The following is a 72,089-nucleotide window of genomic DNA, read 5'->3' as shown; positions in this document are numbered from 1 at the left end:
CACTTTTTGGTCAAAATATCCATTAAATGAGGGAATAATATGTGTGAGGGTACCCCAGGAGAGTTCCACATGTGTGTGGGTAGAATATATATCCCATGAGGGTAAAATTGAAAAAAGTTGAAAACATTTTTTTTTGGACTTAGTCATTTTTCTGGCATTTTTCAGACTTTCAGAGAGGGGAAAATGTCAGTGAGCATTTCGATTTCATTTCCAGAGCAATTCGCCTAATGAGTCTTTGATATTTAGTCCTTTTAAGCCAATTTTCTGACTTTTTGAAAATTTCACTTTTTGGTCAAAATATCCATTAAATGAGGGAATAATATGTGTGAGGGTACCCCAGGAGAGTTCCAAATGTGTGTGGGTAGAATATATATCCCACGGGGGTAAAATTGAAAAAAGTTGAAAAAAATTTTTTTTGGACTTAGTCATTTTTATGGCATTTTTCAGACTTTCGGAGAGGGGAAAATGTCAGTCAGTGTTCCGATTTCAGTTGCAGAGCAATTCACCTGATGAGTATTTGATATTTAGTCCTTTTAAGCCAATTTTCTGACTTTTTGAAAATTTCACTTTTTGGTCAAAATATCCATTAAATGAGGGAATAATATGTGTGAGGGTACCCCAGGAGAGTTCCACATGTGTGTGGGTAGAATATATATCCCACGGGGGTAAAATTGAAAAAAGTTGAAAACATTTTTTTTTGGACTTAGTCATTTTTCTGGAATTTTTCAGACTTTCAGAGAGGGGAAAATGTCAGTGAGCATTTCGATTTCATTTCCAGAGCAATTCGCCTGATGAGTCTTTGATATTTAGTCCTTTTAAGCCAATTTTCTGACTTTTTGAAAATTTCACTTTTTGGTCAAAATATCCATTAAATGAGGGAATAATATGCGTGAGGGCACCCCAGGAGAGTTCCAAATGTGTGTGGGTAGAATATATATCCCACGGGGGTAAAATTGAAAAAAGTTGAAAAAAAATTTTTTTTGGACTTAGTCATTTTTTCTGCCATTTTTCAGACTTTCAGAGAGGGGACAATGTCACTGAGCATTCCGATTTCAGTTCCAGAGCAATTCCCCTGATGAGTCCTTGATATTTAGTTGTTTTCAGTCAATTTTCTGACTTTTTGAAAATTTCACTTTTTGGTGAAAATATCCATTAAATGAGGGAATAATATGTGTGAGGGTACCCCAGGAGAGTTCCAAATGTGTGTGGGTAGAATATATATCCCACGGGGGTAAAATTGAAAAAAGTTTAAAAAAATTTTTTTTTCGACTTAGTCATTTTTCCGGCACTTTTCCGACTTTCAGAGAGGGGAAAATGTCAGTGAGCGTTCCGATTTCAGTTCCAGAGCAATTCGCCTGATGAGTCCTTGATTTTAAGTCCTTTTAAGCCAATTTTCTGACTTTTTGAAAATTTCACTTTTTGGTCAAAATATCCATTAAATGAGGGAATAATATGTGTGAGGGTACCCCAGGAGAGTTCCAAATGTGTGTGGTAGAATATTTATCCCACGGGGGTAAAATTGAAAAAAGTTGAAAAATTTTTTTTTTGGACTTAGTCATTTTTATGGCATTTTTCAGACTTTCAGAGAGGGGAAAATGTCAGTGAGTGTTCCGATTTCATTTCCAGAGCAATTCGCCTGATGAGTCCTTGATTTTAAGTCCTTTTAAGCCAATTTTCTGACTTTTTGAAAATTTCACTTTTTGGTCAAAATATCCATTAAATGAGGGAATAATATGTGTGAGGGTACCCCAGGAGAGTTCCACATGTGTGTGGGTAGAATATATATCCCACGGGGGTAAAATTGAAAAAAGTTGAAAACATTTTTTTTTGGACTTAGTCATTTTTCTGGCATTTTTCAGACTTTCAGAGAGGGGAAAATGTCAGTGAGCATTTCGATTTCATTTCCAGAGCAATTCGCCTGATGAGTCTTTGATATTTAGTCCTTTTAAGCCAATTTTCTGACTTTTTGAAAATTTCACTTTTTGGTCAAAATATCAATTAAATGAGGGAATAATATGTGTGAGGGTACCCCAGGAGAGTTCCAAATGTGTGTGGGTAGAATATATATCCCACGGGGGTAAAATTGAAAAAAGTTGAAAAATTTTTTTTTTTGGGACTTAGTCATTTTTCCAGCATTTTTCAGACTTTCAGAGAGGGGGAAATGTCAGTGAGCATTCCGATTTCAGTTCCAGAGCGATTCGCCTGATAAGTCCTTGATATTTAGTAGTTTTCAGCCAATTTTCTGACTTTTTGAAAATTTCACTTTTTGGTGAAAATATCCATTAAATGAGGGAATAATATGAGTGAGGGCACCCCAGGAGAGTTCCAAATGTGTGTGGGTAGAATATATATCCCACGGGGGTAAAATTGAAAAAAGTTGAAAAAAATTTTTTTTGGACTTAGTCATTTTTTCTGCCATTTTTCAGACTTTCAGAGAGGGGAAAATGTCAGTGAGCATTCCGATTTCAGTTCCAGAGCAATTCGCCTGATGAGTACTTGACATTTAGTCGTTTTAAGCCAATTTTCTGACTTTTTGAAAATTTCACTTTTTGGTGAAAATATCCATTAAATGAGGGAATAATATGTGTGAGGGCACCCCAGGAGAGTTCCAAATGTGTGTGGGTAGAATATATATCCCACGGGGGTAAAATAGAAAAAAGTTAAAAAAAATTTTTTTTGGACTTAGTCATTTTTTCTGCCATTTTTCACACTTTCAGAGAGGGGACAATGTCACTGAGCATTCTGATTTCAGTTCCAGAGCAATTCCCCTGATGAGTCCTTGATATTTAGTTGTTTTCAGTCAATTTTCTGACTTTTTGAAAATTTCACTTTTTGGTGAAAATATCCATTAAATGAGGGAATAATATGTGTGAGGGTACCCCAGGAGAGTTCCAAATGTGTGTGGGTAGAATATATATCCCACGGGGGTAAAATTGAAAAAAGTTGAAAAATTTTTTTTTGGACTTAGTCATTTTTATGGCATTTTTCAGACTTTCAGAGAGGGGAAAATGTCAGTGAGTGTTCCGATTTCATTTCCAGAGCAATTCGCCTGATGAGTCCTTGATTTTAAGTCCTTTTAAGCCAATTTTCTGACTTTTTGAAAATTTCACTTTTTGGTCAAAATATCCATTAAATGAGGGAATAATATGTGTGAGGGTACCCCAGGAGAGTTCCACATGTGTGTGGGTAGAATATATATCCCACGGGGGTAAAATTGAAAAAAGTTGAAAACATTTTTTTTTGGACTTAGTCATTTTTCTGCCATTTTTCAGACTTTCAGAGAGGGGAAAATGTCAGTGAGCATTTCGATTTCATTTCCAGAGCAATTCGCCTGATGAGTCTTTGATATTTAGTCCTTTTAAGCCAATTTTCTGACTTTTTGAAAATTTCACTTTTTGGTCAAAATATCCATTAAATGAGGGAATAATATGTGTGAGGGTACCCCAGGAGAGTTCCAAATGTGTGTGGGTAGAATATATATCCCACGGGGGTAAAATTGAAAAAAGTTGAAAAATTTTTTTTTTTGGGACTTAGTCATTTTTCCAGCATTTTTCAGACTTTCAGAGAGGGGGAAATGTCAGTGAGCATTCCGATTTCAGTTCCAGAGCGATTCGCCTGATAAGTCCTTGATATTTAGTAGTTTTCAGCCAATTTTCTGACTTTTTGAAAATTTCACTTTTTGGTGAAAATATCCATTAAATGAGGGAATAATATGAGTGAGGGCACCCCAGGAGAGTTCCAAATGTGTGTGGGTAGAATATATATCCCACGGGGGTAAAATTGAAAAAAGTTGAAAAAAAATTTTTTTTGGATTTAGTCATTTTTTCTGCCATTTTTCCGACTTTCAGAAAGGGGAAAATGTCAGTGAGCATTCCGATTTCAGTTCCAGAGCAATTCGCCTGATGAGTCCTTGACATTTAGTCGTTTTAAGCCAATTTTCTGACTTTTTGAAAATTTCACTTTTTGGTGAAAATATCCATTAAATGAAGGAATAATATGTGTGAGGGCACCCCAGGAGAGTTCCAAATGTGTGTGGGTAGAATATATATCCCACGGGGGTAAAATTGAAAAAAGTTTAAAAAAAATTTTTTTGGACTTAGTCATTTTTTCTGCCATTTTTCAGACTTTCAGAGAGGGGAAAATGTCACTGAGCATTCCGATTTCAGTTCCAGAGCAATTCCCCTGATGAGTCCTTGATATTTAGTTGTTTTCAGTCAATTTTCTGACTTTTTGAAAATTTCACTTTTTGGTGAAAATATCCATTAAATGAGGGAATAATATGTGTGAGGGTACCCCAGGAGAGTTCCAAATGTGTGTGGTAGAATATATATCCCACGGGGGTAAAATTGAAAAAAGTTGAAAAAATTTTTTTTTGGACTTAGTCATTTTTATGGCATTTTTCAGACTTTCAGAGAGGGGAAAATGTCAGTGAGTGTTCCGATTTCAGTTGCAGAGCAATTCACCTGATGAGTCTTTGATATTTAGTCCTTTTAAGCCAATTTTCTGACTTTTTGAAAATTTCACTTTTTGGTCAAAATATCCATTAAATGAGGGAATAATATGTGTGAGGGTACCCCAGGAGAGTTCCACATGTGTGTGGGTAGAATATATATCCCACGGGGGTAAAATTGAAAAAAGTTGAAAACATTTTTTTTTGGACTTAGTCATTTTTCTGGCATTTTTCAGACTTTCAGAGAGGGGAAAATGTCAGTGAGCATTTCGATTTCATTTCCAGAGCAATTCGCCTGATGAGTCTTTGATATTTAGTCCTTTTAAGCCAATTTTCTGACTTTTTGAAAATTTCACTTTTTGGTCAAAATATCCATTAAATGAGGGAATAATATGTGTGAGGGTAAACCAGGAGAGTTCCAAATGTGTGTGGGTAGAATATATATCCCACGGGGGTAAAATTGAAAAAAGTTGAAAAATTTTTTTTTTTGGGACTTAGTCATTTTTCCAGCATTTTTCAGACTTTCAGAGAGGGGGAAATGTCAGTGAGCATTCCGATTTCAGTTCCAGAGCGATTCGCCTGATAAGTCCTTGATATTTAGTAGTTTTCAGCCAATTTTCTGACTTTTTGAAAATTTCACTTTTTGGTGAAAATATCCATTAAATGAGGGAATAATATGAGTGAGGGCACCCCAGGAGAGTTCCAAATGTGTGTGGGTAGAATATATATCCCACGGGGGTAAAATTGAAAAAAGTTGAAAAAAAATTTTTTTGGGATTTAGTCATTTTTTCTGCCATTTTTCAGACTTTCAGAAAGGGGAAAATGTCAGTGAGCATTCCGATTTCAGTTCCAGAGCAATTCGCCTGATGAGTCCTTGACATTTAGTCGTTTTAAGCCAATTTTCTGACTTTTTGAAAATTTCACTTTTTGGTGAAAATATCCATTAAATGAAGGAATAATATGTGTGAGGGCACCCCAGGAGAGTTCCAAATGTGTGTGGGTAGAATATATATCCCACGGGGGTAAAATTGAAAAAAGTTTAAAAAAAATTTTTTTGGACTTAGTCATTTTTTCTGCCATTTTTCAGACTTTCAGAGAGGGGAAAATGTCACTGAGCATTCCGATTTCAGTTCCAGAGCAATTCCCCTGATGAGTCCTTGATATTTAGTTGTTTTCATTCAATTTTCTGACTTTTTGAAAATTTCACTTTTTGGTGAAAATATCCATTAAATGAGGGAATAATATGTGTGAGGGTACCCCAGGAGAGTTCCAAATGTGTGTGGTAGAATATATATCCCACGGGGGTAAAATTGAAAAAAGTTGAAAAAATTTTTTTTTGGACTTCGTCATTTTTATGGCATTTTTCAGACTTTCAGAGAGGGGAAAATGTCAGTGAGTGTTCCGATTTCAGTTGCAGAGCAATTCACCTGATGAGTCTTTGATATTTAGTCCTTTTAAGCCAATTTTCTGACTTTTTGAAAATTTCACTTTTTGGTCAAAATATCCATTAAATGAGGGAATAATATGTGTGAGGGTACCCCAGGAGAGTTCCACATGTGTGTGGGTAGAATATATATCCCACGGGGGTAAAATTGAAAAAAGTTGAAAACATTTTTTTTTGGACTTAGTCATTTTTCTGGCATTTTTCAGACTTTCAGAGAGGGGAAAATGTCAGTGAGCATTTCGATTTCATTTCCAGAGCAATTCGCCTGATGAGTCTTTGATATTTAGTCCTTTTAAGCCAATTTTCTGACTTTTTGAAAATTTCACTTTTTGGTCAAAATATCCATTAAATGAGGGAATAATATGTGTGAGGGTAAACCAGGAGAGTTCCAAATGTGTGTGGGTAGAATATATATCCCACGGGGGTAAAATTGAAAAAAGTTGAAAAATTTTTTTTTTTGGGACTTAGTCATTTTTCCAGCATTTTTCAGACTTTCAGAGAGGGGGAAATGTCAGTGAGCATTCCGATTTCAGTTCCAGAGCGATTCGCCTGATAAGTCCTTGATATTTAGTAGTTTTCAGCCAATTTTCTGACTTTTTGAAAATTTCACTTTTTGGTGAAAATATCCATTAAATGAGGGAATAATATGAGTGAGGGCACCCCAGGAGAGTTCCAAATGTGTGTGGGTAGAATATATATCCCACGGGGGTAAAATTGAAAAAAGTTGAAAAAAAATTTTTTTTGGATTTAGTCATTTTTTCTGCCATTTTTCAGACTTTCAGAAAGGGGAAAATGTCAGTGAGCATTCCGATTTCAGTTCCAGAGCAATTCGCCTGATGAGTCCTTGACATTTAGTCGTTTTAAGCCAATTTTCTGACTTTTTGAAAATTTCACTTTTTGGTGAAAATATCCATTAAATGAAGGAATAATATGTGTGAGGGCACCCCAGGAGAGTTCCAAATGTGTGTGGGTAGAATATATATCCCACGGGGGTAAAATTGAAAAAAGTTTAAAAAAAATTTTTTTGGACTTAGTCATTTTTTCTGCCATTTTTCAGACTTTCAGAGAGGGGAAAATGTCACTGAGCATTCCGATTTCAGTTCCAGAGCAATTCCCCTGATGAGTCCTTGATATTTAGTTGTTTTCAGTCAATTTTCTGACTTTTTGAAAATTTCACTTTTTGGTGAAAATATCCATTAAATGAGGGAATAATATGTGTGAGGGTACCCCAGGAGAGTTCCAAATGTGTGTGGTAGAATATATATCCCACGGGGGTAAAATTGAAAAAAGTTGAAAAAATTTTTTTTTGGACTTCGTCATTTTTATGGCATTTTTCAGACTTTCAGAGAGGGGAAAATGTCAGTGAGTGTTCCGATTTCAGTTGCAGAGCAATTCACCTGATGAGTCTTTGATATTTAGTCCTTTTAAGCCAATTTTCTGACTTTTTGAAAATTTCACTTTTTGGTCAAAATATCCATTAAATGAGGGAATAATATGTGTGAGGGTACCCCAGGAGAGTTCCACATGTGTGTGGGTAGAATATATATCCCACGGGGGTAAAATTGAAAAAAGTTGAAAACATTTTTTTTTGGACTTAGTCATTTTTCTGGCATTTTTCAGACTTTCAGAGAGGGGAAAATGTCAGTGAGCATTTCGATTTCATTTCCAGAGCAATTCGCCTGATGAGTCTTTGATATTTAGTCCTTTTAAGCCAATTTTCTGACTTTTTGAAAATTTCACTTTTTGGTCAAAATATCCATTAAATGAGGGAATAATATCTGTGAGGGTAAACCAGGAGAGTTCCAAATGTGTGTGGGTAGAATATATATCCCACGGGGGTAAAATTGAAAAAAGTTGAAAAATTTTTTTTTTTGGGACTTAGTCATTTTTCCAGCATTTTTCAGACTTTCAGAGAGGGGGAAATGTCAGTGAGCATTCCGATTTCATTTCCAGAGCGATTCGCCTGATAAGTCCTTGATATTTAGTAGTTTTCAGCCAATTTTCTGACTTTTTGAAAATTTCACTTTTTGGTGAAAATATCCATTAAATGAGGGAATAATATGAGTGAGGGCACCCCAGGAGAGTTCCAAATGTGTGTGGGTAGAATATATATCCCACGGGGGTAAAATTGAAAAAAGTTTAAAAAAAATTTTTTTGGGACTTAGTCATTTTTTCTGCCATTTTTCAGACTTTCAGAGAGGGGAAAATGTCAGTGAGCATTTCGATTTCAGTTCCAGAGCAATTCCCCTGATGAGTCCTTGACATTTAGTCGTTTTAAGCCAATTTTCTGACTTTTTGAAAATTTCACTTTTTGGTGAAAATATCCATTAAATGAGGGAATAATATGTGTGAGGGCACCCCAGGAGAGTTCCAAATGTGTGTGGGTAGAATATATATCCCACGGGGGTAAAATTGAAAAAAGTAGAAAAAATTTTTTTTTTGACTTAGTCATTTTTATGGCATTTTTCAGACTTTCAGAGAGGGGAAAATGTCAGTGAGTGTTCCGATTTCATTTCCAGAGCAATTCGCCTGATGAGTCCTTGATTTTAGGTCCTTTTAAGCCAATTTTCTGACTTTTTGAAAATTTCACTTTTTGGTCAAAATATCCATTAATTGAGGGAATAATATGTGTGAGGGTACCCCAGGAGAGTTCCAAATGTGTGTGGTAGAATATATATCCCACGGGGGTAAAATTGAAAAAAGTTGAAAAAATTTTTTTTTGGACTTCGTCATTTTTATGGCATTTTTCAGACTTTCAGAGAGGGGAAAATGTCAGTGAGTGTTCCGATTTCAGTTGCAGAGCAATTCACCTGATGAGTCTTTGATATTTAGTCCTTTTAAGCCAATTTTCTGACTTTTTGAAAATTTCACTTTTTGGTCAAAATATCCATTAAATGAGGGAATAATATGTGTGAGGGTACCCCAGGAGAGTTCCACATGTGTGTGGGTAGAATATATATCCCACGGGGGTAAAATTGAAAAAAGTTGAAAACATTTTTTTTTGGACTTAGTCATTTTTCTGGCATTTTTCAGACTTTCAGAGAGGGGAAAATGTCAGTGAGCATTTCGATTTCATTTCCAGAGCAATTCGCCTGATGAGTCTTTGATATTTAGTCCTTTTAAGCCATTTTCTGACTTTTTGAAAATTTCACTTTTTGGTCAAAATATCCATTAAATGAGGGAATAATATGTGTGAGGGTAAACCAGGAGAGTTCCAAATGTGTGTGGGTAGAATATATATCCCACGGGGGTAAAATTGAAAAAAGTTGAAAAATTTTTTTTTTTGGGACTTAGTCATTTTTCCAGCATTTTTCAGACTTTCAGAGAGGGGGAAATGTCAGTGAGCATTCCGATTTCAGTTCCAGAGCGATTCGCCTGATAAGTCCTTGATATTTAGTAGTTTTCAGCCAATTTTCTGACTTTTTGAAAATTTCACTTTTTGGTGAAAATATCCATTAAATGAGGGAATAATATGAGTGAGGGCACCCCAGGAGAGTTCCAAATGTGTGTGGGTAGAATATATATCCCACGGGGGTAAAATTGAAAAAAGTTGAAAAAAAATTTTTTTTGGATTTAGTCATTTTTTCTGCCATTTTTCAGACTTTCAGAAAGGGGAAAATGTCAGTGAGCATTCCGATTTCAGTTCCAGAGCAATTCGCCTGATGAGTCCTTGACATTTAGTCGTTTTAAGCCAATTTTCTGACTTTTTGAAAATTTCACTTTTTGGTGAAAATATCCATTAAATGAAGGAATAATATGTGTGAGGGCACCCCAGGAGAGTTCCAAATGTGTGTGGGTAGAATATATATCCCACGGGGGTAAAATTGAAAAAAGTTTAAAAAAAATTTTTTTGGACTTAGTCATTTTTTCTGCCATTTTTCAGACTTTCAGAGAGGGGAAAATGTCACTGAGCATTCCGATTTCAGTTCCAGAGCAATTCCCCTGATGAGTCCTTGATATTTAGTTGTTTTCAGTCAATTTTCTGACTTTTTGAAAATTTCACTTTTTGGTGAAAATATCCATTAAATGAGGGAATAATATGTGTGAGGGTACCCCAGGAGAGTTCCAAATGTGTGTGGTAGAATATATATCCCACGGGGGTAAAATTGAAAAAAGTTGAAAAAATTTTTTTTTGGACTTCGTCATTTTTATGGCATTTTTCAGACTTTCAGAGAGGGGAAAATGTCAGTGAGTGTTCCGATTTCAGTTGCAGAGCAATTCACCTGATGAGTCTTTGATATTTAGTCCTTTTAAGCCAATTTTCTGACTTTTTGAAAATTTCACTTTTTGGTCAAAATATCCATTAAATGAGGGAATAATATGTGTGAGGGTACCCCAGGAGAGTTCCACATGTGTGTGGGTAGAATATATATCCCACGGGGGTAAAATTGAAAAAAGTTGAAAACATTTTTTTTTGGACTTAGTCATTTTTCTGGCATTTTTCAGACTTTCAGAGAGGGGAAAATGTCAGTGAGCATTTCGATTTCATTTCCAGAGCAATTCGCCTGATGAGTCTTTGATATTTAGTCCTTTTAAGCCAATTTTCTGACTTTTTGAAAATTTCACTTTTTGGTCAAAATATCCATTAAATGAGGGAATAATATCTGTGAGGGTAAACCAGGAGAGTTCCAAATGTGTGTGGGTAGAATATATATCCCACGGGGGTAAAATTGAAAAAAGTTGAAAAATTTTTTTTTTTGGGACTTAGTCATTTTTCCAGCATTTTTCAGACTTTCAGAGAGGGGGAAATGTCAGTGAGCATTCCGATTTCATTTCCAGAGCGATTCGCCTGATAAGTCCTTGATATTTAGTAGTTTTCAGCCAATTTTCTGACTTTTTGAAAATTTCACTTTTTGGTGAAAATATCCATTAAATGAGGGAATAATATGAGTGAGGGCACCCCAGGAGAGTTCCAAATGTGTGTGGGTAGAATATATATCCCACGGGGGTAAAATTGAAAAAAGTTTAAAAAAAATTTTTTTGGGACTTAGTCATTTTTTCTGCCATTTTTCAGACTTTCAGAGAGGGGAAAATGTCAGTGAGCATTTCGATTTCAGTTCCAGAGCAATTCCCCTGATGAGTCCTTGACATTTAGTCGTTTTAAGCCAATTTTCTGACTTTTTGAAAATTTCACTTTTTGGTGAAAATATCCATTAAATGAGGGAATAATATGTGTGAGGGCACCCCAGGAGAGTTCCAAATGTGTGTGGGTAGAATATATATCCCACGGGGGTAAAATAGAAAAAAGTTTAAAAAAATTTTTTTTGGACTTAGTCATTTTTTCTGCCATTTTTCAGACTTTCAGAGAGGGGAAAATGTCACTGAGCATTCCGATTTCAGTTCCAGAGCAATTCCCCTGATGAGTCCTTGATATTTAGTTGTTTTCAGTCAATTTTCTGACTTTTTGAAAATTTCACTTTTTGGTGAAAATATCCATTAAATGAGGGAATAATATGTGTGAGGGTACCCCAGGAGAGTTCCAAATGTGTGTGGGTAGAATATATATCCCACGGGGGTAAAATTGAAAAAAGTAGAAAAAATTTTTTTTTTGACTTAGTCATTTTTATGGCATTTTTCAGACTTTCAGAGAGGGGAAAATGTCAGTGAGTGTTCCGATTTCATTTCCAGAGCAATTCGCCTGATGAGTCCTTGATTTTAGGTCCTTTTAAGCCAATTTTCTGACTTTTTGAAAATTTCACTTTTTGGTCAAAATATCCATTAAATGAGGGAATAATATGTGTGAGGGTACCCCAGGAGAGTTCCACATGTGTGTGGGTAGAATATATATCCCACGGGGGTAAAATTGAAAAAAGTTGAAAACATTTTTTTTTGGACTTAGTCATTTTTCTGCCATTTTTCAGACTTTCAGAGAGGGGAAAATGTCAGTGAGCATTTCGATTTCATTTCCAGAGCAATTCGCCTGATGAGTCTTTGATATTTAGTCCTTTTAAGCCAATTTTCTGACTTTTTGAAAATTTCACTTTTTGGTCAAAATATCCATTAAATGAGGGAATAATATGTGTGAGGGTACCCCAGGAGAGTTCCAAATGTGTGTGGGTAGAATTTATATCCCACGGGGGCAAAATTGAAAAAAGTTGAAAAATTTTTTTTTTTGGGACTTAGTCATTTTTCCAGCATTTTTCAGACTTTCAGAGAGGGGGAAATGTCAGTGAGCATTCCGATTTCAGTTCCAGAGCGATTCGCCTGATAAGTCCTTGATATTTAGTAGTTTTCAGCCAATTTTCTGACTTTTTGAAAATTTCACTTTTTGGTGAAAATATCCATTAAATGAAGGAATAATATGTGTGAGGGTACCCCAGGAAAGTTCCAAATGTGTGTGGGTAGAATATATATCCCACGGGGGTAAAATTGAAAAAAGTTGAAAAATTTTTTTTTTTGGGACTTAGTCATTTTTCCAGCATTTTTCAGACTTTCAGAGAGGGGGAAATGTCAGTGAGCATTCCGATTTCAGTTCCAGAGCAATTCGCCTGATAAGTCCTTGATATTTAGTAGTTTTCAGCCAATTTTCTGACTTTTTGAAAATTTCACTTTTTGGTGAAAATATCCATTAAATGAGGGAATAATATGAGTGAGGGCACCCCAGGAGAGTTCCAAATGTGTGTGGGTAGAATATATATCCCACGGGGGTAAAATTGAAAAAAGTTGAAAAAAAATTTTTTTTGGACTTAGTCATTTTTTCTGCCATTTTTCAGACTTTCAGAGAGGGGAAAATGTCAGTGAGCATTCCGATTTCAGTTCCAGAGCAATTCGCCTGATGAGTCCTTGACATTTAGTCGTTTTAAGCCAATTTTCTGACTTTTTGAAAATTTCACTTTTTGGTGAAAATATCCAGTAAATGAGGGAATAATATGTGTGAGGGCACCCCAGGAGAGTTCCAAATGTGTGTGGGTAGAATATATATCCCACGGGGGTAAAATTGAAAAAAGTTTAAAAAAAATTTTTTTGGGGACTTAGTCATTTTTCCGGCATATTTCAGACTTTCAGAGAGGGGAAAATGTCAGTGAGCGTTCCGATTTCAGTTCCAGAGTAATTCGACTGATGAGTCCTTGACTTTAAGTCCTTTTAAGCCAATTTTCTGACTTTTTGAAAATTTCACTTTTTGGTGAAAATGTCCATTAAATGAGGGAATAATATGTGTGAGGGTACCCCAGGAGAGTTCCAAATGTGTGTGGGTAGAATATATATCCCACGGGGGTAAAATTGAAAAAAGTTAAAAAAAAATTTATTTTGGACTTATTCATTTTTCCGGCATTTTTCAGACTTTCAGAGAGGGGGAAATGTCAGTGAGCGTTCCGATTTCAGTTCCAGAGCGATTCTCCCGATAAGTCCATGATATTTAGTAGTTTTCAGCCAATTTTATGACTTTTTGAAAATTTCACTTTTTGGTGAAAATATCCATTAAATGAGGGAATAATATGTGTGAGGGTACCCCAGGAGAGTTCCAAATGTGTGTGGGTAGAATATATATCCCACGGGGGTAAAATTGAAAAAAGTTGAAAAAAATTTTTTTGGGACTTAGTCATTTTTCCTGCATTTTTCAGACTTTCAGAGAGGGGAAAATGTCAGTGAGCGTTCCGATTTCAGTTCCAGAGCGATTCGCCCGATAAGTCCTTGATATTTTGTAGTTTTCAGCCAATTTTATGACTTTTTGAAAATTTCACTTTTTGGTGAAAATATCCATTAAATGAGGGAATAATATGTGTGAGGGTACCCCAGGAGACTTCCAAATGTGTATGGGTAGAATATATATCCCACGGGGGTAAAATTGAAAAAAGTTGAAAACATTTTTTTTTGGACTTAGTCATTTTTCTGGCATTTTTCAGACTTTCAGAGAGGGGAAAATGTCAGTGAGCGTTCCGATTTCAGTTCCAGAGTAATTCGTCTGATGAGTCCTTGACTTTAAGTCCTTTTAAGCCAATTTTCTGACTTTTTGAAAATTTCACTTTTTGGTGAAAATATCCATTACATGAGGGAATAATATGTGTGAGGGTACCCCAGGAGAGTTCCAAATGTGTGTGGGTAGAATATAGATCCCACGGGGGTAAAATTGAAAAAAGTTGAAAAAAATTTTTTTTGGGACTTAGTCATTTTTCCGGCATTTTTCAGACTTTCAGAGAGGGGAAAATGTCAGTGAGCGTTCCGATTTCAGTTCCAGAGCAATTCGCCTGATGAGTCCTTGAATTTAAGTCCTTTTAAGCCAATTTTCTGACTTTTTGAAAATTTCACTTTATGGTGAAAATATCCATTAAATGAGGGAATAATATGTGTGAGGATACCCCAGGATAGTTCCAAATGTGTGTCGGTAGAATATATATCCCACGGGGGTAAAATTGAAAAAAGTTTAAAAAATTTTTTTTTTTGACTTAGTCATTTTTCCGGCACTTTTCCGACTTTCAGAGAGGGGAAAATGTCAGTGAGCGTTCCGATTTCAGTTCCAGAGCAATTTGCCTGATGAGTCCTTGATTTTAAGTCCTTTTAAGCCAATTTTCTGACTTTTTGAAAATTTCACTTTTTGGTGAAAATATCCATTAAATGAGGGAATAATATGTGTGAGGGTACCCCAGGAGAGTTCCAAATGTGTGTGGGTAGAATATATATCCCACGGGGGTAAAATTGAAAAAAGTTAAAAACATTTTTTTTTGGACTTAGTCATTTTTCCGGCATTTTTCAGACTTTCAGAGAGGGGAAAATGTCAGTGAGAGTTCTGATTTCAGTTCCAGAGCGATTCGCCCGATAAGTCCTTGATATTTAGTAGTTTTCAGCCAATTTTATGACTTTTTGAAAATTTCACTTTTTGGTGAAAATATCCATTAAATGAGGGAATAATATGTGTGAGGGTACCCCAGGAGACTTCCAAATGTGTATGGGTAGAATATATATCCCACGGGGGTAAAATTGAAAAAAGTTGAAAACATTTTTTTTTGGACTTAGTCATTTTTCTGGCATTTTTCAGACTTTCAGAGAGGGGAAAATGTCAGTGAGCGTTCCGATTTCAGTTCCAGAGTAATTCGACTGATGAGTCCTTGACTTTAAGTCCTTTTAAGCCAATTTTCTGACTTTTTGAAAATTTCACTTTTTGGTGAAAATATCCATTACATGAGGGAATAATATGTGTGAGGGTACCCCAGGAGAGTTCCAAATGTGTGTGGGTAGAATATAGATCCCACGGGGGTAAAATTGAAAAAAGTTGAAAAAAATTTTTTTTGGGACTTAGTCATTTTTCCGGCATTTTTCAGACTTTCAGAGAGGGGAAAATGTCAGTGAGCGTTCCGATTTCAGTTCCAGAGCAATTCGCCTGATGAGTCCTTGAATTTAAGTCCTTTTAAGCCAATTTTCTGACTTTTTGAAAATTTCACTTTATGGTGAAAATATCCATTAAATGAGGGAATAATATGTGTGAGGATACCCCAGGATAGTTCCAAATGTGTGTCGGTAGAATATATATCCCACGGGGGTAAAATTGAAAAAAGTTTAAAAAATTTTTTTTTTTGACTTAGTCATTTTTCCGGCACTTTTCCGACTTTCAGAGAGGGGAAAATGTCAGTGAGCGTTCCGATTTCAGTTCCAGAGCTATTTGCCTGATGAGTCCTTGATTTTAAGTCCTTTTAAGCCAATTTTCTGACTTTTTGAAAATTTCACTTTTTGGTGAAAATATCCATTAAATGAGGGAATAATATGTGTGAGGGTACCCCAGGAGAGTTCCAAATGTGTGTGGGTAGAATATATATCCCACGGGGGTAAAATTGAAAAAAGTTAAAAACATTTTTTTTTGGACTTAGTCATTTTTCCGGCATTTTTCAGACTTTCAGAGAGGGGAAAATGTCAGTGAGAGTTCCGATTTCAGTTCCAGAGTAATTCGACTGATGAGTCCTTAACTTTAAGTCCTTTTAAGCCAATTTTCTGACTTTTTGAAAATTTCACTTTTTGGTGAAAATGTCCATTAAATGAGGGAATAATATGTGTGAGGGTACCCCAGGAGAGTTCCAAATGTGTGTGGGTAGAATATATATCCCACGGGGGTAAAATTGAAAAAAGTTAAAAAAAAATTTATTTTGGACTTATTCATTTTTCCGGCATTTTTCAGACTTTCAGAGAGGGGGAAATGTCAGTGAGCGTTCCGATTTCAGTTCCAGAGCGATTCTCCCGATAAGTCCATGATATTTAGTAGTTTTCAGCCAATTTTATGACTTTTTGAAAATTTCACTTTTTGGTGAAAATATCCATTAAATGAGGGAATAATATGTGTGAGGGTACCCCAGGAGAGTTCCAAATGTGTGTGGGTAGAATATATATCCCACGGGGGTAAAATTGAAAAAAGTTGAAAAAAATTTTTTTGGGACTTAGTCATTTTTCCTGCATTTTTCAGACTTTCAGAGAGGGGAAAATGTCAGTGAGCGTTCCGATTTCAGTTCCAGAGCGATTCGCCCGATAAGTCCTTGATATTTTGTAGTTTTCAGCCAATTTTATGACTTTTTGAAAATTTCACTTTTTGGTGAAAATATCCATTAAATGAGGGAATAATATGTGTGAGGGTACCCCAGGAGACTTCCAAATGTGTATGGGTAGAATATATATCCCACGGGGGTAAAATTGAAAAAAGTTGAAAACATTTTTTTTTGGACTTAGTCATTTTTCTGGCATTTTTCAGACTTTCAGAGAGGGGAAAATGTCAGTGAGCGTTCCGATTTCAGTTCCAGAGTAATTCGACTGATGAGTCCTTGACTTTAAGTCCTTTTAAGCCAATTTTCTGACTTTTTGAAAATTTCACTTTTTGGTGAAAATGTCCATTAAATGAGGGAATAATATGTGTGAGGGTACCCCAGGAGAGTTCCAAATGTGTGTGGGTAGAATATATATCCCACGGGGGTAAAATTGAAAAAAGTTAAAAAAAAATTTATTTTGGACTTATTCATTTTTCCGGCATTTTTCAGACTTTCAGAGAGGGGGAAATGTCAGTGAGCGTTCCGATTTCAGTTCCAGAGCGATTCTCCCGATAAGTCCATGATATTTAGTAGTTTTCAGCCAATTTTATGACTTTTTGAAAATTTCACTTTTTGGTGAAAATATCCATTAAATGAGGGAATAATATGTGTGAGGGTACCCCAGGAGAGTTCCAAATGTGTGTGGGTAGAATATATATCCCACGGGGGTAAAATTGAAAAAAGTTGAAAAAAATTTTTTTGGGACTTAGTCATTTTTCCTGCATTTTTCAGACTTTCAGAGAGGGGAAAATGTCAGTGAGCGTTCCGATTTCAGTTCCAGAGCGATTCGCCCGATAAGTCCTTGATATTTTGTAGTTTTCAGCCAATTTTATGACTTTTTGAAAATTTCACTTTTTGGTGAAAATATCCATTAAATGAGGGAATAATATGTGTGAGGGTACCCCAGGAGACTTCCAAATGTGTATGGGTAGAATATATATCCCACGGGGGTAAAATTGAAAAAAGTTGAAAACATTTTTTTTTGGACTTAGTCATTTTTCTGGCATTTTTCAGACTTTCAGAGAGGGGAAAATGTCAGTGAGCGTTCCGATTTCAGTTCCAGAGTAATTCGACTGATGAGTCCTTGACTTTAAGTCCTTTTAAGCCAATTTTCTGACTTTTTGAAAATTTCACTTTTTGGTGAAAATATCCATTACATGAGGGAATAATATGTGTGAGGGTACCCCAGGAGAGTTCCAAATGTGTGTGGGTAGAATATAGATCCCACGGGGGTAAAATTGAAAAAAGTTGAAAAAAATTTTTTTGGGGACTTAGTCATTTTTCCGGCATTTTTCAGACTTTCAGAGAGGGGAAAATGTCAGTGAGCGTTCCGATTTCAGTTCCAGAGCAATTCGCCTGATGAGTCCTTGAATTTAAGTCCTTTTAAGCCAATTTTCTGACTTTTTGAAAATTTCACTTTATGGTGAAAATATCCATTAAATGAGGGAATAATATGTGTGAGGATACCCCAGGATAGTTCCAAATGTGTGTCGGTAGAATATATATCCCACGGGGGTAAAATTGAAAAAAGTTTAAAAAATTTTTTTTTTTGACTTAGTCATTTTTCCGGCACTTTTCCGACTTTCAGAGAGGGGAAAATGTCAGTGAGCGTTCCGATTTCAGTTCCAGAGCAATTTGCCTGATGAGTCCTTGATTTTAAGTCCTTTTAAGCCAATTTTCTGACTTTTTGAAAATTTCACTTTTTGGTGAAAATATCCATTAAATGAGGGAATAATATGTGTGAGGGTACCCCAGGAGAGTTCCAAATGTGTGTGGGTAGAATATATATCCCACGGGGGTAAAATTGAAAAAAGTTAAAAACATTTTTTTTTGGACTTAGTCATTTTTCCGGCATTTTTCAGACTTTCAGAGAGGGGAAAATGTCAGTGAGAGTTCCGATTTCAGTTCCAGAGCGATTCGCCCGATAAGTCCTTGATATTTAGTAGTTTTCAGCCAATTTTATGACTTTTTGAAAATTTCACTTTTTGGTGAAAATATCCATTAAATGAGGGAATAATATGTGTGAGGGTACCCCAGGAGACTTCCAAATGTGTATGGGTAGAATATATATCCCACGGGGGTAAAATTGAAAAAAGTTGAAAACATTTTTTTCTGGACTTAGTCATTTTTCTGGCATTTTTCAGACTTTCAGAGAGGGGAAAATGTCAGTGAGCGTTCCGATTTCAGTTCCAGAGTAATTCGACTGATGAGTCCTTGACTTTAAGTCCTTTTAAGCCAATTTTCTGACTTTTTGAAAATTTCACTTTTTGGTGAAAATATCCATTACATGAGGGAATAATATGTGTGAGGGTACCCCAGGAGAGTTCCAAATGTGTGTGGGTAGAATATAGATCCCACGGGGGTAAAATTGAAAAAAGTTGAAAAAAATTTTTTTGGGGACTTAGTCATTTTTCCGGCATTTTTCAGACTTTCAGAGAGGGGAAAATGTCAGTGAGCGTTCCGATTTCAGTTCCAGAGCAATTCGCCTGATGAGTCCTTGAATTTAAGTCCTTTTAAGCCAATTTTCTGACTTTTTGAAAATTTCACTTTATGGTGAAAATATCCATTAAATGAGGGAATAATATGTGTGAGGATACCCCAGGATAGTTCCAAATGTGTGTCGGTAGAATATATATCCCACGGGGGTAAAATTGAAAAAAGTTTAAAAAATTTTTTTTTTTGACTTAGTCATTTTTCCGGCACTTTTCCGACTTTCAGAGAGGGGAAAATGTCAGTGAGCGTTCCGATTTCAGTTCCAGAGCTATTTGCCTGATGAGTCCTTGATTTTAAGTCCTTTTAAGCCAATTTTCTGACTTTTTGAAAATTTCACTTTTTGGTGAAAATATCCATTAAATGAGGGAATAATATGTGTGAGGGTACCCCAGGAGAGTTCCAAATGTGTGTGGGTAGAATATATATCCCACGGGGGTAAAATTGAAAAAAGTTAAAAACATTTTTTTTTGGACTTAGTCATTTTTCCGGCATTTTTCAGACTTTCAGAGAGGGGAAAATGTCAGTGAGAGTTCCGATTTCAGTTCCAGAGCGATTCGCCCGATAAGTCCTTGATATTTAGTAGTTTTCAGCCAATTTTATGACTTTTTGAAAATTTCACTTTTTGGTGAAAATATCCATTAAATGAGGGAATAATATGTGTGAGGGTACCCCAGGAGACTTCCAAATGTGTATGGGTAGAATATATATCCCACGGGGGTAAAATTGAAAAAAGTTGAAAACATTTTTTTTTGGACTTAGTCATTTTTCTGGCATTTTTCAGACTTTCAGAGAGGGGAAAATGTCAGTGAGCGTTCCGATTTCAGTTCCAGAGTAATTCGACTGATGAGTCCTTGACTTTAAGTCCTTTTAAGACAATTTTCTGACTTTTTGAAAATTTCACTTTTTGGTGAAAATATCCATTACATGAGGGAATAATATGTGTGAGGGTACCCCAGGAGAGTTCCAAATGTGTGTGGGTAGAATATAGATCCCACGGGGGTAAAATTGAAAAAAGTTGAAAAAAATTTTTTTTGGGACTTAGTCATTTTTCCGGCATTTTTCAGACTTTCAGAGAGGGGAAAATGTCAGTGAGCGTTCCGATTTCAGTTCCAGAGCAATTCGCCTGATGAGTCCTTTAATTTAAGTCCTTTTAAGCCAATTTTCTGACTTTTTGAAAATTTCACTTTATGGTGAAAATATCCATTAAATGAGGGAATAATATGTGTGAGGATACCCCAGGATAGTTCCAAATGTGTGTCGGTAGAATATATATCCCACGGGGGTAAAATTGAAAAAAGTTTAAAAAATTTTTTTTTTTGACTTAGTCATTTTTCCGGCACTTTTCCGACTTTCAGAGAGGGGAAAATGTCAGTGAGCGTTTCGATTTCAGTTCCAGAGCAATTTGCCTGATGAGTCCTTGATTTTAAGTCCTTTTAAGCCAATTTTCTGACTTTTTGAAAATTTCACTTTTTGGTGAAAATATCCATTAAATGAGGGAATAATATGTGTGAGGGTACCCCAGGAGAGTTCCAAATGTGTGTGGGTAGAATATATATCCCACGGGGGTAAAATTGAAAAAACTTGAAAACATTTTTTTTTGGACTTAGTCATTTTTCCGGCATTTTTCAGACTTTCAGAGAGGGGAAAATGTCAGTGAGAGTTCCGATTTCAGTTCCAGAGCGATTCGCCCGATAAGTCCTTGATATTTAGTAGTTTTCAGCCAATTTTATGACTTTTTGAAAATTTCACTTTTTGGTGAAAATATCCATTAAATGAGGGAATAATATGTGTGAGGGTACCCCAGGAGACTTCCAAATGTGTGTGGGTAGAATATATATCCCACGGGGGTAAAATTGAAAAAAGTTGAAAACATTTTTTTTTGGGCTTAGTCATTTTTCCGGCATTTTTCAGACTTTCAGAGAGGGGAAAATGTCAGTGAGCGTTCCGATTTCAGTTCCAGAGCGATTCGCCCGATAAGTCCTTGATATTTTGTAGTTTTCAGCCAATTTTATGACTTTTTGAAAATTTCACTTTTTGGTGAAAATATCCCTTAAATGAGGGAATAATATGTGTGAGGGTACCCCAGGAGAGTTCCAAATGTGTGTGGGTAGAATATATATCCCACGGGGGTAAAATTGAAAAAAGTTGAAAAAAAATTTTTTGGGACTTAGTCATTTTTCCTGCATTTTTCAGACTTTCAGAGAGGGGAAAATGTCAGTGAGCGTTCAGATTTCAGTTCCAGAGCAATTCGCCTGATGAGTCCTTGAATTTAAGTCCTTTTAAGCCAATTTTCTGACTTTTTGAAAATTTCACTTTATGGTGAAAATATCCATTAAATGAGGGAATAATATGTGTGAGGGTAACCCAGGATAGTTCCAAATGTGTGTCGGTAGAATATATATCCCACGGGGGTAAAATTGAAAAAAGTTTAAAAAATTTTTTTTTTCGACTTAGTCATTTTTCCGGCACTTTTCCGACTTTCAGAGAGGGGAAAATGTCAGTGAGCGTTCCGATTTCAGTTCCAGAGCAATTCGCCTGATGAGTCCTTGATTTTAAGTCCTTTTAAGCCAATTTTCTGACTTTTTGAAAATTTCACTTTTTGGTGAAAATATCCATTAAATGAGGGAATAATATGTGTGAGGGTACCCCAGGAGAGTTCCAAATGTGTGTGGGTAGAATATATATCCCACGGGGGTAAAATTGAAAAAAGTTGAAAACATTTTTGTTGGACTTAGTCATTTTTCCTGCATTTTTCAGACTTTCAGAGAGGGGAAAATGTCAGTGAGCGTTCCGATTTCAGTTCCAGAGCAATTCGCCTGATGAGTCCTTGAATTTAAGTCCTTTTAAGCCAATTTTCTGACTTTTTGAAAATTTCACTTTATGGTGAAAATATCCATTAAATGAGGGAATAATATGTGTGAGGGTACCCCAGGAGAGTTCCAAATGTGTGTGGGTAGAATATATATCTCACGGGGGTAAAATTGAAAAAAGTTAAAAAAAAATTTATTTTGGACTTAGTCATTTTTCCGGCATTTTTCAGACTTTCAGAGAGGGGAAAATGTCAGTGAGCGTTCCGATTTCAGTTCCAGAGCGATTCGCCCGATAAGTCCTTGATATTTAGTAGTTTTCAGCCATTTTTATGACTTTTTGAAAATGTCACTTTTTGGTGAAAATATCCATTAAATGAGGGAATAATATGTGTGAGGGTACCCCAGGAGAGTTCCAAATGTGTGTGGGTAGAATATATATCCCACGGGGGTAAAATTGAAAAAAGTTGAAAAAAAATTTTTTTGGGACTTAGTCATTTTTCCTGCATTTTTCAGACTTTCAGAGAGGGGAAAATGTCAGTGAGCGTTCCGATTTCAGTTCCAGAGCAATTCGCCTGATGAGTCCTTGAATTTAAGTCCTTTTAAGCCAATTTTCTGACTTTTTGAAAATTTCACTTTATGGTGAAAATATCCATTAAATGAGGGAATAATATGTGTGAGGGTACCCCAGGATAGTTCCAAATGTGTGTCGGTAGAATATATATCCCACGGGGGTAAAATTGAAAAAAGTTTAAAAAATTTTTTTTTTCGACTTAGTCATTTTTCCGGCACTTTTCCGACTTTCAGAGAGGGGAAAATGTCAGTGAGCTTTCCGATTTCAGTTCCAGAGCAATTCGCCTGATGAGTCCTTGATTTTAAGTCCTTTTAAGCCAATTTTCTGACTTTTTGAAAATTTCACTTTTTGGTGAAAATATCCATTAAATGAGGGAATAATATGTGTGAGGGTACCCCAGGAGAGTTCCAAATGTGTGTGGGTAGAATATATATCCCACGTGGGTAAAATTGAAAAAAGTTGAAAACATTTTTTTTTGGACTTAGTCATTTTTCCGGCATTTTTCAGACTTTCAGAACGGCGAAAATGTCAGTGAGAGTTCCGATTTCAGTTCCAGAGCGATTCGCCCGATAAGTCCTTGATATTTAGTAGTTTTCAGCCAATTTTATGACTTTTTGAAAATTTCACTTTTTGGTGAAAATATCCATTAAATGAGGGAATAATATGTGTGAGGGTACCCCAGGAGACTTCCAAATGTGTATGGGTAGAATATATATCCCACGGGGGTAAAATTGAAAAAAGTTGAAAACATTTTTTTTTGGACTTAGTCATTTTTCTGGCATTTTTCAGACTTTCAGAGAGGGGAAAATGTCAGTGAGCGTTCCGATTTCAGTTCCAGAGTAATTCGACTGATGAGTCCTTGACTTTAAGTCCTTTTAAGCCAATTTTCTGACTTTTTGAAAATTTCACTTTTTGGTGAAAATATCCATTACATGAGGGAATAATATGTGTGAGGGTACCCCAGGAGAGTTCCAAATGTGTGTGGGTAGAATATAGATCCCACGGGGGTAAAATTGAAAAAAGTTGAAAAAAATTTTTTTTGGGACTTAGTCATTTTTCCGGCATTTTTCAGACTTTCAGAGAGGGGAAAATGTCAGTGAGCGTTCCGATTTCAGTTCCAGAGCAATTCGCCTGATGAGTCCTTGAATTTAAGTCCTTTTAAGCCAATTTTCTGACTTTTTGAAAATTTCACTTTATGGTGAAAATATCCATTAAATGAGGGAATAATATGTGTGAGGATACCCCAGGATAGTTCCAAATGTGTGTCGGTAGAATATATATCCCACGGGGGTAAAATTGAAAAAAGTTTAAAAAATTTTTTTTTTTGACTTAGTCATTTTTCCGGCACTTTTCCGACTTTCAGAGAGGGGAAAATGTCAGTGAGCGTTCCGATTTCAGTTCCAGAGCAATTTGCCTGATGAGTCCTTGATTTTAAGTCCTTTTAAGCCAATTTTCTGACTTTTTGAAAATTTCACTTTTTGGTGAAAATATCCATTAAATGAGGGAATAATATGTGTGAGGGTACCCCAGTAGAGTTCCAAATGTGTGTGGGTAGAATATATATCCCACGGGGGTAAAATTGAAAAAAGTTAAAAACATTTTTTTTTGGACTTAGTCATTTTTCCGGCATTTTTCAGACTTTCAGAGAGGGGAAAATGTCAGTGAGAGTTCTGATTTCAGTTCCAGAGCGATTCGCCCGATAAGTCCTTGATATTTAGTAGTTTTCAGCCAATTTTATGACTTTTTGAAAATTTCACTTTTTGGTGAAAATATCCATTAAATGAGGGAATAATATGTGTGAGGGTACCCCAGGAGACTTCCAAATGTGTATGGGTAGAATATATATCCCACGGGGGTAAAATTGAAAAAAGTTGAAAACATTTTTTTTTGGACTTAGTCATTTTTCTGGCATTTTTCAGACTTTCAGAGAGGGGAAAATGTCAGTGAGCGTTCCGATTTCAGTTCCAGAGTAATTCGACTGATGAGTCCTTGACTTTAAGTCCTTTTAAGCCAATTTTCTGACTTTTTGAAAATTTCACTTTTTGGTGAAAATATCCATTACATGAGGGAATAATATGTGTGAGGGTACCCCAGGAGAGTTCCAAATGTGTGTGGGTAGAATATAGATCCCACGGGGGTAAAATTGAAAAAAGTTGAAAAAAATTTTTTTTGGGACTTAGTCATTTTTCCGGCATTTTTCAGACTTTCAGAGAGGGGAAAATGTCAGTGAGCGTTCCGATTTCAGTTCCAGAGCAATTCGCCTGATGAGTCCTTGAATTTAAGTCCTTTTAAGCCAATTTTCTGACTTTTTGAAAATTTCACTTTATGGTGAAAATATCCATTAAATGAGGGAATAATATGTGTGAGGATACCCCAGGATAGTTCCAAATGTGTGTCGGTAGAATATATATCCCACGGGGGTAAAATTGAAAAAAGTTTAAAAAATTTTTTTTTTTGACTTAGTCATTTTTCCGGCACTTTTCCGACTTTCAGAGAGGGGAAAATGTCAGTGAGCGTTCCGATTTCAGTTCCAGAGCTATTTGCCTGATGAGTCCTTGATTTTAAGTCCTTTTAAGCCAATTTTCTGACTTTTTGAAAATTTCACTTTTTGGTGAAAATATCCATTAAATGAGGGAATAATATGTGTGAGGGTACCCCAGGAGAGTTCCAAATGTGTGTGGGTAGAATATATATCCCACGGGGGTAAAATTGAAAAAAGTTAAAAACATTTTTTTTTGGACTTAGTCATTTTTCCGGCATTTTTCAGACTTTCAGAGAGGGGAAAATGTCAGTGAGAGTTCCGATTTCAGTTCCAGAGTAATTCGACTGATGAGTCCTTGACTTTAAGTCCTTTTAAGCCAATTTTCTGACTTTTTGAAAATTTCACTTTTTGGTGAAAATGTCCATTAAATGAGGGAATAATATGTGTGAGGGTACCCCAGGAGAGTTCCAAATGTGTGTGGGTAGAATATATATCCCACGGGGGTAAAATTGAAAAAAGTTAAAAAAAAATTTATTTTGGACTTATTCATTTTTCCGGCATTTTTCAGACTTTCAGAGAGGGGGAAATGTCAGTGAGCGTTCCGATTTCAGTTCCAGAGCGATTCTCCCGATAAGTCCATGATATTTAGTAGTTTTCAGCCAATTTTATGACTTTTTGAAAATTTCACTTTTTGGTGAAAATATCCATTAAATGAGGGAATAATATGTGTGAGGGTACCCCAGGAGAGTTCCAAATGTGTGTGGGTAGAATATATATCCCACGGGGGTAAAATTGAAAAAAGTTGAAAAAAATTTTTTTGGGACTTAGTCATTTTTCCTGCATTTTTCAGACTTTCAGAGAGGGGAAAATGTCAGTGAGCGTTCCGATTTCAGTTCCAGAGCGATTCGCCCGATAAGTCCTTGATATTTTGTAGTTTTCAGCCAATTTTATGACTTTTTGAAAATTTCACTTTTTGGTGAAAATATCCATTAAATGAGGGAATAATATGTGTGAGGGTACCCCAGGAGACTTCCAAATGTGTATGGGTAGAATATATATCCCACGGGGGTAAAATTGAAAAAAGTTGAAAACATTTTTTTTTGGACTTAGTCATTTTTCTGGCATTTTTCAGACTTTCAGAGAGGGGAAAATGTCAGTGAGCGTTCCGATTTCAGTTCCAGAGTAATTCGACTGATGAGTCCTTGACTTTAAGTCCTTTTAAGCCAATTTTCTGACTTTTTGAAAATTTCACTTTTTGGTGAAAATGTCCATTAAATGAGGGAATAATATGTGTGAGGGTACCCCAGGAGAGTTCCAAATGTGTGTGGGTAGAATATATATCCCACGGGGGTAAAATTGAAAAAAGTTAAAAAAAAATTTATTTTGGACTTATTCATTTTTCCGGCATTTTTCAGACTTTCAGAGAGGGGGAAATGTCAGTGAGCGTTCCGATTTCAGTTCCAGAGCGATTCTCCCGATAAGTCCATGATATTTAGTAGTTTTCAGCCAATTTTATGACTTTTTGAAAATTTCACTTTTTGGTGAAAATATCCATTAAATGAGGGAATAATATGTGTGAGGGTACCCCAGGAGAGTTCCAAATGTGTGTGGGTAGAATATATATCCCACGGGGGTAAAATTGAAAAAAGTTGAAAAAAATTTTTTTGGGACTTAGTCATTTTTCCTGCATTTTTCAGACTTTCAGAGAGGGGAAAATGTCAGTGAGCGTTCCGATTTCAGTTCCAGAGCGATTCGCCCGATAAGTCCTTGATATTTTGTAGTTTTCAGCCAATTTTATGACTTTTTGAAAATTTCACTTTTTGGTGAAAATATCCATTAAATGAGGGAATAATATGTGTGAGGGTACCCCAGGAGACTTCCAAATGTGTATGGGTAGAATATATATCCCACGGGGGTAAAATTGAAAAAAGTTGAAAACATTTTTTTTTGGACTTAGTCATTTTTCTGGCATTTTTCAGACTTTCAGAGAGGGGAAAATGTCAGTGAGCGTTCCGATTTCAGTTCCAGAGTAATTCGACTGATGAGTCCTTGACTTTAAGTCCTTTTAAGCCAATTTTCTGACTTTTTGAAAATTTCACTTTTTGGTGAAAATATCCATTACATGAGGGAATAATATGTGTGAGGGTACCCCAGGAGAGTTCCAAATGTGTGTGGGTAGAATATAGATCCCACGGGGGTAAAATTGAAAAAAGTTGAAAAAAATTTTTTTGGGGACTTAGTCATTTTTCCGGCATTTTTCAGACTTTCAGAGAGGGGAAAATGTCAGTGAGCGTTCCGATTTCAGTTCCAGAGCAATTCGCCTGATGAGTCCTTGAATTTAAGTCCTTTTAAGCCAATTTTCTGACTTTTTGAAAATTTCACTTTATGGTGAAAATATCCATTAAATGAGGGAATAATATGTGTGAGGATACCCCAGGATAGTTCCAAATGTGTGTCGGTAGAATATATATCCCACGGGGGTAAAATTGAAAAAAGTTTAAAAAATTTTTTTTTTTGACTTAGTCATTTTTCCGGCACTTTTCCGACTTTCAGAGAGGGGAAAATGTCAGTGAGCGTTCCGATTTCAGTTCCAGAGCAATTTGCCTGATGAGTCCTTGATTTTAAGTCCTTTTAAGCCAATTTTCTGACTTTTTGAAAATTTCACTTTTTGGTGAAAATATCCATTAAATGAGGGAATAATATGTGTGAGGGTACCCCAGGAGAGTTCCAAATGTGTGTGGGTAGAATATATATCCCACGGGGGTAAAATTGAAAAAAGTTAAAAACATTTTTTTTTGGACTTAGTCATTTTTCCGGCATTTTTCAGACTTTCAGAGAGGGGAAAATGTCAGTGAGAGTTCCGATTTCAGTTCCAGAGCGATTCGCCCGATAAGTCCTTGATATTTAGTAGTTTTCAGCCAATTTTATGACTTTTTGAAAATTTCACTTTTTGGTGAAAATATCCATTAAATGAGGGAATAATATGTGTGAGGGTACCCCAGGAGACTTCCAAATGTGTATGGGTAGAATATATATCCCACGGGGGTAAAATTGAAAAAAGTTGAAAACATTTTATTCTGGACTTAGTCATTTTTCTGGCATTTTTCAGACTTTCAGAGAGGGGAAAATGTCAGTGAGCGTTCCGATTTCAGTTCCAGAGTAATTCGACTGATGAGTCCTTGACTTTAAGTCCTTTTAAGCCAATTTTCTGACTTTTTGAAAATTTCACTTTTTGGTGAAAATATCCATTACATGAGGGAATAATATGTGTGAGGGTACCCCAGGAGAGTTCCAAATGTGTGTGGGTAGAATATAGATCCCACGGGGGTAAAATTGAAAAAAGTTGAAAAAAATTTTTTTGGGGACTTAGTCATTTTTCCGGCATTTTTCAGACTTTCAGAGAGGGGAAAATGTCAGTGAGCGTTCCGATTTCAGTTCCAGAGCAATTCGCCTGATGAGTCCTTGAATTTAAGTCCTTTTAAGCCAATTTTCTGACTTTTTGAAAATTTCACTTTATGGTGAAAATATCCATTAAATGAGGGAATAATATGTGTGAGGATACCCCAGGATAGTTCCAAATGTGTGTCGGTAGAATATATATCCCACGGGGGTAAAATTGAAAAAAGTTTAAAAAATTTTTTTTTTTGACTTAGTCATTTTTCCGGCACTTTTCCGACTTTCAGAGAGGGGAAAATGTCAGTGAGCGTTCCGATTTCAGTTCCAGAGCTATTTGCCTGATGAGTCCTTGATTTTAAGTCCTTTTAAGCCAATTTTCTGACTTTTTGAAAATTTCACTTTTTGGTGAAAATATCCATTAAATGAGGGAATAATATGTGTGAGGGTACCCCAGGAGAGTTCCAAATGTGTGTGGGTAGAATATATATCCCACGGGGGTAAAATTGAAAAAAGTTAAAAACATTTTTTTTTGGACTTAGTCATTTTTCCGGCATTTTTCAGACTTTCAGAGAGGGGAAAATGTCAGTGAGAGTTCCGATTTCAGTTCCAGAGTAATTCGACTGATGAGTCCTTGACTTTAAGTCCTTTTAAGCCAATTTTCTGACTTTTTGAAAATTTCACTTTTTGGTGAAAATGTCCATTAAATGAGGGAATAATATGTGTGAGGGTACCCCAGGAGAGTTCCAAATGTGTGTGGGTAGAATATATATCCCACGGGGGTAAAATTGAAAAAAGTTAAAAAAAAATTTATTTTGGACTTATTCATTTTTCCGGCATTTTTCAGACTTTCAGAGAGGGGGAAATGTCAGTGAGCGTTCCGATTTCAGTTCCAGAGCGATTCTCCCGATAAGTCCATGATATTTAGTAGTTTTCAGCCAATTTTATGACTTTTTGAAAATTTCACTTTTTGGTGAAAATATCCATTAAATGAGGGAATAATATGTGTGAGGGTACCCCAGGAGAGTTCCAAATGTGTGTGGGTAGAATATATATCCCACGGGGGTAAAATTGAAAAAAGTTGAAAAAAATTTTTTTGGGACTTAGTCATTTTTCCTGCATTTTTCAGACTTTCAGAGAGGGGAAAATGTCAGTGAGCGTTCCGATTTCAGTTCCAGAGCGATTCGCCCGATAAGTCCTTGATATTTTGTAGTTTTCAGCCAATTTTATGACTTTTTGAAAATTTCACTTTTTGGTGAAAATATCCATTAAATGAGGGAATAATATGTGTGAGGGTACCCCAGGAGACTTCCAAATGTGTATGGGTAGAATATATATCCCACGGGGGTAAAATTGAAAAAAGTTGAAAACATTTTTTTTTGGACTTAGTCATTTTTCTGGCATTTTTCAGACTTTCAGAGAGGGGAAAATGTCAGTGAGCGTTCCGATTTCAGTTCCAGAGTAATTCGACTGATGAGTCCTTGACTTTAAGTCCTTTTAAGCCAATTTTCTGACTTTTTGAAAATTTCACTTTTTGGTGAAAATGTCCATTAAATGAGGGAATAATATGTGTGAGGGTACCCCAGGAGAGTTCCAAATGTGTGTGGGTAGAATATATATCCCACGGGGGTAAAATTGAAAAAAGTTAAAAAAAAATTTATTTTGGACTTATTCATTTTTCCGGCATTTTTCAGACTTTCAGAGAGGGGGAAATGTCAGTGAGCGTTCCGATTTCAGTTCCAGAGCGATTCTCCCGATAAGTCCATGATATTTAGTAGTTTTCAGCCAATTTTATGACTTTTTGAAAATTTCACTTTTTGGTGAAAATATCCATTAAATGAGGGAATAATATGTGTGAGGGTACCCCAGGAGAGTTCCAAATGTGTGTGGGTAGAATATATATCCCACGGGGGTAAAATTGAAAAAAGTTGAAAAAAATTTTTTTGGGACTTAGTCATTTTTCCTGCATTTTTCAGACTTTCAGAGAGGGGAAAATGTCAGTGAGCGTTCCGATTTCAGTTCCAGAGCGATTCGCCCGATAAGTCCTTGATATTTTGTAGTTTTCAGCCAATTTTATGACTTTTTGAAAATTTCACTTTTTGGTGAAAATATCCATTAAATGAGGGAATAATATGTGTGAGGGTACCCCAGGAGACTTCCAAATGTGTATGGGTAGAATATATATCCCACGGGGGTAAAATTGAAAAAAGTTGAAAACATTTTTTTTTGGACTTAGTCATTTTTCTGGCATTTTTCAGACTTTCAGAGAGGGGAAAATGTCAGTGAGCGTTCCGATTTCAGTTCCAGAGTAATTCGACTGATGAGTCCTTGACTTTAAGTCCTTTTAAGCCAATTTTCTGACTTTTTGAAAATTTCACTTTTTGGTGAAAATATCCATTACATGAGGGAATAATATGTGTGAGGGTACCCCAGGAGAGTTCCAAATGTGTGTGGGTAGAATATAGATCCCACGGGGGTAAAATTGAAAAAAGTTGAAAAAAATTTTTTTGGGGACTTAGTCATTTTTCCGGCATTTTTCAGACTTTCAGAGAGGGGAAAATGTCAGTGAGCGTTCCGATTTCAGTTCCAGAGCAATTCGCCTGATGAGTCCTTGAATTTAAGTCCTTTTAAGCCAATTTTCTGACTTTTTGAAAATTTCACTTTATGGTGAAAATATCCATTAAATGAGGGAATAATATGTGTGAGGATACCCCAGGATAGTTCCAAATGTGTGTCGGTAGAATATATATCCCACGGGGGTAAAATTGAAAAAAGTTTAAAAAATTTTTTTTTTTGACTTAGTCATTTTTCCGGCACTTTTCCGACTTTCAGAGAGGGGAAAATGTCAGTGAGCGTTCCGATTTCAGTTCCAGAGCAATTTGCCTGATGAGTCCTTGATTTTAAGTCCTTTTAAGCCAATTTTCTGACTTTTTGAAAATTTCACTTTTTGGTGAAAATATCCATTAAATGAGGGAATAATATGTGTGAGGGTACCCCAGGAGAGTTCCAAATGTGTGTGGGTAGAATATATATCCCACGGGGGTAAAATTGAAAAAAGTTAAAAACATTTTTTTTTGGACTTAGTCATTTTTCCGGCATTTTTCAGACTTTCAGAGAGGGGAAAATGTCAGTGAGAGTTCCGATTTCAGTTCCAGAGCGATTCGCCCGATAAGTCCTTGATATTTAGTAGTTTTCAGCCAATTTTATGACTTTTTGAAAATTTCACTTTTTGGTGAAAATATCCATTAAATGAGGGAATAATATGTGTGAGGGTACCCCAGGAGACTTCCAAATGTGTATGGGTAGAATATATATCCCACGGGGGTAAAATTGAAAAAAGTTGAAAACATTTTATTCTGGACTTAGTCATTTTTCTGGCATTTTTCAGACTTTCAGAGAGGGGAAAATGTCAGTGAGCGTTCCGATTTCAGTTCCAGAGTAATTCGACTGATGAGTCCTTGACTTTAAGTCCTTTTAAGCCAATTTTCTGACTTTTTGAAAATTTCACTTTTTGGTGAAAATATCCATTACATGAGGGAATAATATGTGTGAGGGTACCCCAGGAGAGTTCCAAATGTGTGTGGGTAGAATATAGATCCCACGGGGGTAAAATTGAAAAAAGTTGAAAAAAATTTTTTTGGGGACTTAGTCATTTTTCCGGCATTTTTCAGACTTTCAGAGAGGGGAAAATGTCAGTGAGCGTTCCGATTTCAGTTCCAGAGCAATTCGCCTGATGAGTCCTTGAATTTAAGTCCTTTTAAGCCAATTTTCTGACTTTTTGAAAATTTCACTTTATGGTGAAAATATCCATTAAATGAGGGAATAATATGTGTGAGGATACCCCAGGATAGTTCCAAATGTGTGTCGGTAGAATATATATCCCACGGGGGTAAAATTGAAAAAAGTTTAAAAAATTTTTTTTTTTGACTTAGTCATTTTTCCGGCACTTTTCCGACTTTCAGAGAGGGGAAAATGTCAGTGAGCGTTCCGATTTCAGTTCCAGAGCTATTTGCCTGATGAGTCCTTGATTTTAAGTCCTTTTAAGCCAATTTTCTGACTTTTTGAAAATTTCACTTTTTGGTGAAAATATCCATTAAATGAGGGAATAATATGTGTGAGGGTACCCCAGGAGAGTTCCAAATGTGTGTGGGTAGAATATATATCCCACGGGGGTAAAATTGAAAAAAGTTAAAAACATTTTTTTTTGGACTTAGTCATTTTTCCGGCATTTTTCAGACTTTCAGAGAGGGGAAAATGTCAGTGAGAGTTCCGATTTCAGTTCCAGAGCGATTCGCCCGATAAGTCCTTGATATTTAGTAGTTTTCAGCCAATTTTATGACTTTTTGAAAATTTCACTTTTTGGTGAAAATATCCATTAAATGAGGGAATAATATGTGTGAGGGTACCCCAGGAGACTTCCAAATGTGTATGGGTAGAATATATATCCCACGGGGGTAAAATTGAAAAAAGTTGAAAACATTTTTTTTTGGACTTAGTCATTTTTCTGGCATTTTTCAGACTTTCAGAGAGGGGAAAATGTCAGTGAGCGTTCCGATTTCAGTTCCAGAGTAATTCGACTGATGAGTCCTTGACTTTAAGTCCTTTTAAGACAATTTTCTGACTTTTTGAAAATTTCACTTTTTGGTGAAAATATCCATTACATGAGGGAATAATATGTGTGAGGGTACCCCAGGAGAGTTCCAAATGTGTGTGGGTAGAATATAGATCCCACGGGGGTAAAATTGAAAAAAGTTGAAAAAAATTTTTTTTGGGACTTAGTCATTTTTCCGGCATTTTTCAGACTTTCAGAGAGGGGAAAATGTCAGTGAGCGTTCCGATTTCAGTTCCAGAGCAATTCGCCTGATGAGTCCTTTAATTTAAGTCCTTTTAAGCCAATTTTCTGACTTTTTGAAAATTTCACTTTATGGTGAAAATATCCATTAAATGAGGGAATAATATGTGTGAGGATACCCCAGGATAGTTCCAAATGTGTGTCGGTAGAATATATATCCCACGGGGGTAAAATTGAAAAAAGTTTAAAAAATTTTTTTTTTTGACTTAGTCATTTTTCCGGCACTTTTCCGACTTTCAGAGAGGGGAAAATGTCAGTGAGCGTTTCGATTTCAGTTCCAGAGCAATTTGCCTGATGAGTCCTTGATTTTAAGTCCTTTTAAGCCAATTTTCTGACTTTTTGAAAATTTCACTTTTTGGTGAAAATATCCATTAAATGAGGGAATAATATGTGTGAGGGTACCCCAGGAGAGTTCCAAATGTGTGTGGGTAGAATATATATCCCACGGGGGTAAAATTGAAAAAACTTGAAAACATTTTTTTTTGGACTTAGTCATTTTTCCGGCATTTTTCAGACTTTCAGAGAGGGGAAAATGTCAGTGAGAGTTCCGATTTCAGTTCCAGAGCGATTCGCCCGATAAGTCCTTGATATTTAGTAGTTTTCAGCCAATTTTATGACTTTTTGAAAATTTCACTTTTTGGTGAAAATATCCATTAAATGAGGGAATAATATGTGTGAGGGTACCCCAGGAGACTTCCAAATGTGTGTGGGTAGAATATATATCCCACGGGGGTAAAATTGAAAAAAGTTGAAAACATTTTTTTTTGGGCTTAGTCATTTTTCCGGCATTTTTCAGACTTTCAGAGAGGGGAAAATGTCAGTGAGCGTTCCGATTTCAGTTCCAGAGCGATTCGCCCGATAAGTCCTTGATATTTAGTAGTTTTCAGCCAATTTTATGACTTTTTGAAAATTTCACTTTTTGGTGAAAATATCCCTTAAATGAGGGAATAATATGTGTGAGGGTACCCCAGGAGAGTTCCAAATGTGTGTGGGTAGAATATATATCCCACGGGGGTAAAATTGAAAAAAGTTGAAAAAAAATTTTTTGGGACTTAGTCATTTTTCCTGCATTTTTCAGACTTTCAGAGAGGGGAAAATGTCAGTGAGCGTTCAGATTTCAGTTCCAGAGCAATTCGCCTGATGAGTCCTTGAATTTAAGTCCTTTTAAGCCAATTTTCTGACTTTTTGAAAATTTCACTTTATGGTGAAAATATCCATTAAATGAGGGAATAATATGTGTGAGGGTAACCCAGGATAGTTCCAAATGTGTGTCGGTAGAATATATATCCCACGGGGGTAAAATTGAAAAAAGTTTAAAAAATTTTTTTTTTCGACTTAGTCATTTTTCCGGCACTTTTCCGACTTTCAGAGAGGGGAAAATGTCAGTGAGCGTTCCGATTTCAGTTCCAGAGCAATTCGCCTGATGAGTCCTTGATTTTAAGTCCTTTTAAGCCAATTTTCTGACTTTTTGAAAATTTCACTTTTTGGTGAAAATATCCATTAAATGAGGGAATAATATGTGTGAGGGTACCCCAGGAGAGTTCCAAATGTGTGTGGGTAGAATATATATCCCACGGGGGTAAAATTGAAAAAAGTTGAAAACATTTTTGTTGGACTTAGTCATTTTTCCTGCATTTTTCAGACTTTCAGAGAGGGGAAAATGTCAGTGAGCGTTCCGATTTCAGTTCCAGAGCAATTCGCCTGATGAGTCCTTGAATTTAAGTCCTTTTAAGCCAATTTTCTGACTTTTTGAAAATTTCACTTTATGGTGAAAATATCCATTAAATGAGGGAATAATATGTGTGAGGGTACCCCAGGAGAGTTCCAAATGTGTGTGGGTAGAATATATATCTCACGGGGGTAAAATTGAAAAAAGTTAAAAAAAAATTTATTTTGGACTTAGTCATTTTTCCGGCATTTTTCAGACTTTCAGAGAGGGGAAAATGTCAGTGAGCGTTCCGATTTCAGTTCCAGAGCGATTCGCCCGATAAGTCCTTGATATTTAGTAGTTTTCAGCCATTTTTATGACTTTTTGAAAATTTCACTTTTTGGTGAAAATATCCATTAAATGAGGGAATAATATGTGTGAGGGTACCCCAGGAGAGTTCCAAATGTGTGTGGGTAGAATATATATCCCACGGGGGTAAAATTGAAAAAAGTTGAAAAAAAATTTTTTTGGGACTTAGTCATTTTTCCTGCATTTTTCAGACTTTCAGAGAGGGGAAAATGTCAGTGAGCGTTCCGATTTCAGTTCCAGAGCAATTCGCCTGATGAGTCCTTGAATTTAAGTCCTTTTAAGCCAATTTTCTGACTTTTTGAAAATTTCACTTTATGGTGAAAATATCCATTAAATGAGGGAATAATATGTGTGAGGGTACCCCAGGATAGTTCCAAATGTGTGTCGGTAGAATATATATCCCACGGGGGTAAAATTGAAAAAAGTTTAAAAAATTTTTTTTTTCGACTTAGTCATTTTTCCGGCACTTTTCCGACTTTCAGAGAGGGGAAAATGTCAGTGAGCTTTCCGATTTCAGTTCCAGAGCAATTCGCCTGATGAGTCCTTGATTTTAAGTCCTTTTAAGCCAATTTTCTGACTTTTTGAAAATTTCACTTTTTGGTGAAAATATCCATTAAATGAGGGAATAATATGTGTGAGGGTACCCCAGGAGAGTTCCAAATGTGTGTGGGTAGAATATATATCCCACGTGGGTAAAATTGAAAAAAGTTGAAAACATTTTTTTTTGGACTTAGTCATTTTTCCGGCATTTTTCAGACTTTCAGAACGGCGAAAATGTCAGTGAGAGTTCCGATTTCAGTTCCAGAGCGATTCGCCCGATAAGTCCTTGATATTTAGTAGTTTTCAGCCAATTTTCTGACTTTTTGAAAATTTCACTTTTTGGTGAAAATATCCATTAAATGAGGGAATAATATGTGTGAGGGTACCCCAGGAGAGTTCCAAATGTGTGTGGGTAGAATATATATCCCACGGGGGTAAAATTGAAAAAAGTTAAAAACATTTTTTTTTGGACTTAGTCATTTTTCCGGCATTTTTCAGACTTTCAGAGAGGGGAAAATGTCAGTGAGAGTTCCGATTTCAGTTCCAGAGCGATTCGCCCGATAAGTCCTTGATATTTAGTAGTTTTCAGCCAATTTTATGACTTTTTGAAAATTTCACTTTTTGGTGAAAATATCCATTAAATGAGGGAATAATATGTGTGAGGGTACCCCAGGAGACTTCCAAATGTGTATGGGTAGAATATATATCCCACGGGGGTAAAATTGAAAAAAGTTGAAAACATTTTTTTCTGGACTTAGTCATTTTTCTGGCATTTTTCAGACTTTCAGAGAGGGGAAAATGTCAGTGAGCGTTCCGATTTCAGTTCCAGAGTAATTCGACTGATGAGTCCTTGACTTTAAGTCCTTTTAAGCCAATTTTCTGACTTTTTGAAAATTTCACTTTTTGGTGAAAATATCCATTACATGAGGGAATAATATGTGTGAGGGTACCCCAGGAGAGTTCCAAATGTGTGTGGGTAGAATATAGATCCCACGGGGGTAAAATTGAAAAAAGTTGAAAAAAATTTTTTTGGGGACTTAGTCATTTTTCCGGCATTTTTCAGACTTTCAGAGAGGGGAAAATGTCAGTGAGCGTTCCGATTTCAGTTCCAGAGCAATTCGCCTGATGAGTCCTTGAATTTAAGTCCTTTTAAGCCAATTTTCTGACTTTTTGAAAATTTCACTTTATGGTGAAAATATCCATTAAATGAGGGAATAATATGTGTGAGGATACCCCAGGATAGTTCCAAATGTGTGTCGGTAGAATATATATCCCACGGGGGTAAAATTGAAAAAAGTTTAAAAAATTTTTTTTTTTGACTTAGTCATTTTTCCGGCACTTTTCCGACTTTCAGAGAGGGGAAAATGTCAGTGAGCGTTCCGATTTCAGTTCCAGAGCTATTTGCCTGATGAGTCCTTGATTTTAAGTCCTTTTAAGCCAATTTTCTGACTTTTTGAAAATTTCACTTTTTGGTGAAAATATCCATTAAATGAGGGAATAATATGTGTGAGGGTACCCCAGGAGAGTTCCAAATGTGTGTGGGTAGAATATATATCCCACGGGGGTAAAATTGAAAAAAGTTAAAAACATTTTTTTTTGGACTTAGTCATTTTTCCGGCATTTTTCAGACTTTCAGAGAGGGGAAAATGTCAGTGAGAGTTCCGATTTCAGTTCCAGAGCGATTCGCCCGATAAGTCCTTGATATTTAGTAGTTTTCAGCCAATTTTATGACTTTTTGAAAATTTCACTTTTTGGTGAAAATATCCATTAAATGAGGGAATAATATGTGTGAGGGTACCCCAGGAGACTTCCAAATGTGTATGGGTAGAATATATATCCCACGGGGGTAAAATTGAAAAAAGTTGAAAACATTTTTTTTTGGACTTAGTCATTTTTCTGGCATTTTTCAGACTTTCAGAGAGGGGAAAATGTCAGTGAGCGTTCCGATTTCAGTTCCAGAGTAATTCGACTGATGAGTCCTTGACTTTAAGTCCTTTTAAGACAATTTTCTGACTTTTTGAAAATTTCACTTTTTGGTGAAAATATCCATTACATGAGGGAATAATATGTGTGAGGGTACCCCAGGAGAGTTCCAAATGTGTGTGGGTAGAATATAGATCCCACGGGGGTAAAATTGAAAAAAGTTGAAAAAAATTTTTTTTGGGACTTAGTCATTTTTCCGGCATTTTTCAGACTTTCAGAGAGGGGAAAATGTCAGTGAGCGTTCCGATTTCAGTTCCAGAGCAATTCGCCTGATGAGTCCTTTAATTTAAGTCCTTTTAAGCCAATTTTCTGACTTTTTGAAAATTTCACTTTATGGTGAAAATATCCATTAAATGAGGGAATAATATGTGTGAGGATACCCCAGGATAGTTCCAAATGTGTGTCGGTAGAATATATATCCCACGGGGGTAAAATTGAAAAAAGTTTAAAAAATTTTTTTTTTTGACTTAGTCATTTTTCCGGCACTTTTCCGACTTTCAGAGAGGGGAAAATGTCAGTGAGCGTTTCGATTTCAGTTCCAGAGCAATTTGCCTGATGAGTCCTTGATTTTAAGTCCTTTTAAGCCAATTTTCTGACTTTTTGAAAATTTCACTTTTTGGTGAAAATATCCATTAAATGAGGGAATAATATGTGTGAGGGTACCCCAGGAGAGTTCCAAATGTGTGTGGGTAGAATATATATCCCACGGGGGTAAAATTGAAAAAACTTGAAAACATTTTTTTTTGGACTTAGTCATTTTTCCGGCATTTTTCAGACTTTCAGAGAGGGGAAAATGTCAGTGAGAGTTCCGATTTCAGTTCCAGAGCGATTCGCCCGATAAGTCCTTGATATTTAGTAGTTTTCAGCCAATTTTATGACTTTTTGAAAATTTCACTTTTTGGTGAAAATATCCATTAAATGAGGGAATAATATGTGTGAGGGTACCCCAGGAGACTTCCAAATGTGTGTGGGTAGAATATATATCCCACGGGGGTAAAATTGAAAAAAGTTGAAAACATTTTTTTTTGGGCTTAGTCATTTTTCCGGCATTTTTCAGACTTTCAGAGAGGGGAAAATGTCAGTGAGCGTTCCGATTTCAGTTCCAGAGCGATTCGCCCGATAAGTCCTTGATATTTAGTAGTTTTCAGCCAATTTTATGACTTTTTGAAAATTTCACTTTTTGGTGAAAATATCCCTTAAATGAGGGAATAATATGTGTGAGGGTACCCCAGGAGAGTTCCAAATGTGTGTGGGTAGAATATATATCCCACGGGGGTAAAATTGAAAAAAGTTGAAAAAAAATTTTTTGGGACTTAGTCATTTTTCCTGCATTTTTCAGACTTTCAGAGAGGGGAAAATGTCAGTGAGCGTTCAGATTTCAGTTCCAGAGCAATTCGCCTGATGAGTCCTTGAATTTAAGTCCTTTTAAGCCAATTTTCTGACTTTTTGAAAATTTCACTTTATGGTGAAAATATCCATTAAATGAGGGAATAATATGTGTGAGGGTAACCCAGGATAGTTCCAAATGTGTGTCGGTAGAATATATATCCCACGGGGGTAAAATTGAAAAAAGTTTAAAAAATTTTTTTTTTCGACTTAGTCATTTTTCCGGCACTTTTCCGACTTTCAGAGAGGGGAAAATGTCAGTGAGCGTTCCGATTTCAGTTCCAGAGCAATTCGCCTGATGAGTCCTTGATTTTAAGTCCTTTTAAGCCAATTTTCTGACTTTTTGAAAATTTCACTTTTTGGTGAAAATATCCATTAAATGAGGGAATAATATGTGTGAGGGTACCCCAGGAGAGTTCCAAATGTGTGTGGGTAGAATATATATCCCACGGGGGTAAAATTGAAAAAAGTTGAAAACATTTTTGTTGGACTTAGTCATTTTTCCTGCATTTTTCAGACTTTCAGAGAGGGGAAAATGTCAGTGAGCGTTCCGATTTCAGTTCCAGAGCAATTCGCCTGATGAGTCCTTGAATTTAAGTCCTTTTAAGCCAATTTTCTGACTTTTTGAAAATTTCACTTTATGGTGAAAATATCCATTAAATGAGGGAATAATATGTGTGAGGGTACCCCAGGAGAGTTCCAAATGTGTGTGGGTAGAATATATATCTCACGGGGGTAAAATTGAAAAAAGTTAAAAAAAAATTTATTTTGGACTTAGTCATTTTTCCGGCATTTTTCAGACTTTCAGAGAGGGGAAAATGTCAGTGAGCGTTCCGATTTCAGTTCCAGAGCGATTCGCCCGATAAGTCCTTGATATTTAGTAGTTTTCAGCCATTTTTATGACTTTTTGAAAATTTCACTTTTTGGTGAAAATATCCATTAAATGAGGGAATAATATGTGTGAGGGTACCCCAGGAGAGTTCCAAATGTGTGTGGGTAGAATATATATCCCACGGGGGTAAAATTGAAAAAAGTTGAAAAAAAATTTTTTTGGGACTTAGTCATTTTTCCTGCATTTTTCAGACTTTCAGAGAGGGGAAAATGTCAGTGAGCGTTCCGATTTCAGTTCCAGAGCAATTCGCCTGATGAGTCCTTGAATTTAAGTCCTTTTAAGCCAATTTTCTGACTTTTTGAAAATTTCACTTTATGGTGAAAATATCCATTAAATGAGGGAATAATATGTGTGAGGGTACCCCAGGATAGTTCCAAATGTGTGTCGGTAGAATATATATCCCACGGGGGTAAAATTGAAAAAAGTTTAAAAAATTTTTTTTTTCGACTTAGTCATTTTTCCGGCACTTTTCCGACTTTCAGAGAGGGGAAAATGTCAGTGAGCTTTCCGATTTCAGTTCCAGAGCAATTCGCCTGATGAGTCCTTGATTTTAAGTCCTTTTAAGCCAATTTTCTGACTTTTTGAAAATTTCACTTTTTGGTGAAAATATCCATTAAATGAGGGAATAATATGTGTGAGGGTACCCCAGGAGAGTTCCAAATGTGTGTGGGTAGAATATATATCCCACGTGGGTAAAATTGAAAAAAGTTGAAAACATTTTTTTTTGGACTTAGTCATTTTTCCGGCATTTTTCAGACTTTCAGAACGGCGAAAATGTCAGTGAGAGTTCCGATTTCAGTTCCAGAGCGATTCGCCCGATAAGTCCTTGATATTTAGTAGTTTTCAGCCAATTTTATGACTTTTTGAAAATTTCACTTTTTGGTGAAAATATCCATTAAATGAGGGAATAATATGTGTGAGGGTACCCCAGGAGAGTTCCAAATGTGTGTGGGTAGAATATATATCCCACGGGGGTAAAATTGAAAAAAGTTGAAAACATTTTTTTTTGGACTTAGTCATTTTTCCTGCATTTTTCAGACTTTCAGAGAGGGGAAAATGTCAGTGAGCGTTCCGATTTCAGTTCCAGAGCAATTCGCCTGATGAGTCCTTGAATTTAAGTCCTTTTAAGCCAATTTTCTGACTTTTTGAAAATTTCACTTTATGGTGAAAATATCCAATAAATGAGGGAATAATATGTGTGAGGGTACCCCAGGAGAGTTCCAAATGTGTGTGGGTAGAATATATATCCCACGGGGGTAAAATTGAAAAAAGTTGAAAACATTTTTTTTTGGACTTAGTCATTTTTCCGGCATTTTTCAGACTTTCAGAGAGGGGAAAATGTCAGTGAGCGTTCCGATTTCAGTTCCAGAGTAATTCGACTGATGAGTCCTTGACTTTAAGTCCTTTTAAGCCAATTTTCTGACTTTTTGAAAATTTCACTTTTTGGTGAAAATATCCATTAAATGAGGGAATAATATGTGTGAGGGTACCCCAGGAGAGTTCCAAATGTGTGTGGGTAGAATATAGATCCCACGGGGGTAAAATTGAAAAAAGTTAAAAAAAAATTTATTTTGGACTTAGTCATTTTTCCGGCATTTTTCAGACTTTCAGAGAGGGGAAAATGTCAGTGAGCGTTCCGATTTCAGTTCCAGAGCGATTCGCCCGATAAGTCCTTGATATTTAGTAGTTTTCAGCCAATTTTATGACTTTTTGAAAATTTCACTTTTTGGTGAAAATATCCATTAAATGAGGGAATAATATGTGTGAGGGTACCCCAGGAGAGTTCCAAATGTGTGTGGGTAGAATATATATCCCACGTGGGTAAAATTGAAAAAAGTTGAAAACATTTTTTTTTGGACTTAGTCATTTTTCCGGCATTTTTCAGACTTTCAGAGAGGGGAAAATGTCAGTGAGCGTTCCGATTTCAGTTCCAGAGCAATTCGCCTGATGAGTCCTTGAATTTAAGTCCTTTTAAGCCAATTTTCTGACTTTTTGAAAATTTCACTTTATGGTGAAAATATCCATTAAATGAGGGAATAATATGTGTGAGGGTACCCCAGGATAGTTCCAAATGTGTGTCGGTAGAATATATATCCCACGGGGGTAAAATTGAAAAAAGTTTAAAAAATTTTTTTTTTCGACTTAGTCATTTTTCCGGCACTTTTCCGACTTTCAGAGAGGGGAAAATGTCAGTGAGCTTTCCGATTTCAGTTCCAGAGCAATTCGCCTGATGAGTCCTTGATTTTAAGTCCTTTTAAGCCAATTTTCTGACTTTTTGAAAATTTCACTTTTTGGTGAAAATATCCATTAAATGAGGGAATAATATGTGTGAGGGTACCCCAGGAGAGTTCCAAATGTGTGTGGGTAGAATATATATCCCACGTGGGTAAAATTGAAAAAAGTTGAAAACATTTTTTTTTGGACTTAGTCATTTTTCCGGCATTTTTCAGACTTTCAGAACGGCGAAAATGTCAGTGAGAGTTCCGATTTCAGTTCCAGAGCGATTCGCCCGATAAGTCCTTGATATTTAGTAGTTTTCAGCCAATTTTATGACTTTTTGAAAATTTCACTTTTTGGTGAAAATATCCATTAAATGAGGGAATAATATGTGTGAGGGTACCCCAGGAGAGTTCCAAATGTGTGTGGGTAGAATATATATCCCACGGGGGTAAAATTGAAAAAAGTTGAAAACATTTTTTTTTGGACTTAGTCATTTTTCCTGCATTTTTCAGACTTTCAGAGAGGGGAAAATGTCAGTGAGCGTTCCGATTTCAGTTCCAGAGCAATTCGCCTGATGAGTCCTTGAATTTAAGTCCTTTTAAGCCAATTTTCTGACTTTTTGAAAATTTCACTTTATGGTGAAAATATCCAATAAATGAGGGAATAATATGTGTGAGGGTACCCCAGGAGAGTTCCAAATGTGTGTGGGTAGAATATATATCCCACGGGGGTAAAATTGAAAAAAGTTGAAAACATTTTTTTTTGGACTTAGTCATTTTTCCGGCATTTTTCAGACTTTCAGAGAGGGGAAAATGTCAGTGAGCGTTCCGATTTCAGTTCCAGAGTAATTCGACTGATGAGTCCTTGACTTTAAGTCCTTTTAAGCCAATTTTCTGACTTTTTGAAAATTTCACTTTTTGGTGAAAATATCCATTAAATGAGGGAATAATATGTGTGAGGGTACCCCAGGAGAGTTCCAAATGTGTGTGGGTAGAATATAGATCCCACGGGGGTAAAATTGAAAAAAGTTAAAAAAAAATTTATTTTGGACTTAGTCATTTTTCCGGCATTTTTCAGACTTTCAGAGAGGGGAAAATGTCAGTGAGCGTTCCGATTTCAGTTCCAGAGCGATTCGCCCGATAAGTCCTTGATATTTAGTAGTTTTCAGCCAATTTTATGACTTTTTGAAAATTTCACTTTTTGGTGAAAATATCCATTAAATGAGGGAATAATATGTGTGAGGGTACCCCAGGAGAGTTCCAAATGTGTGTGGGTAGAATATATATCCCACGGGGGTAAAATTGAAAAAAGTTGAAAACATTTTTTTTTGGACTTAGTCATTTTTCCGGCACTTTTCCGACTTTCAGAGAGGGGAAAATGTCAGTGAGCGTTCCGATTTCAGTTCCAGAGCAATTCGCCTGATGAGTCCTTGAATTTAAGTCCTTTTAAGCCAATTTTCTGACTTTTTGAAAATTTCACTTTATGGTGAAAATATCCAATAAATGAGGGAATAATATGTGTGAGGGTACCCCAGGAGAGTTCCAAATGTGTGTGGGTAGAATATAGATCCCACGGGGGTAAAATTGAAAAAAGTTGAAAACATTTTTTTTTGGACTTAGTCATTTTTCCGGCATTTTTCAGACTTTCAGAGAGGGGACAATGTCAGTGAGCATTCCGATTTCAGTTCCAGAGCGATTCGCCTGATAAGTCCTTGATATTTAGTAGTTTTCAGCCAATTTTCTGACTTTTTGAAAATTTCACTTTTTGGTGAAAATATCCATTAATTGAGGGAATAATATGTGTGAGGGTAACCCAGGATAGTTCCAAATGTGTGTCGGTAGAATATATATCCCACGGGGGTAAAATTGAAAAAAGTTGAAAAAAAATTTTTTGGGACTTAGTCATTTTTCCTGCATTTTTCAGACTTTCAGAGAGGGGAAAATGTCAGTGAGCGTTCCGATTTCAGTTCCAGAGCAATTCGCCTGATGAGTCCTTGAATTTAAGTCCTTTTAAGCCAATTTTCTGACTTTTTGAAAATTTCACTTTATGGTGAAAATATCCATTAAATGAGGGAATAATATGTGTGAGGGTACCCCAGGATAGTTCCAAATGTGTGTCGGTAGAATATATATCCCACGGGGGTAAAATTGAAAAAAGTTTAAAAAATTTTTTTTTTCGACTTAGTCATTTTTCCGGCACTTTTCCGACTTTCAGAGAGGGGAAAATGTCAGTGAGCTTTCCGATTTCAGTTCCAGAGCAATTCGCCTGATGAGTCCTTGATTTTAAGTCCTTTTAAGCCAATTTTCTGACTTTTTGAAAATTTCACTTTTTGGTGAAAATATCCATTAAATGAGGGAATAATATGTGTGAGGGTACCCCAGGAGAGTTCCAAATGTGTGTGGGTAGAATATATATCCCACGTGGGTAAAATTGAAAAAAGTTGAAAACATTTTTTTTTGGACTTAGTCATTTTTCCGGCATTTTTCAGACTTTCAGAACGGCGAAAATGTCAGTGAGAGTTCCGATTTCAGTTCCAGAGCGATTCGCCCGATAAGTCCTTGATATTTAGTAGTTTTCAGCCAATTTTATGACTTTTTGAAAATTTCACTTTTTGGTGAAAATATCCATTAAATGAGGGAATAATATGTGTGAGGGTACCCCAGGAGAGTTCCAAATGTGTGTGGGTAGAATATATATCCCACGGGGGTAAAATTGAAAAAAGTTGAAAACATTTTTTTTTGGACTTAGTCATTTTTCCTGCATTTTTCAGACTTTCAGAGAGGGGAAAATGTCAGTGAGCGTTCCGATTTCAGTTCCAGAGCAATTCGCCTGATGAGTTCTTGAATTTAAGTCCTTTTAAGCCAATTTTCTGACTTTTTGAAAATTTCACTTTATGGTGAAAATATCCAATAAATGAGGGAATAATATGTGTGAGGGTACCCCAGGAGAGTTCCAAATGTGTGTGGGTAGAATATATATCCCACGGGGGTAAAATTGAAAAAAGTTGAAAACATTTTTTTTTGGACTTAGTCATTTTTCCGGCATTTTTCAGACTTTCAGAGAGGGGAAAATGTCAGTGAGCGTTCCGATTTCAGTTCCAGAGTAATTCGACTGATGAGTCCTTGACTTTAAGTCCTTTTAAGCCAATTTTCTGACTTTTTGAAAATTTCACTTTTTGGTGAAAATATCCATTAAATGAGGGAATAATATGTGTGAGGGTACCCCAGGAGAGTTCCAAATGTGTGTGGGTAGAATATAGATCCCACGAGGGTAAAATTGAAAAAAGTTGAAAAAAATTTTTTTTGGGACTTAGTCATTTTTCCGGCATTTTTCAGACTTTCAGAGAGGGGAAAATGTCAGTGAGCGTTCCGATTTCAGTTCCAGAGCGATTCGCCCGATAAGTCCTTGATATTTAGTAGTTTTCAGCCAATTTTATGACTTTTTGAAAATTTCACTTTTTGGTGAAAATATCCATTAAATGAGGGAATAATATGTGTGAGGGTACCCCAGGAGAGTTCCAAATGTGTGTGGGTAGAATATATATCCCACGGGGGTAAAATTGAAAAAAGTTGAAAACATTTTTTTTTGGACTTAGTCATTTTTCCGGCACTTTTCCGACTTTCAGAGAGGGGAAAATGTCAGTGAGCGTTCCGATTTCAGTTCCAGAGCAATTCGCCTGATGAGTCCTTGAATTTAAGTCCTTTTAAGCCAATTTTCTGACTTTTTGAAAATTTCACTTTATGGTGAAAATATCCAATAAATGAGGGAATAATATGTGTGAGGGTACCCCAGGAGAGTTCCAAATGTGTGTGGGTAGAATATATATCCCACGGGGGTAAAATTGAAAAAAGTTGAAAACATTTTTTTTTGGACTTAGTCATTTTTCCGGCATTTTTCAGACTTTCAGAGAGGGGAAAATGTCAGTGAGCGTTCCGATTTCAGTTCCAGAGTAATTCGACTGATGAGTCCTTGACTTTAAGTCCTTTTAAGCCAATTTTCTGACTTTTTGAAAATTTCACTTTTTGGTGAAAATATCCATTAAATGAGGGAATAATATGTGTGAGGGTACCCCAGGAGAGTTCCAAATGTGTGTGGGTAGAATATAGATCCCACGGGGGTAAAATTGAAAAAAGTTGAAAACATTTTTTTTTGGACTTAGTCATTTTTCCGGCATTTTTCAGACTTTCAGAGAGGGGACAATGTCAGTGAGCATTCCGATTTCAGTTCCAGAGCGATTCGCCTGATAAGTCCTTGATATTTAGTAGTTTTCAGCCAATTTTCTGACTTTTTGAAAATTTCACTTTTTGGTGAAAATATCCATTAATTGAGGGAATAATATGTGTGAGGGTAACCCAGGATAGTTCCAAATGTGTGTCGGTAGAATATATATCCCACGGGGGTAAAATTGAAAAAAGTTGAAAAAAAATTTTTTGGGACTTAGTCATTTTTCCTGCATTTTTCAGACTTTCAGAGAGGGGAAAATGTCAGTGAGCGTTCAGATTTCAGTTCCAGAGCAATTCGCCTGATGAGTCCTTGAATTTAAGTCCTTTTAAGCCAATTTTCTGACTTTTTGAAAATTTCACTTTATGGTGAAAATATCCATTAAATGAGGGAATAATATGTGTGAGGGTAACCCAGGATAGTTCCAAATGTGTGTCGGTAGAATATATATCCCACGGGGGTAAAATTGAAAAAAGTTTAAAAAATTTTTTTTTTCGACTTAGTCATTTTTCCGGCACTTTTCCGACTTTCAGAGAGGGGAAAATGTCAGTGAGCGTTCCGATTTCAGTTCCAGAGCAATTCGCCTGATGAGTCCTTGATTTTAAGTCCTTTTAAGCCAATTTTCTGACTTTTTGAAAATTTCACTTTTTGGTGAAAATATCCATTAAATGAGGGAATAATATGTGTGAGGGTACCCCAGGAGAGTTCCAAATGTGTGTGGGTAGAATATATATCCCACGGGGGTAAAATTGAAAAAAGTTAAAACATTTTTTTTGGACTTAGTCATTTTTCCTGCATTTTTCAGACTTTCAGAGAGGGGAAAATGTCAGTGAGCGTTCCGATTTCAGTTCCAGAGCAATTCGCCTGATGAGTCCTTGAATTTAAGTCCTTTTAAGCCAATTTTCTGACTTTTTGAAAATTTCACTTTATGGTGAAAATATCCATTAAATGAGGGAATAATATGTGTGAGGGTACCCCAGGAGAGTTCCAAATGTGTGTGGGTAGAATATATATCTCACGGGGGTAAAATTGAAAAAAGTTAAAAAAAAATTTATTTTGGACTTAGTCATTTTTCCGGCATTTTTCAGACTTTCAGAGAGGGGAAAATGTCAGTGAGCGTTCCGATTTCAGTTCCAGAGCGATTCGCCCGATAAGTCCTTGATATTTAGTAGTTTTCAGCCAATTTTATGACTTTTTGAAAATTTCACTTTTTGGTGAAAATATCCATTAAATGAGGGAATAATATGTGTGAGGGTACCCCAGGAGAGTTCCAAATGTGTGTGGGTAGAATATATATCCCACGGGGGTAAAATTGAAAAAAGTTGAAAAAAAATTTTTTTGGGACTTAGTCATTTTTCCTGCATTTTTCAGACTTTCAGAGAGGGGAAAATGTCAGTGAGCGTTCCGATTTCAGTTCCAGAGCAATTCGCCTGATGAGTCCTTGAATTTAAGTCCTTTTAAGCCAATTTTCTGACTTTTTGAAAATTTCACTTTATGGTGAAAATATCCATTAAATGAGGGAATAATATGTGTGAGGGTACCCCAGGATAGTTCCAAATGTGTGTCGGTAGAATATATATCCCACGGGGGTAAAATTGAAAAAAGTTTAAAAAATTTTTTTTTTCGACTTAGTCATTTTTCCGGCACTTTTCCGACTTTCAGAGAGGGGAAAATGTCAGTGAGCTTTCCGATTTCAGTTCCAGAGCAATTCGCCTGATGAGTCCTTGATTTTAAGTCCTTTTAAGCCAATTTTCTGACTTTTTGAAAATTTCACTTTTTGGTGAAAATATCCATTAAATGAGGGAATAATATGTGTGAGGGTACCCCAGGAGAGTTCCAAATGTGTGTGGGTAGAATATAGATCCCACGGGGGTAAAATTGAAAAAAGTTGAAAAAAATTTTTTTTGGGACTTAGTCATTTTTCCGGCATTTTTCAGACTTTCAGAGAGGGGAAAATGTCAGTGAGTGTTCCGATTTCAGTTCCAGAGTAATTCGACTGATGAGTCCTTGACTTTAAGTCCTTTTAAGTCAATTTTCTGACTTTTTGAAAATTTCACTTTTTGGTGAAAATATCCATTAAATGAGGGAATAATATGTGTGAGGGTACCCCAGGAGAGTTCCAAATGTGTGTGGGTAGAATATATATCCCACGGGGGTAAAATTGAAAAAAGTTAAAAAAAAATTTATTTTGGACTTAGTCATTTTTCCGGCATTTTTCAGACTTTCAGAGAGGGGAAAATGTCAGTGAGCGTTCCGATTTCAGTTCCAGAGCGATTCGCCCGATAAGTCCTTGATATTTAGTAGTTTTCAGCCAATTTTATGACTTTTTGAAAATTTCACTTTTTGGTGAAAATATCCATTAAATGAGGGAATAATATGTGTGAGGGTACCCCAGGAGAGTTCCAAATGTGTGTGGGTAGAATATATATCCCACGGGGGTAAAATTGAAAAAAGTTGAAAACATTTTTTTTTGGACTTAGTCATTTTTCCGGCACTTTTCCGACTTTCAGAGAGGGGAAAATGTCAGTGAGCGTTCCGATTTCAGTTCCAGAGCAATTCGCCTGATGAGTCCTTGAATTTAAGTCCTTTTAAGCCAATTTTCTGACTTTTTGAAAATTTCACTTTTTGGTGAAAATATCCATTAAATGAGGGAATAATATGTGTGAGGGTACCCCTGGAGAGTTCCAAATGTGTGTGGGTAGAATATAGATCCCACGGGGGTAAAATTGAAAAAAGTTGAAAACATTTTTTTTTGGACTTAGTCATTTTTCCGGCATTTTTCAGACTTTCAGAGAGGGGACAATGTCAGTGAGCATTCCGATTTCAGTTCCAGAGCGATTCGCCTGATAAGTCCTTGATATTTAGTAGTTTTCAGCCAATTTTCTGACTTTTTGAAAATTTCACTTTTTGGTGAAAATATCCATTAATTGAGGGAATAATATGTGTGAGGGTAACCCAGGATAGTTCCAAATGTGTGTCGGTAGAATATATATCCCACGGGGGTAAAATTGAAAAAAGTTTAAAAAATTTTTTTTTTCGACTTAGTCATTTTTCCGGCACTTTTCCGACTTTCAGAGAGGGGAAAATGTCAGTGAGCGTTCCGATTTCAGTTCCAGAGCAATTCGCCTGAGGAGTCCTTGATTTTAAGTCCTTTTAAGCCAATTTTCTGACTTTTTGAAAATTTCACTTTTTGGTGAAAATATCCATTAAATGAGGGAATAATATGTGTGAGGGTACCCCAGGAGAGTTCCAAATGTGTGTGGGTAGAATATATATCCCACGGGGGTAAAATTGAAAAAAGTTGAAAACATTTTTTTTTGGACTTAGTCATTTTTCCGGCATTTTTCAGACTTTCAGAGAGGGGAAAATGTCAGTGAGCGTTCCGATTTCAGTTCCAGAGCGATTCGCCCGATAAGTCCTTGATATTTAGTAGTTTTCAGCCAATTTTATGACTTTTTGAAAATTTCACTTTTTGGTGAAAATATCCATTAAATGAGGGAATAATATGTGTGAGGGTACCCCAGGAGAGTTCCAAATGTGTGTGGGTAGAATATATATCCCACGGGGGTAAAATTGAAAAAAGTTGAAAACATTTTTTTTTGGATTTAGTCATTTTTCCTGCATTTTTCAGACTTTCAGAGAGGGGAAAATGTCAGTGAGCGTTCCGATTTCAGTTCCAGAGCAATTCGCCTGATGAGTCCTTGAATTTAAGTCCTTTTAAGCCAATTTTCTGACTTTTTGAAAATTTCACTTTATGGTGAAAATATCCATTAAATGAGGGAATAATATGTGTGAGCGTACCCCAGGAGAGTTCCAAATGTGTGTGGGTAGAATATATATCCCACGGGGGTAAAATTGAAAAAAGTTGAAAACATTTTTTTTTGGACTTAGTCATTTTTCCGGCATTTTTCAGACTTTCAGAGAGGGGAAAATGTCAGTGAGCGTTCCGATTTCAGTTCCAGAGCGATTCGCCCGATAAGTCCTTGATATTTAGTAGTTTTCAGCCAATTTTATGACTTTTTGAAAATTTCACTTTTTGGTGAAAATATCCATTAAATGAGGGAATAATATGTGTGAGGATACCCCAGGATAGTTCCAAATGTGTGTCGGTAGAATATATATCCCACGGGGGTAAAATTGAAAAAAGTTTAAAAAATTTTTTTTTTTGACTTAGTCATTTTTCCGGCATTTTTCAGACTTTCAGAGAGGGGAAAATGTCAGTGAGCGTTCCGATTTCAGTTCCAGAGTAATTCGACTGATGAGTCCTTGACTTTAAGTCCTTTTAAGCCAATTTTCTGACTTTTTGAAAATTTCACTTTTTGGTGAAAATATCCATTAAATGAGGGAATAATATGTGTGAGGGTACCCCAGGAGAGATCCAAATGTGTGTGGGTAGAATATATATCCCACGGGGGTAAAATTGAAAAAAGTTAAAAAAAAATTTATTTTGGACTTAGTCATTTTTCCGGCATTTTTCAGACTTTCAGAGAGGGGAAAATGTCAGTGAGCGTTCCGATTTCAGTTCCAGAGCGATTCGCCCGATAAGTCCTTGATATTTAGTAGTTTTCAGCCAATTTTATGACTTTTTGAAAATTTCACTTTTTGGTGAAAATATCCATTAAATGAGGGAATAATATGTGTGAGGGTACCCCAGGATACTTCCAAATGTGTGAGGGTAGAATATATATCCCACGGGGGTAAAATTGAAAAAAGTTAAAAAAAAAATTTATTTTGGGCTTAGTCATTTTTCCGGCATTTTTCAGACTTTCAGAGAGGGGAAAATGTCAGTGAGTGTTCCGATTTCAGTTCCAGAGTAATTCGACTGATGAGTCCTTGACTTTAAGTCCTTTTAAGTCAATTTTCTGACTTTTTGAAAATTTCACTTTTTGGTGAAAATATCCATTAAATGAGGGAATAATATGTGTGAGGGTACCCCAGGAGAGTTCCAAATGTGTGTGGGTAGAATATAGATCCCACGGGGGTAAAATTGAAAAAAGTTGAAAACATTTTTTTTTGGACTTAGTCATTTTTCCGGCATTTTTCAGACTTTCAGAGAGGGGACAATGTCAGTGAGCATTCCGATTTCAGTTCCAGAGCGATTCGCCTGATAGGTCCTTGATATTTAGTAGTTTTCAGCCAATTTTCTGACTTTTTGAAAATTTCACTTTTTGGTGAAAATATCCATTAATTGAGGGAATAATATGTGTGAGGGTAACCCAGGATAGTTCCAAATGTGTGTCGGTAGAATATATATCCCACGGGGGTAAAATTGAAAAAAGTTGAAAAAAAATTTTTTGGGACTTAGTCATTTTTCCTGCATTTTTCAGACTTTCAGAGAGGGGAAAATGTCAGTGAGCGTTCAGATTTCAGTTCCAGAGCAATTCGCCTGATGAGTCCTTGAATTTAAGTCCTTTTAAGCCAATTTTCTGACTTTTTGAAAATTTCACTTTATGGTGAAAATATCCATTAAATGAGGGAATAATATGTGTGAGGGTAACCCAGGATAGTTCCAAATGTGTGTCGGTAGAATATATATCCCACGGGGGTAAAATTGAAAAAAGTTTAAAAAATTTTTTTTTTCGACTTAGTCATTTTTCCGGCACTTTTCCGACTTTCAGAGAGGGGAAAATGTCAGTGAGCTTTCCGATTTCAGTTCCAGAGCAATTCGCCTGATGAGTCCTTGATTTTAAGTCCTTTTAAGCCAATTTTCTGACTTTTTGAAAATTTCACTTTTTGGTGAAAATATCCATTAAATGAGGGAATAATATGTGTGAGGGTACCCCAGGAGAGTTCCAAATGTGTGTGGGTAGAATATAGATCCCACGGGGGTAAAATTGAAAAAAGTTGAAAAAAATTTTTTTTGGGACTTAGTCATTTTTCCGGCATTTTTCAGACTTTCAGAGAGGGGAAAATGTCAGTGAGTGTTCCGATTTCAGTTCCAGAGTAATTCGACTGATGAGTCCTTGACTTTAAGTCCTTTTAAGTCAATTTTCTGACTTTTTGAAAATTTCACTTTTTGGTGAAAATATCCATTAAATGAGGGAATAATATGTGTGAGGGTACCCCAGGAGAGTTCCAAATGTGTGTGGGTAGAATATATATCCCACGGGGGTAAAATTGAAAAAAGTTAAAAAAAAATTTATTTTGGACTTAGTCATTTTTCCGGCATTTTTCAGACTTTCAGAGAGGGGAAAATGTCAGTGAGCGTTCCGATTTCAGTTCCAGAGCGATTCGCCCGATAAGTCCTTGATATTTAGTAGTTTTCAGCCAATTTTATGACTTTTTGAAAATTTCACTTTTTGGTGAAAATATCCATTAAATGAGGGAATAATATGTGTGAGGGTACCCCAGGAGAGTTCCAAATGTGTGTGGGTAGAATATATATCCCACGGGGGTAAAATTGAAAAAAGTTGAAAACATTTTTTTTTGGACTTAGTCATTTTTCCGGCACTTTTCCGACTTTCAGAGAGGGGAAAATGTCAGTGAGCGTTCCGATTTCAGTTCCAGAGCAATTCGCCTGATGAGTCCTTGAATTTAAGTCCTTTTAAGCCAATTTTCTGACTTTTTGAAAATTTCACTTTTTGGTGAAAATATCCATTAAATGAGGGAATAATATGTGTGAGGGTACCCCAGGAGAGTTCCAAATGTGTGTGGGTAGAATATAGATCCCACGGGGGTAAAATTGAAAAAAGTTGAAAACATTTTTTTTTGGACTTAGTCATTTTTCCGGCATTTTTCAGACTTTCAGAGAGGGGACAATGTCAGTGAGCATTCCGATTTCAGTTCCAGAGCGATTCGCCTGATAAGTCCTTGATATTTAGTAGTTTTCAGCCAATTTTCTGACTTTTTGAAAATTTCACTTTTTGGTGAAAATATCCATTAATTGAGGGAATAATATGTGTGAGGGTAACCCAGGATAGTTCCAAATGTGTGTCGGTAGAATATATATCCCACGGGGGTAAAATTGAAAAAAGTTTAAAAAATTTTTTTTTTCGACTTAGTCATTTTTCCGGCACTTTTCCGACTTTCAGAGAGGGGAAAATGTCAGTGAGCGTTCCGATTTCAGTTCCAGAGCAATTCGCCTGAGGAGTCCTTGATTTTAAGTCCTTTTAAGCCAATTTTCTGACTTTTTGAAAATTTCACTTTTTGGTGAAAATATCCATTAAATGAGGGAATAATATGTGTGAGGGTACCCCAGGAGAGTTCCAAATGTGTGTGGGTAGAATATATATCCCACGGGGGTAAAATTGAAAAAAGTTGAAAACATTTTTTTTTGGACTTAGTCATTTTTCCGGCATTTTTCAGACTTTCAGAGAGGGGAAAATGTCAGTGAGCGTTCCGATTTCAGTTCCAGAGCGATTCGCCCGATAAGTCCTTGATATTTAGTAGTTTTCAGCCAATTTTATGACTTTTTGAAAATTTCACTTTTTGGTGAAAATATCCATTAAATGAGGGAATAATATGTGTGAGGGTACCCCAGGAGAGTTCCAAATGTGTGTGGGTAGAATATATATCCCACGGGGGTAAAATTGAAAAAAGTTGAAAACATTTTTTTTTGGATTTAGTCATTTTTCCTGCATTTTTCAGACTTTCAGAGAGGGGAAAATGTCAGTGAGCGTTCCGATTTCAGTTCCAGAGCAATTCGCCTGATGAGTCCTTGAATTTAAGTCCTTTTAAGCCAATTTTCTGACTTTTTGAAAATTTCACTTTATGGTGAAAATATCCATTAAATGAGGGAATAATATGTGTGAGCGTACCCCAGGAGAGTTCCAAATGTGTGTGGGTAGAATATATATCCCACGGGGGTAAAATTGAAAAAAGTTGAAAACATTTTTTTTTGGACTTAGTCATTTTTCCGGCATTTTTCAGACTTTCAGAGAGGGGAAAATGTCAGTGAGCGTTCCGATTTCAGTTCCAGAGCGATTCGCCCGATAAGTCCTTGATATTTAGTAGTTTTCAGCCAATTTTATGACTTTTTGAAAATTTCACTTTTTGGTGAAAATATCCATTAAATGAGGGAATAATATGTGTGAGGATACCCCAGGATAGTTCCAAATGTGTGTCGGTAGAATATATATCCCACGGGGGTAAAATTGAAAAAAGTTTAAAAAATTTTTTTTTTTGACTTAGTCATTTTTCCGGCATTTTTCAGACTTTCAGAGAGGGGAAAATGTCAGTGAGCGTTCCGATTTCAGTTCCAGAGTAATTCGACTGATGAGTCCTTGACTTTAAGTCCTTTTAAGCCAATTTTCTGACTTTTTGAAAATTTCACTTTTTGGTGAAAATATCCATTAAATGAGGGAATAATATGTGTGAGGGTACCCCAGGAGAGTTCCAAATGTGTGTGGGTAGAATATATATCCCACGGGGGTAAAATTGAAAAAAGTTAAAAAAAAATTTATTTTGGACTTAGTCATTTTTCCGGCATTTTTCAGACTTTCAGAGAGGGGAAAATGTCAGTGAGCGTTCCGATTTCAGTTCCAGAGCGATTCGCCCGATAAGTCCTTGATATTTAGTAGTTTTCAGCCAATTTTATGACTTTTTGAAAATTTCACTTTTTGGTGAAAATATCCATTAAATGAGGGAATAATATGTGTGAGGGTACCCCAGGAGACTTCCAAATGTGTGAGGGTAGAATATATATCCCACGGGGGTAAAATTGAAAAAAGTTAAAAAAAAAATTTATTTTGGGCTTAGTCATTTTTCCGGCATTTTTCAGACTTTCAGAGAGGGGAAAATGTCAGTGAGTGTTCCGATTTCAGTTCCAGAGTAATTCGACTGATGAGTCCTTGACTTTAAGTCCTTTTAAGTCAATTTTCTGACTTTTTGAAAATTTCACTTTTTGGTGAAAATATCCATTAAATGAGGGAATAATATGTGTGAGGGTACCCCAGGAGAGTTCCAAATGTGTGTGGGTAGAATATATATCCCACGGGGGTAAAATTGAAAAAAGTTGAAAACATTTTTTTTTGGACTTAGTCATTTTTCCGGCACTTTTCCGACTTTCAGAGAGGGGAAAATGTCAGTGAGCGTTCCGATTTCAGTTCCAGAGCAATTCGCCTGATGAGTCCTTGAATTTAAGTCCTTTTAAGCCAATTTTCTGACTTTTTGAAAATTTCACTTTTTGGTGAAAATATCCATTAAATGAGGGAATAATATGTGTGAGGGTACCCCAGGAGAGTTCCAAATGTGTGTGGGTAGAATATAGATCCCACGGGGGTAAAATTGAAAAAAGTTGAAAACATTTTTTTTTGGACTTAGTCATTTTTCCGGCATTTTTCAGACTTTCAGAGAGGGGACAATGTCAGTGAGCATTCCGATTTCAGTTCCAGAGCGATTCGCCTGATAAGTCCTTGATATTTAGTAGTTTTCAGCCAATTTTCTGACTTTTTGAAAATTTCACTTTTTGGTGTAAATATCCATTAATTGAGGGAATAATATGTGTGAGGGTAACCCAGGATAGTTCCAAATGTGTGTCGGTAGAATATATATCCCACGGGGGTAAAATTGAAAAAAGTTTAAAAATTTTTTTTTTTCGACTTAGTCATTTTTCCGGCACTTTTCCGACTTTCAGAGAGGGGAAAATGTCAGTGAGCGTTCCGATTTCAGTTCCAGAGCAATTCGCCTGAGGAGTCCTTGATTTTAAGTCCTTTTAAGCCAATTTTCTGACTTTTTGAAAATTTCACTTTTTGGTGAAAATATCCATTAAATGAGGGAATAATATGTGTGAGGGTACCCCAGGAGAGTTCCAAATGTGTGTGGGTAGAATATATATCCCACGGGGGTAAAATTGAAAAAAGTTGAAAACATTTTTTTTTGGACTTAGTCATTTTTCCGGCATTTTTCAGACTTTCAGAGAGGGGAAAATGTCAGTGAGCGTTCCGATTTCAGTTCCAGAGCGATTCGCCCGATAAGTCCTTGATATTTAGTAGTTTTCAGCCAATTTTATGACTTTTTGAAAATTTCACTTTTTGGTGAAAATATCCATTAAATGAGGGAATAATATGTGTGAGGGTACCCCAGGAGAGTTCCAAATGTGTGTGGGTAGAATATATATCCCACGGGGGTAAAATTGAAAAAAGTTGAAAACATTTTTTTTTGGATTTAGTCATTTTTCCTGCATTTTTCAGACTTTCAGAGAGGGGAAAATGTCAGTGAGCGTTCCGATTTCAGTTCCAGAGCAATTCGCCTGATGAGTCCTTGAATTTAAGTCCTTTTAAGCCAATTTTCTGACTTTTTGAAAATTTCACTTTATGGTGAAAATATCCATTAAATGAGGGAATAATATGTGTGAGCGTACCCCAGGAGAGTTCCAAATGTGTGTGGGTAGAATATATATCCCACGGGGGTAAAATTGAAAAAAGTTGAAAACATTTTTTTTTGGACTTAGTCATTTTTCCGGCATATTTCAGACTTTCAGAGAGGGGAAAATGTCAGTGAGCGTTCCGATTTCAGTTCCAGAGCGATTCGCCCGATAAGTCCTTGATATTTAGTAGTTTTCAGCCAATTTTATGACTTTTTGAAAATTTCACTTTTTGGTGAAAATATCCATTAAATGAGGGAATAATATGTGTGAGGATACCCCAGGATAGTTCCAAATGTGTGTCGGTAGAATATATATCCCACGGGGGTAAAATTGAAAAAAGTTTAAAAAATTTTTTTTTTTGACTTAGTCATTTTTCCGGCATTTTTCAGACTTTCAGAGAGGGGAAAATGTCAGTGAGCGTTCCGATTTCAGTTCCAGAGTAATTCGACTGATGAGTCCTTGACTTTAAGTCCTTTTAAGCCAATTTTCTGACTTTTTGAAAATTTCACTTTTTGGTGAAAATATCCATTAAATGAGGGAATAATATGTGTGAGGGTACCCCAGGAGAGTTCCAAATGTGTGTGGGTAGAATATATATCCCACGGGGGTAAAATTGAAAAAAGTTAAAAAAAAATTTATTTTGGACTTAGTCATTTTTCCGGCATTTTTCAGACTTTCAGAGAGGGGAAAATGTCAGTGAGCGTTCCGATTTCAGTTCCAGAGCGATTCGCCCGATAAGTCCTTGATATTTAGTAGTTTTCAGCCAATTTTATGACTTTTTGAAAATTTCACTTTTTGGTGAAAATATCCATTAAATGAGGGAATAATATGTGTGAGGGTACCCCAGGAGACTTCCAAATGTGTGTGGGTAGAATATATATCCCACGGGGGTAAAATTGAAAAAAGTTAAAAAAAAAATTTATTTTGGGCTTAGTCATTTTTCCGGCATTTTTCAGACTTTCAGAGAGGGGAAAATGTCAGTGAGTGTTCCGATTTCAGTTCCAGAGTAATTCGACTGATGAGTCCTTGACTTTAAGTCCTTTTAAGTCAATTTTCTGACTTTTTGAAAATTTCACTTTTTGGTGAAAATATCCATTAAATGAGGGAATAATATGTGTGAGGGTACCCCAGGAGAGTTCCAAATGTGTGTGGGTAGAATATATATCCCACGGGGGTAAAATTGAAAAAAGTTGAAAACATTTTTTTTTGGACTTAGTCATTTTTCCGGCATTTTTCAGACTTTCAGAGAGAGGAAAATGTCAGTGAGCGTTCCGATTTCAGTTCCAGAGCGATTCGCCCGATAAGTCCTTGATATTTAGTAGTTTTCAGCCAATTTTATGACTTTTTGAAAATTTCACTTTTTGGTGAAAATATCCATTAAATGAGGGAATAATATGTGTGAGGGTACCCCAGGAGAGTTCCAAATGTGTGTGGGTAGAATATATATCCCACGGGGGTAAAATTGAAAAAAGTTGAAAACATTTTTTTTTGGATTTAGTCATTTTTCCTGCATTTTTCAGACTTTCAGAGAGGGGAAAATGTCAGTGAGCGTTCCGATTTCAGTTCCAGAGCAATTCGCCTGATGAGTCCTTGAATTTAAGTCCTTTTAAGCCAATTTTCTGACTTTTTGAAAATTTCACTTTATGGTGAAAATATCCATTAAATGAGGGAATAATATGTGTGAGGGTACCCCAGGAGAGTTCCAAATGTGTGTGGGTAGAATATATATCCCACGGGGGTAAAATTGAAAAAAGTTGAAAACATTTTTTTTTGGACTTAGTCATTTTTCCGGCATTTTTCAGACTTTCAGAGAGGGGAAAATGTCAGTGAGCGTTCCGATTTCAGTTCCAGAGCGATTCGCATGATAAGTCCTTGATATTTAGTAGTTTTCAGCCAATTTTATGACTTTTTGAAAATTTCACTTTTTGGTGAAAATATCCATTAAATGAGGGAATAATATGTGTGAGGATACCCCAGGATAGTTCCAAATGTGTGTCGGTAGAATATATATCCCACGGGGGTAAAATTGAAAAAAGTTAAAAAAAATTTTTTTTTTGACTTAGTCATTTTTCCGGCATTTTTCAGACTTTCAGAGAGGGGAAAATGTCAGTGAGCGTTCCGATTTCAGTTCCAGAGTAATTCGACTGATGAGTCCTTGACTTTAAGTCCTTTTAAGCCAATTTTCTGACTTTTTGAAAATTTCACTTTTTGGTGAAAATATCCATTAAATGAGGGAATAATATGTGTGAGGGTACCCCAGGAGAGTTCCAAATGTGTGTGGGTAGAATATATATCCCACGGGGGTAAAATTGAAAAAAGTTAAAAAAAAAAATTATTTTGGACTTAGTCATTTTTCCGGCATTTTTCAGACTTTCAGAGAGGGGAAAATGTCAGTGAGTGTTCCGATTTCAGTTCCAGAGTAATTCGACTGATGAGTCCTTGACTTTAAGTCCTTTTAAGTCAATTTTCTGACTTTTTGAAAATTTCACTTTTTGGTGAAAATATCCATTAAATGACGGAATAATATGTGTGAGGGTACCCCAGGAGAGTTCCAAATGTGTGTGGGTAGAATATATATCCCACGGGGGTAAAATTGAAAAAAGTTAAAAAAATTTTTATTTTGGACTTAGTCATTTTTCCGGCATTTTTCAGACTTTCAGAGAGGGGAAAATGTCAGTGAGCATTCCGATTTCAGTTCCAGAGCGATTCGCCCGATAAGTCCTTGATATTTAGTAGTTTTCAGCCAATTTTATGACTTTTTGAAAATTTCACTTTTTGGTGAAAATATCCATTAAATGAGGGAATAATATGTGTGAGGGTACCCCAGGAGACTTCCAAATGTGTGTGGGTAGAATATATATCCCACGGGGGTAAAATTGAAAAAAGTTGAAAACATTTTTTTTTGGGCTTAGTCATTTTTCCAGCATTTTTCAGACTTTCAGAGAGGGGAAAATGTCAGTGAGCGTTCCGATTTCAGTTCCAGAGTAATTCGACTGATGAGTCCTTGACTTTAAGTCCTTTTAAGCCAATTTTCTGACTTTTTGAAAATTTCACTTTTTGGTGAAAATATCCATTAAATGAGGGAATAATATGTGTGAGGGTACCCCAGGAGAGTTCCAAATGTGTGTGGGTAGAATATATATCCCACGGGGGTAAAATTGAAAAAAGTTAAAAAAAAAATTTATTTTGGACTTAGTCATTTTTCCGGCATTTTTCAGACTTTCAGAGAGGGGAAAATGTCAGTGAGTGTTCCGATTTCAGTTCCATAGTAATTCGACTGATGAGTCCTTGACTTTAAGTCCTTTTAAGTCAATTTTCTGACTTTTTGAAAATTTCACTTTTTGGTGAAAATATCCATTAAATGAGGGAATAATATGTGTGAGGGTACCCCAGGAGAGTTCCAAATGTGTGTGGGTAGAATATATATCCCACGGGGGTAAAATTGAAAAAAGTTGAAAACATTTTTTTTTGGACTTAGTCATTTTTCCGGCACTTTTCCGACTTTCAGAGAGGGGAAAATGTCAGTGAGCGTTCCGATTTCAGTTCCAGAGCAATTCGCCTGATGAGTCCTTGATTTTAAGTCCTTTTAAGCCAATTTTCTGACTTTTTGAAAATTTCACTTTATGGTGAAAATATCCATTAAATGAGGGAATAATATGTGTGAGGGTACCCCAGGAGAGTTCCAAATGTGTGTGGGTAGAATATATATCCCACAGGGGTAAAATTGAAAAAAGTTGAAAACATTTTTTTTTGGACTTAGTCATTTTTCCGGCATTTTTCAGACTTTCAGAGAGGGGAAAATGTCAGTGAGCGTTCCGATTTCAGTTCCAGAGCGATTCGCCCGATAAGTCCTTGATGTTTAGTAGTTTTCAGCCAATTTTATGACTTTTTGAAAATTTCACTTTTTGGTGAAAATATCCATTAAATGAGGGAATAATATGTGTGAGGATACCCCAGGATAGTTTCAAATGTGTGTCGGTAGAATATATATCCCACGGGGGTAAAATTGAAAAAAGTTAAAAAAAAAATTTATTTTGGGCTTAGTCATTTTTCCGGCATTTTTCAGACTTTCAGAGAGGGGAAAATGTCAGTGAGTGTTCCGATTTCAGTTCCAGAGTAATTCGACTGATGAGTCCTTGACTTTAAGTCCTTTTAAGTCAATTTTCTGACTTTTTGAAAATTTCACTTTTTGGTGAAAATATCCATTAAATGAGGGAATAATATGTGTGAGGGTACCCCAGGAGAGTTCCAAATGTGTGTGGGTAGAATATATATCCCACGGGGGTAAAATTGAAAAAAGTTGAAAACATTTTTTTTTGGACTTAGTCATTTTTCCGGCATTTTTCAGACTTTCAGAGAGAGGAAAATGTCAGTGAGCGTTCCGATTTCAGTTCCAGAGCGATTCGCCCGATAAGTCCTTGATATTTAGTAGTTTTCAGCCAATTTTATGACTTTTTGAAAATTTCACTTTTTGGTGAAAATATCCATTAAATGAGGGAATAATATGTGTGAGGGTACCCCAGGAGAGTTCCAAATGTGTGTGGGTAGAATATATATCCCACGGGGGTAAAATTGAAAAAAGTTGAAAACATTTTTTTTTGGATTTAGTCATTTTTCCTGCATTTTTCAGACTTTCAGAGAGGGGAAAATGTCAGTGAGCGTTCCGATTTCAGTTCCAGAGCAATTCGCCTGATGAGTCCTTGAATTTAAGTCCTTTTAAGCCAATTTTCTGACTTTTTGAAAATTTCACTTTATGGTGAAAATATCCATTAAATGAGGGAATAATATGTGTGAGGGTACCCCAGGAGAGTTCCAAATGTGTGTGGGTAGAATATATATCCCACGGGGGTAAAATTGAAAAAAGTTGAAAACATTTTTTTTTGGACTTAGTCATTTTTCCGGCATTTTTCAGACTTTCAGAGAGGGGAAAATGTCAGTGAGCGTTCCGATTTCAGTTCCAGAGCGATTCGCATGATAAGTCCTTGATATTTAGTAGTTTTCAGCCAATTTTATGACTTTTTGAAAATTTCACTTTTTGGTGAAAATATCCATTAAATGAGGGAATAATATGTGTGAGGATACCCCAGGATAGTTCCAAATGTGTGTCGGTAGAATATATATCCCACGGGGGTAAAATTGAAAAAAGTTAAAAAAAATTTTTTTTTTGACTTAGTCATTTTTCCGGCATTTTTCAGACTTTCAGAGAGGGGAAAATGTCAGTGAGCGTTCCGATTTCAGTTCCAGAGTAATTCGACTGATGAGTCCTTGACTTTATGTCCTTTTAAGCCAATTTTCTGACTTTTTGAAAATTTCACTTTTTGGTGAAAATATCCATTAAATGAGGGAATAATATGTGTGAGGGTACCCCAGGAGAGTTCCAAATGTGTGTGGGTAGAATATATATCCCACGGGGGTAAAATTGAAAAAAGTTAAAAAAAAAAATTATTTTGGACTTAGTCATTTTTCCGGCATTTTTCAGACTTTCAGAGAGGGGAAAATGTCAGTGAGTGTTCCGATTTCAGTTCCAGAGTAATTCGACTGATGAGTCCTTGACTTTAAGTCCTTTTAAGTCAATTTTCTGACTTTTTGAAAATTTCACTTTTTGGTGAAAATATCCATTAAATGACGGAATAATATGTGTGAGGGTACCCCAGGAGAGTTCCAAATGTGTGTGGGTAGAATATATATCCCACGGGGGTAAAATTGAAAAAAGTTAAAAAAATTTTTATTTTGGACTTAGTCATTTTTCCGGCATTTTTCAGACTTTCAGAGAGGGGAAAATGTCAGTGAGCATTCCGATTTCAGTTCCAGAGCGATTCGCCCGATAAGTCCTTGATATTTAGTAGTTTTCAGCCAATTTTATGACTTTTTGAAAATTTCACTTTTTGGTGAAAATATCCATTAAATGAGGGAATAATATGTGTGAGGGTACCCCAGGAGACTTCCAAATGTGTGTGGGTAGAATATATATCCCACGGGGGTAAAATTGAAAAAAGTTGAAAACATTTTTTTTTGGGCTTAGTCATTTTTCCAGCATTTTTCAGACTTTCAGAGAGGGGAAAATGTCAGTGAGCGTTCCGATTTCAGTTCCAGAGTAATTCGACTGATGAGTCCTTGACTTTAAGTCCTTTTAAGCCAATTTTCTGACTTTTTGAAAATTTCACTTTTTGGTGAAAATATCCATTAAATGAGGGAATAATATGTGTGAGGGTACCCCAGGAGAGTTCCAAATGTGTGTGGGTAGAATATATATCCCACGGGGGTAAAATTGAAAAAAGTTAAAAAAAAAATTTATTTTGGACTTAGTCATTTTTCCGGCATTTTTCAGACTTTCAGAGAGGGGAAAATGTCAGTGAGTGTTCCGATTTCAGTTCCATAGTAATTCGACTGATGAGTCCTTGACTTTAAGTCCTTTTAAGTCAATTTTCTGACTTTTTGAAAATTTCACTTTTTGGTGAAAATATCCATTAAATGAGGGAATAATATGTGTGAGGGTACCCCAGGAGAGTTCCAAATGTGTGTGGGTAGAATATATATCCCACGGGGGTAAAATTGAAAAAAGTTGAAAACATTTTTTTTTGGACTTAGTCATTTTTCCGGCACTTTTCCGACTTTCAGAGAGGGGAAAATGTCAGTGAGCGTTCCGATTTCAGTTCCAGAGCAATTCGCCTGATGAGTCCTTGATTTTAAGTCCTTTTAAGCCAATTTTCTGACTTTTTGAAAATTTCACTTTATGGTGAAAATATCCATTAAATGAGGGAATAATATGTGTGAGGGTACCCCAGGAGAGTTCCAAATGTGTGTGGGTAGAATATATATCCCACAGGGGTAAAATTGAAAAAAGTTGAAAACATTTTTTTTTGGACTTAGTCATTTTTCCGGCATTTTTCAGACTTTCAGAGAGGGGAAAATGTCAGTGAGCGTTCCGATTTCAGTTCCAGAGCGATTCGCCCGATAAGTCCTTGATGTTTAGTAGTTTTCAGCCAATTTTATGACTTTTTGAAAATTTCACTTTTTGGTGAAAATATCCATTAAATGAGGGAATAATATGTGTGAGGATACCCCAGGATAGTTTCAAATGTGTGTCGGTAGAATATATATCCCACGGGGGTAAAATTGAAAAAAGTTTAAAAAATTTTTTTTTTTGACTTAGTCATTTTTCCGGCACTTTTCCGACTTTCAGAGAGGGGAAAATGTCAGTGAGCGTCCCGATTTCAGTTCCAGAGCAATTTGCCTGATGAGTCCTTGATTTTAAGTCCTTTTAAGCCAATTTTCTGACTTTTTGAAAATTTCACTTTTTGGTGAAAATATCCATTAAATGAGGGAATAATATGTGTGAGGGTACCCCAGGAGAGTTCCAAATGTGTGTGGGTAGAATATATATCCCACGGGGGTAAAATTGAAAAAAGTTGAAAACATTTTTTTTGGACTTAGTCATTTTTCCGGCATTTTTCATACTTTCAGAGAGGGGAAAATGTCAGTGAGAGTTCCGATTTCAGTTCCAGAGCGATTCGCCCGATAAGTCCTTGATATTTAGTAGTTTTCAGCCAATTTTATGACTTTTTGAAAATTTCACTTTTTGGTGAAAATATCCATTAAATGAGGGAATAATATGTGTGAGGGTACCCCAGGAGACTTCCAAATGTGTGTGTGTAGAATATATATCCCACGGGGGTAAAATTGAAAAAAGTTGAAAACATTTTTTTTTGGGCTTAGTCATTTTTCCGGCATTTTTCAGACTTTCAGAGAGGGGAAAATGTCAGTGAGCGTTCCGATTTCAGTTCCAGAGTAATTCGACTGATGAGTCCTTGACTTTAAGTCCTTTTAAGCCAATTTTCTGACTTTTTGAAAATTTCACTTTTTGGTGAAAATATCCATTAAATGAGGGAATAATATGTGTGAGGGTACCCCAGGAGAGTTCCAAATGTGTGTGGGTAGAATATATATCCCACGGGGGTAAAATTGAAAAAAGTTAAAAAAAAATTTTATTTTGGACTTAGTCATTTTTCCGGCATTTTTCAGACTTTCAGAGAGGGGAAAATGTCAGTGAGCGTTCCGATTTCAGTTCCAGAGCGATTCGCCCCATAAGTCCTTGATATTTAGTAGTTTTCAGCCAATTTTATGACTTTTTGAAAATTTCACTTTTTGGTGAAAATATCCCTTAAATGAGGGAATAATATGTGTGAGGGTACCCCAGGAGAGTTCCAAATGTGTGTGGGTAGAATATATATCCCACGGGGGTAAAATTGAAAAAAGTTGAAAAAAAATTTTTTGGGACTTAGTCATTTTTCCTGCATTTTTCAGACTTTCAGAGAGGGGAAAATGTCAGTGAGCGTTCCGATTTCAGTTCCAGAGCAATTCGCCTGATGAGTCCTTGAATTTAAGTCCTTTTAAGCCAATTTTCTGACTTTTTGAAAATTTCACTTTATGGTGAAAATATCCATTAAATGAGGGAATAATATGTGTGAGGGTAACCCAGGATAGTTCCAAATGTGTGTCGGTAGAATATATATCTCACGGGGGTAAAATTGAAAAAAGTTAAAAAAAAATTTATTTTGGACTTAGTCATTTTTCCGGCATTTTTCAGACTTTCAGAGAGGGGAAAATGTCAGTGAGCGTTCCGATTTCAGTTCCAGAGCGATTCGCCCGATAAGTCCTTGATATTTAGTAGTTTTCAGCCAATTTTATGACTTTTTGAAAATTTCACTTTTTGGTGAAAATATCCATTAAATGAGGGAATAATATGTGTGAGGGTACCCCAGGAGAGTTCCAAATGTGTGTGGGTAGAATATATATCCCACGGGGGTAAAATTGAAAAAAGTTGAAAAAAAATTTTTTTGGGACTTAGTCATTTTTCCTGCATTTTTCAGACTTTCAGAGAGGGGAAAATGTCAGTGAGCGTTCCGATTTCAGTTCCAGAGCAATTCGCCTGATGAGTCCTTGAATTTAAGTCCTTTTAAGCCAATTTTCTGACTTTTTGAAAATTTCACTTTATGGTGAAAATATCCATTAAATGAGGGAATAATATGTGTGAGGGTACCCCAGGATAGTTCCAAATGTGTGTCGGTAGAATATATATCCCACGGGGGTAAAATTGAAAAAAGTTTAAAAAAATTTTTTTTTCGACTTAGTCATTTTTCCGGCACTTTTCCGACTTTCAGAGAGGGGAAAATGTCAGTGAGCGTTCCGATTTCAGTTCCAGAGCAATTCGCCTGATGAGTCCTTGATTTTAAGTCCTTTTAAGCCAATTTTCTGACTTTTTGAAAATTTCACTTTTTGGTGAAAATATCCATTAAATGAGGGAATAATATGTGTGAGGGTACCCCAGGAGAGTTCCAAATGTGTGTGGGTAGAATATATATCCCACGGGGGTAAAATTGAAAAAAGTTGAAAACATTTTTTTTTGGACTTAGTCATTTTTCCGGCATTTTTCAGACTTTCAGAGAGGGGAAAATGTCAGTGAGCGTTCCAATTTCAGTTCCAGAGCGATTCGCCCGATAAGTCCTTGATATTTAGCAGTTTTCAGCCAATTTTATGACTTTTTGAAAATTTCACTTTTTGGTGAAAATATCCATTAAATGAGGGAATAATATGTGTGAGGGTACCCCAGGAGAGTTCCAAATGTGTGTGGGTAGAATATATATCCCACGGGGGTAAAATTGAAAAAAGTTGAAAACATTTTTTTTTGGACTTAGTCATTTTTCCGGCATTTTTCAGACTTTCAGAGAGGGGAAAATGTCAGTGAGCGTTCCGATTTCAGTTCCAGAGCGATTCGCCCGATAAGTCCTTGATATTTAGTAGTTTTCAGCCAATTTTATGACTTTTTGAAAATTTCACTTTTTGGTGAAAATATCCATTAAATGAGGGAATAATATGTGTGAGGATACCCCAGGATAGTTCCAAATGTGTGTCGGTAGAATATATATCCCACGGGGGTAAAATTGAAAAAAGTTTAAAAAATTTTTTTTTTTGACTTAGTCATTTTTCCGGCACTTTTCCGACTTTCAGAGAGGGGAAAATGTCAGTGAGCGTTCCGATTTCAGTTCCAGAGCAATTTGCCTGATGAGTCCTTGATTTTAAGTCCTTTTAAGCCAATTTTCTGACTTTTTGAAAATTTCACTTTTTGGTGAAAATATCCATTAAATGAGGGAATAATATGTGTGAGGGTACCCCAGGAGAGTTCCAAATGTGTGTGGGTAGAATATATATCCCACGGGGGTAAAATTGAAAAAAGTTGAAAACATTTTTTTTTGGACTTAGTCATTTTTCCGGCATTTTTCAGACTTTCAGAGAGGGGAAAATGTCAGTGAGAGTTCCGATTTCAGTTCCAGAGCGATTCGCCCGATAAGTCCTTGATATTTAGTAGTTTTCAGCCAATTTTATGACTTTTTGAAAATTTCACTTTTTGGTGAAAATATCCATTAAATGAGGGAATAATATGTGTGAGGGTACCCCAGGAGACTTCCAAATGTGTGTGGGTAGAATATATATCCCACGGGGGTAAAATTGAAAAAAGTTGAAAACATTTTTTTTTGGGCTTAGTCATTTTTCCTGCATTTTTCAGACTTTCAGAGAGGGGAAAATGTCAGTGAGCGTTCCAATTTCAGTTCCAGAGCAATTCGCCTGATGAGTCCTTGAATTTAAGTCCTTTTAAGCCAATTTTCTGACTTTTTGAAAATTTCACTTTATGGTGAAAATATCCATTAAATGAGGGAATAATATGTGTGAGGGTACCCCAGGAGAGTTCCAAATGTGTGTGGGTAGAATATATATCTCACGGGGGTAAAATTGAAAAAAGTTAAAAAAAAATTTATTTTGGACTTAGTCATTTTTCCGGCATTTTTCAGACTTTCAGAGAGGGGAAAATGTCAGTGAGCGTTCCGATTTCAGTTCCAGAGCGATTCGCCCGATAAGTCCTTGATATTTAGTAGTTTTCAGCCAATTTTATGACTTTTTGAAAATTTCACTTTTTGGTGAAAATATCCATTAAATGAGGGAATAATATGTGTGAGGGTACCCCAGGAGAGTTCCAAATGTGTGTGGGTAGAATATATATCCCACGGGGGTAAAATTGAAAAAAGTTGAAAAAAAATTTTTTTGGGACTTAGTCATTTTTCCTGCATTTTTCAGACTTTCAGAGAGGGGAAAATGTCAGTGAGCGTTCCGATTTCAGTTCCAGAGCAATTCGCCTGATGAGTCCTTGAATTTAAGTCCTTTTAAGCCAATTTTCTGACTTTTTGAAAATTTCACTTTATGGTGAAAATATCCATTAAATGAGGGAATAATATGTGTGAGGGTACCCCAGGATAGTTCCAAATGTGTGTCGGTAGAATATATATCCCACGGGGGTAAAATTGAAAAAAGTTTAAAAAATTTTTTTTTTCGACTTAGTCATTTTTCCGGCACTTTTCCGACTTTCAGAGAGGGGAAAATGTCAGTGAGCGTTCCGATTTCAGTTCCAGAGCAATTCGCCTGATGAGTCCTTGATTTTAAGTCCTTTTAAGCCAATTTTCTGACTTTTTGAAAATTTCACTTTTTGGTGAAAATATCCATTAAATGAGGGAATAATATGTGTGAGGGTACCCCAGGAGAGTTCCAAATGTGTGTGGGTAGAATATATATCCCACGGGGGTAAAATTGAAAAAAGTTGAAAACATTTTTTTTTGGACTTAGTCATTTTTCCGGCATTTTTCAGACTTTCAGAGAGGGGAAAATGTCAGTGAGCGTTCCAATTTCAGTTCCAGAGCGATTCGCCCGATAAGTCCTTGATATTTAGCAGTTTTCAGCCAATTTTATGACTTTTTGAAAATTTCACTTTTTGGTGAAAATATCCATTAAATGAGGGAATAATATGTGTGAGGGTACCCCAGGAGAGTTCCAAATGTGTGTGGGTAGAATATATATCCCACGGGGGTAAAATTGAAAAAAGTTGAAAACATTTTTTTTTGGACTTAGTCATTTTTCCGGCATTTTTCAGACTTTCAGAGAGGGGAAAATGTCAGTGAGCATTCCGATTTCAGTTCCAGAGCGATTCGCCCGATAAGTCCTTGATATTTAGTAGTTTTCAGCCAATTTTATGACTTTTTGAAAATTTCACTTTTTGGTGAAAATATCCATTAAATGAGGGAATAATATGTGTGAGGATACCCCAGGATAGTTCCAAATGTGTGTCGGTAGAATATATATCCCACGGGGGTAAAATTGAAAAAAGTTTAAAAAATTTTTTTTTTTGACTTAGTCATTTTTCCGGCACTTTTCCGACTTTCAGAGAGGGGAAAATGTCAGTGAGCGTTCCGATTTCAGTTCCAGAGCGATTCGCCCGATAAGTCCTTGATATTTAGTAGTTTTCAGCCAATTTTATGACTTTTTGAAAATTTCACTTTTTGGTGAAAATATCCCTTAAATGAGGGAATAATATGTGTGAGGGTACCCCAGGAGAGTTCCAAATGTGTGTGGGTAGAATATATATCCCACGGGGGTAAAATTGAAAAAAGTTGAAAAAAAATTTTTTGGGACTTAGTCATTTTTCCTGCATTTTTCAGACTTTCAGAGAGGGGAAAATGTCAGTGAGCGTTCCGATTTCAGTTCCAGAGCAATTCGCCTGATGAGTCCTTGAATTTAAGTCCTTTTAAGCCAATTTTCTGACTTTTTGAAAATTTCACTTTATGGTGAAAATATCCATTAAATGAGGGAATAATATGTGTGAGGGTAACCCAGGATAGTTCCAAATGTGTGTCGGTAGAATATATATCTCACGGGGGTAAAATTGAAAAAAGTTAAAAAAAAATTTATTTTGGACTTAGTCATTTTTCTGGCATTTTTCAGACTTTCAGAGAGGGGAAAATGTCAGTGAGCGTTCCGATTTCAGTTCCAGAGCGATTCGCCCGATAAGTCCTTGATATTTAGTAGTTTTCAGCCAATTTTATGACTTTTTGAAAATTTCACTTTTTGGTGAAAATATCCATTAAATAAGGGAATAATATGTGTGAGGGTACCCCAGGAGAGTTCCAAATGTGTGTGGGTAGAATATATATCCCACGGGGGTAAAATTGAAAAAAGTTGAAAAAAAATTTTTTTGGGACTTAGTCATTTTTCCTGCATTTTTCAGACTTTCAGAGAGGGGAAAATGTCAGTGAGCGTTCCGATTTCAGTTCCAGAGCAATTCGCCTGATGAGTCCTTGAATTTAAGTCCTTTTAAGCCAATTTTCTGACTTTTTGAAAATTTCACTTTATGGTGAAAATATCCATTAAATGAGGGAATAATATGTGTGAGGGTACCCCAGGATAGTTCCAAATGTGTGTCGGTAGAATATATATCCCACGGGGGTAAAATTGAAAAAAGTTTAAAAAAATTTTTTTTTCGACTTAGTCATTTTTCCGGCACTTTTCCGACTTTCAGAGAGGGGAAAATGTCAGTGAGCGTTCCGATTTCAGTTCCAGAGCAATTCGCCTGATGAGTCCTTGATTTTAAGTCCTTTTAAGCCAATTTTCTGACTTTTTGAAAATTTCACTTTTTGGTGAAAATATCCATTAAATGAGGGAATAATATGTGTGAGGGTACCCCAGGAGAGTTCCAAATGTGTGTGGGTAGAATATATATCCCACGGGGGTAAAATTGAAAAAAGTTGAAAACATTTTTTTTTGGACTTAGTCATTTTTCCGGCATTTTTCAGACTTTCAGAGAGGGGAAAATGTCAGTGAGCGTTCCGATTTCAGTTCCAGAGCAATTCGCCTGATGAGTCCTTGAATTTAAGTCCTTTTAAGCCAATTTTCTGACTTTTTGAAAATTTCACTTTATGGTGAAAATATCCATTAAATGAGGGAATAATATGTGTGAGGGTAACCCAGGATAGTTCCAAATGTGTGTCGGTAGAATATATATCTCACGGGGGTAAAATTGAAAAAAGTTAAAAAAAAATTTATTTTGGACTTAGTCATTTTTCCGGCATTTTTCAGACTTTCAGAGAGGGGAAAATGTCAGTGAGCGTTCCGATTTCAGTTCCAGAGCGATTCGCCCGATAAGTCCTTGATATTTAGTAGTTTTCAGCCAATTTTATGACTTTTTGAAAATTTCACTTTTTGGTGAAAATATCCATTAAATGAGGGAATAATATGTGTGAGGGTACCCCAGGAGAGTTCCAAATGTGTGTGGGTAGAATATATATCCCACGGGGGTAAAATTGAAAAAAGTTGAAAAAAAATTTTTTTGGGACTTAGTCATTTTTCCGGCATTTTTCAGACTTTCAGAGAGGGGAAAATGTCAGTGAGCGTTCCGATTTCAGTTCCAGAGCAATTCGCCTGATGAGTCCTTGAATTTAAGTCCTTTTAAGCCAATTTTCTGACTTTTTGAAAATTTCACTTTATGGTGAAAATATCCATTAAATGAGGGAATAATATGTGTGAGGGTAACCCAGGATAGTTCCAAATGTGTGTCGGTAGAATATATATCTCACGGGGGTAAAATTGAAAAAAGTTAAAAAAAAATTTATTTTGGACTTAGTCATTTTTCCGGCATTTTTCAGACTTTCAGAGAGGGGAAAATGTCAGTGAGCGTTCCGATTTCAGTTCCAGAGCAATTCGCCTGATGAGTCCTTGATTTTAAGTCCTTTTAAGCCAATTTTCTGACTTTTTGAAAATTTCACTTTTTGGTGAAAATATCCATTAAATGAGGGAATAATATGTGTGAGGGTACCCCAGGAGAGTTCCAAATGTGTGTGGGTAGAATATATATCCCACGGGGGTAAAATTGAAAAAAGTTGAAAACATTTTTTTTTGGACTTAGTCATTTTTCCGGCATTTTTCAGACTTTCAGAGAGGGGAAAATGTCAGTGAGCGTTCCGATTTCAGTTCCAGAGCGATTCGCCCGATAAGTCCTTGATATTTAGTAGTTTTCAGCCAATTTTATGACTTTTTGAAAATTTCACTTTTTGGTGAAAATATCCATTAAATGAGGGAATAATATGTGTGAGGATACCCCAGGATAGTTCCAAATGTGTGTCGGTAGAATATATATCCCACGGGGGTAAAATTGAAAAAAGTTTAAAAAATTTTTTTTTTTGACTTAGTCATTTTTCCGGCACTTTTCCGACTTTCAGAGAGGGGAAAATGTCAGTGAGCGTTCCGATTTCAGTTCCAGAGCGATTCGCCCGATAAGTCCTTGATATTTAGTAGTTTTCAGCCAATTTTATGACTTTTTGAAAATTTCACTTTTTGGTGAAAATATCCCTTAAATGAGGGAATAATATGTGTGAGGGTACCCCAGGAGAGTTCCAAATGTGTGTGGGTAGAATATATATCCCACGGGGGTAAAATTGAAAAAAGTTGAAAAAAAATTTTTTGGGACTTAGTCATTTTTCCTGCATTTTTCAGACTTTCAGAGAGGGGAAAATGTCAGTGAGCGTTCCGATTTCAGTTCCAGAGCAATTCGCCTGATGAGTCCTTGAATTTAAGTCCTTTTAAGCCAATTTTCTGACTTTTTGAAAATTTCACTTTATGGTGAAAATATCCATTAAATGAGGGAATAATAT

This window comes from Phyllobates terribilis, unplaced genomic scaffold (assembly GCF_046119375.1).
Source record: "Phyllobates terribilis strain yellow unplaced genomic scaffold, ASM4611937v1 Scaffold_5__5_contigs__length_657084704, whole genome shotgun sequence".
NCBI classification, from domain to species: Eukaryota; Metazoa; Chordata; class Amphibia; order Anura; family Dendrobatidae; genus Phyllobates; species Phyllobates terribilis.
The sequence above is the reverse complement of the archived record's forward strand: the minus strand, read 5'-3'. Positions refer to the sequence as shown.